This window comes from Sinohyriopsis cumingii, chromosome 19, assembly GCF_028554795.1.
Source record: "Sinohyriopsis cumingii isolate HCF-2022 chromosome 19, ASM2855479v2, whole genome shotgun sequence".
Classification (NCBI taxonomy): Eukaryota; Metazoa; Mollusca; class Bivalvia; order Unionida; family Unionidae; genus Sinohyriopsis; species Sinohyriopsis cumingii.
Genome location: NC_142979.1, coordinates 32,266,085 through 32,338,173, shown reverse-complemented (window position 1 = coordinate 32,338,173; position 72,089 = coordinate 32,266,085). Strand labels below are relative to the sequence as shown.

The 72,089-nt window shown below is 36.3% G+C and overlaps 1 protein-coding gene and 1 pseudogene across 2 annotated transcripts in view; one reads left to right on the top strand and one right to left on the bottom strand.

Moving 5' to 3' along the window:
• Positions 1–12,515: 12,515 nt before the first annotated feature.
• LOC149775395 (uncharacterized) lies at positions 12,516–37,876 on the top strand. The gene is made up of 4 exons (XM_089943989.1): positions 12,516–12,745; positions 20,296–20,364; positions 22,269–22,448; positions 34,453–37,876. Exons 1-4 carry the CDS (start codon positions 12,655–12,657, stop codon positions 34,650–34,652), a joined length of 540 nt encoding a protein of 179 aa, XP_089800115.1. The 5' UTR covers positions 12,516–12,654; the 3' UTR covers positions 34,653–37,876.
• A 17,869-nt stretch (positions 37,877–55,745) lies between these two features.
• LOC149775394 (uncharacterized) overlaps positions 55,746–72,089 on the bottom strand; it is a 32,575-nt pseudogene continuing 16,231 nt past the window's right edge. The window contains exon 4 of the transcript XR_016416499.1: positions 55,746–57,448. The product of XR_016416499.1 is annotated as an uncharacterized LOC149775394 (transcript). The remainder of the gene's footprint in view (positions 57,449–72,089) is intronic.

Genomic DNA, 72,089 nt, shown 5'->3' with positions numbered 1-72,089 from the left:
CCTTGTATAATTTCCAAATTCCGTCATACTTGTATTCCTTATCGGGGTAAATATCAGCCTTGTAGATTCTTTTCTAATTACATGTAAATTTGTTTTAATTGCTGTGCCATAATAAAAACTAACTTGGAAAATTACGACACGCTAGATAACAAAAATTATTGTTATTATTATTATTATTATCATCATCATCATCATCATCATCATCACAGATGTATTAACTTTTTTCTCTTCTCTTTATACCCTATTAAAAGCTAATGGAATAAGACGACAATGAGAAATATCAAAGGCACTTTCTAACGAAAACATTTTGCACTCAATATAAGTTGCGGATTATTTTGTTTCTCTTAAAATATATTTTGAAAAATGTAAAAATGTACTGCTAATAATAAAATAATTCACGTTACATAATATATGTCATACACATTACACGTTTCGGAGACTTTATTTTATAGACAAAATTCAAGTCTGTCTGTATACTCATTGTTCATCAACACATCTCTCTCTCTCTCTCTCTCTCTCTCTCTCTCTCAAAGTTGACCAGATCTGGACTTTTCTTTGTAAAGTCAAAGAGCAGTTAAAATATGCTAGGCAAGAATACTGCAACACCATCATTATCCACACTAAAGTAGCCGAGTAGGACAGAAAATGTTTTGAACTATGCGCTAGATAACCCAGATAACCCATTAACTGACTGGACTGGGAATGTTTTGTAATTAATATACGATAGATAACCGATTAACCGAGTAGGACTGGGAATGTTTTGTAATTAATATGCGATAGATAACCGATTAACCGAGTAGGAGTGGGAATGTTTTGTAATTAATATGTGATTGATAACCGATTAACAGAGTGGGACAGGAAATGTTTTGTAATTAATATGTGGTAGACAACCCAAACTGGCATACTTACTCGGATAAACAAGGTGAGTCCCATAGTACAATTGTAATAGATATTTATAGCACTGATAGGGAGAAAATCACTCAAGATGTGCACAACATTAGAACAACCTGACTTGATAGTAGCTATGTAATGAAATACAATAATATAATATATCGTCTCATAATTTACACTTAGATCTGCAATGCAAGAAAAGGCATTTTGTCCTTACAAAAATAGGAGATCATACATATTGGTCTCCATTGCTTTATTTTTAATCCAGAGAGAATACATGTCTCCCCCACCCCACCCCCACCCCCGTAAGAAACGGCGTAACTATCGACCTTAATTCAAGTGCAAATCGAGGTGGCCGGCTTATTTCCCTGAAATGGCAGTTAACAGATGCAGATTGTCGAGTTATAGGTGTTACCAAGTGAACATCCTATAAGAATTAATACCTGAAGAAATTCGAAAAGGTTTTATAGAAATGCAAAGGCACTTTTGGCATATTAAGTTTCTATTTGGATTTTAAATTCCAAGAGATCGTTAAGTAATACGAAAAATGTAAAGTCTCTGCTGAAACAGATTTCAATATCCACAAGAAACTAAACACGAAAGCAGGATACGGACATGTTTGTCGTGCTTATGTCGTACCGACATAACTGTCAGGATAGAACTAGCACTCGTAAATCTGAGAGTGAGGGTATGTACTGGAAAATAGATCTCAGTTCATTCGATTATTTTAATTAATGCAGAGCAATCTGATTAAAACAGAGATGAGCTTATAATAAGTAGGCAATGATAAAGTTTCATGTTGTTCCGAACCTTAAATGCATTTATTTTAATAACCTATTACTTTATTCTCCAACTCAAAGACAAAGCAGATAATCCTAGACATCTTATTTCTAACAAATTATACAGTTTGTTGAACTTAATATAATTAACTACCCAGCTTTTAATTAAGGGCCTTGGACCTATGACATGCAGAGAAAGTCGGGAACAAAAAAAAATGTGTCCAACAAACAAATGGATGTCTACACCTCCTTAGTACTCAATTTAAGGAGCTTGCGACCGCTTTTTGTGTCGAAATAACATACTTGTATACTGCCCACCCTACCCCCACCCCCAAATAAATAGAAAAAAAAAATGTTCATGTAAATTAAAGGAACTCCCTGTATGAAAGGTCATAGCAATCGCATAAGTATACGACAATGAAAGCAGAAACGAATCACGATCATAATATATCCGGCGGCCGGATCTCAAATATTAAGTGCCGAATCAATTGTTCCCTGACCGGAAGACTGGTACTCGATTACAATACGTAGTTACAAATCAAGTAGCTTTTTCAGAAAGGGATTACTACTTCTTCCTTACTAACCCAGAGGGTATGACACAGCGGATTCTAACTTGGAAAAAAATAATAGTTTGATATGCCGTTTATACATCAGCTGACGTTTCATGTACGATACCAGTTTGAGCACACAAAACGTGTAGTGACGTGGAAAAGGCAAGTTGCTTCAGCATGCGAGCCACAATTGAGTGTTAAGTGCGCTACATAAAGATGGCTGTCGTCGAAAGCTCTTAGTTACATATGACATGTTCATTAAATGTGATTTCCATTTCCAGGTATATACATAGAGCATCATTATACGATCTGGTACAAAGGTGCAGCCGCGCGTCAGCTATCCTTGAGGTCTGTTGCCGCAATATCCAATAATTCACGCCGTTTTAAAGAAAATGTTAGTTTTTCAGATCTGTAAACTGCAGCCTACTAATGACCATCCTTATGGAGTTTGGTGTTTCAGGCTGTACAGAAAGTATTCCTTTAAAAACATATTTTGCAATTAAAATAGATATTTTGTGAAACGGGCAAAAATAAAGTTTATACTGTTGTATGTACTATAAAGATGAAAAGTAAATTAATCCGTCAAAAAAAAACTTATCCATGATTTTGGAACGCGGGATAAAATAACAAGATCTCTTGCCCTTGAATAAACTAGTTGCACCAACTGGTGCACGCTCAGGTCTTTATGGATAAAATCGGAAAAATACTTTGGAAGGATTAGAATATCCGCCATTGCATACTCATGTACATTACATGCAAATGACCGATTGCGACGTCATGTTTTGGAGTTCACATATTCATTCTTTTACAGAAGTAATTTCATCTGTATCGAAACATTTTAAAAGTGTCTATTCAAATGCCAGTTGACGTGTGTGTCTGTATGCGTGTGTGTCTACGTGTGTGTGTTTTTAACATTTTATGGCAGTCCCCCAAGTAGCTTAAAAGGAGTAATGATAACAGATTTGTGATAAAGGAAGGACGACGGACAACCAGAGTAGTGAATGGGGTCACCCTAGGGACAATGGGAATTACCATTAAAAACACCCTTGGGTCACTCTGGGGACTATGTAAATTTAACATTAACCACCCTGGGTCACTCTAGGGACAATGGAAATTTAACATGGGCAAAAAACCCTGGGTCACTCTGGGGACAAGGGAATTTTAACATGGGCAATGGAAATTTAACATGGGCAAAAAAAAACCTAGGTCACTCTGGGGACAAGGGAATTTAACATATGGAAACTGAACATGGTGAGTCTGTATAGCGTCAAGGGGAACTGAACATGGTGGGACTGTCTAGGGACAATGATGGTAGAGGGTCAAACACAACAGAGACAGAGACATACATACACTAGTACAAGCGTGAGATTTATATATAAAGCATTACCAAGACCTGAAATCTTGCTGGGGTGTTCAAAAATTTGCATATTTGTAATGATGCTATAAATAGCTATAATCAAGGAAATGTTCAACGACAAAATGGATGTGACTAAAAGTAACGCTAAAATGACGAAATTGTCCCAGAATTTAAAGGAAAATAAACATATCCCCGAAAATTAAGTTACAATGGTTTAGACTAAAATGGATAAAATTAGTAACTACTTACAATATCAACTTGTGTGACGATCGTGGATAAACACCCATGTATCTATTTATAGCTATAATCAGCTAAAATTCCTATGAAATCCCACTATCTATTTATACTACAACTTGTGGGTTATTCCTTTGGAAAATCCCACTATCTTTTTATAGCCTCAGCTTGAGTGACGTTCCTGTTTATGAACTCTAGTACATATGTATAGCTACAACCTATGGAAATCCCCAAGTCCATATTTATAGTCTCGAAATTTCCAGCGTCAGTGACGTCACAGTACTGAACACTAGGGGATAAATGTCAACAGTGTTGCAAGTGGCTGACCTGAATACACGCTACTGCAGGTAGGTAGGTAGAGTGTATCTGATAGGGATAAAGTGAGTTTTTACAGAGACCAATACACACACACCCACACACACACAACGTACGCGCGTGATCTAACTGGATGGTCTGAGGTAATTTGACCGTGTAACAGCACAACGTGTTCTTGGGAAACACCTCCATGGAACTGTCACTGGGTAAGGTTAAGTAAAATTGGTTGTTATTGCTCATAATTCGAGAGTTTTGTGGCTCTCCGAGGCGATACTGGAAGTTAGAGGAGTGTCTCCGCCCAAAATGGGGTTGTTGTTGGAGTGGTGACTGGCACTGACACTGGACACAAGGTTCCCGTTGTTCCCGTTCGAGGAGAATTTCAGGGAGGGATTAGGAAGCAGGTAACCGATGATACTGCTCAATACAATAGTCCACAAGTGTTTGTCTCCTTGTTGCAAACTCAAATTGGCAATGGCTGCACCGATGACACAATACACCACGAAGGTTTGGCAGAAAAAGACGATTTGCGTTTTAGGCACACGTTTTCCATACCACACCCACAAGGGTTGTGTTTGTAAATCTTGCAGAGAAGAATTGGGTGAAGGAGTGATCGCAGTAGCTGAATCTGTGTGAAAGGGCATGATGCTCACTTCTTTTTATAGTGCGAAGCGTCGATGCAAGAATGAAAACTGGGTGGATATCCTTTCCAACGTACTTTGACTTCTTTGACACGTCGTTTCCCACTTTACGGTTTCTGCGTTTGACAATGCCTTTGATGTCGTACACGTCGTCTTTTTTGGTGACACGACTTGATTTTAAATAAGTATGGGCTAGCGTTTTGTTGAGTACTTAACACCCATTATTGTCTTTTTGAGCACCTTTTTCCTCCTTCACCACGCTCGGACAGAAAAAATGAGTGTGTGGTGAGACTATTCCCACTCATGTTTAAAGCCTTTCAGTCAGGTTGTTAAGGACTAGTTAGTCCTACACCTGAGTGGCTAAATTTAAAAGTAGTCTGTGAGTACATAAAAGCCTGGGAGATGAGGCTCTCTTTCCTTCCACAGGAGTAATTAAAAATCACGCGGTGCGTTATTAAACCAGTGATATATGCTCCATTAGAGCGAAAATCACTTTAATTCAAGTAAGCAGGCAAGCAAGTTCGGGTACCGTCTCTAGCACTCTTGATGACACCAACTGTCTGGGTTATTTTCTTTCTTGCAAGCCCCTGTGTTCCACTTCTGTTTGTGATAATAACTTGTGATACTTCACATTTTCTAAAGTGGAAATCTTTACAAGCCGTACAAAATACAAAACTTATATGACTTTGGCTTTTGACACTTGCACAGACTCTTCACTTTATAAGTGTCACGAGAAAATTGTATATCCCATTTTTACCATTTTCAAAAACACGCACACACTTGCAGCTTGACCAGAAATATGTACATCTTGTTTTGTGGATAAGTTACAGACAAGTCCAAGCATATATAGGTGGTTATGAACGTTAGGAATATCCCCTCATTTTTTCAGAAATATCAAAGCTTGTATGTGCATTTTCCCTTTTCCACTCTATATTAGTGCTTAGATTTGTTCCAGAAAAAAGAAAAAAGAAACGAAACAATTTTGAAGAAAAAGAAACAACTGAATTTTGAATTCAGGTTTCTCTCTGTTTATAATTTTTTTCAAGTTGATGGTGCATGACAGAGTACATTCGCCTACCTTTCCAAAGTGAGAGGCATTTCTTCACATGTCATTGCCTTTGTTAAATTCGGTTTCATTGGTTAGTTATCGTTAATCTTTAATTTTTTTCATGCATTTCTTTTTGATAGAAGATTTAAGGCTTTCTATTGTTGTAACGGTATTTATGTTGTTTAGTCTGTTGATGAAATTATCTATAGCAAAGTGCTTAAGATTTTTCAGTTTTTTTATTATTTCAAGCCCTACAAAAGGAGACCAAGTTTGTCTTCAAAGACGATTGAAACTCTAAATTACACGGGCGTGAAGGAAAACATCGTTGTGTTTAATCTAATCATGCTTGCCGTATCTCTTTGTGTTTTAGAGGTCATATTTCTTCTTAAGTAAATACACGCGTCAATAGACAGACAGATTGGGTCATCATCCTTGAGTTTCACTGTACTTTCGGTTCTTTACTTCATACAAGCCCCAAATTTATTAGTTTGAAAAAAAAGATAACATGCCCCTCAATACTGTAACACGTCTGTTCTGACTCTACCGATGTGAGTGTGAGTGTTTATGTCGAAATGTTTGAGTGAGATATAAAAAAATGGTCATCTTGAAAACGCGAACCAATACTGTGACACTCAGTATTTTGATGTGGTAAGAGGAAATGGTACAACACACACAAAGAGGGCTTGTAAGTTCACATTTCAGTCTGTCTGCACTGTAATGGTAACAACGCAAGAACATAGGGATTATTATGCCACACAGTCCTAGAACAAAACAATGCATCACCCGTTGTAAGCCATTTCATTGGCTATACTTATTTTCTTACCGCGTTCGCTTCGAATTGACTTGAGCAGCTATTCAGACAGTGACGAGAATGGCCATGCTTTACTGGGTCTATTCTATAGGCGATTTATATAAAAAAAATATTTTTAAAAATTAAACTAATGCACGAACAATCGTACCATGGGCGATCCCATGGAAATTGTGTCCTTCTTATTGCAAAATACATCAACATTTAATTTAACCGTGCAGATCGCTAGAACAAACCTCTGATAATATACATTTTGAAAAGTGTTGTGTGACACGGATCGCCATTGTCGCTTGGTGTCTGCTTTCTTGTTCCAAAAGAGATCGTTTCGTCTTGACTATAAAAATTTAATTTGACTAAGTTTTACGCACTACTTGAACTCATACATTTACGTTGTATGTGTAAGCCGTCGTTCTCAGTTTTCTGGAAGTTCGTTTTTGCGTTTCTCAGATGTGATACTATTTTTTATGGACCGAACGAAATTTCTTTTGGCGTGAATCAGGACTCGTGGTTTTGTGGCATAATTGGAGAGCATTGATTAAAGCTCAGTTATGTCGTCTTCGAAATCGCTGACACGGATTTGAACTAACACTTCAGGTTTTGTGTGAGGCGATACGGTACATCATTGCTTTTTACTTCCTCAATGAAATCGTTTCATCTTATTGCAAAATTACATTTGACTAGGTTTCATACGCAGCAGGTCCCTGTATATAAGGAGAGTGTCTTAGCGTCAGAGTATTCATTCCGCTCTCAAACGATCAAGAAGATGGAAGAGTCAGCACAGATCGACCTGCTGGTCAAATATTTGCTAAAAGTCATACGAAAGCATAATTCACATGCGAAAGTGGCAACAAAACTTACTCTTTTGGTCGTTGATTTGATGAGAGTCATACGAAAGTGTGTAAGTGCTAATGAAGTTTGCTATATCTGCAAAGGTAAATGGGTATTTGTCTCCAGAATACCTGCTTCGTCTAAGAAAGAGAGACAAAAGTCAAGATACCTAATATCGTTGTCAGGAGAAAGGACACTGGAATTCAGAGTGCCCTACGAGAAAAGAGAAGAAACAAAAACAAGACGAAACAGAGAAGAGGGATTCAGAAGAAGAAGAAATTGAAGATGATGAAGAACTTGTACCAGTAAAGACGTGGAAATGGAAAAATTGACAATGTGAGCCGATGCGTTGGCCCTGATGTGAAATTTCATACTACCTTCTAAAAGAGAATAGACCAGAAAGAAAACGTAAGTGTCTCTTGGTCTTGACATTGTATAATAAGGATGGCGTGTTTTGTTTTTACTCACACTTTATGAAATTGTGCTCTTTCACCTCTCTCTATCCCTCTGGATCATGTTTTAGTTAGAATTGAAATGGAAGGATGTTTTCCTTCACGCACGCTCTTTAGGTACGCAAGTCGGTAAACAATAGTCAGTCTATTCATCCATCATTTTGTGTCTTGATGTTTCCTAAATCACACACTGATGCCATAAAATAACGGGTTAAATGGGTTTTGTAGTGTTGGGAGTGGGGGATGGGGTGTAGGTGTTTGGCAGAGTTGGTCATTGCAGGTGAGGGCTTAGGTGCTTTCAAAAAACTTTTTCTTCTTCACTCTGTGTTGACAGTATATTTGGGGTTTGTATGCGTTCGCGTACGTTTGTGTGGATAGTTTATTTGGGGTTTGTATGCGTTCGCGTACGTTTGTGTGGATAGTTTATTTGGGGTTTGTATTATCTCCCTTCTGTGTTGATAGTATATTTGGGGTTTGTATGCGTTCGCGTACGTTTGTGTGGATAGTTTATTTGGGGTTTGTATTATCTCCCTTCTGTGTTGATAGTATATTTGGGGTTTGTTTTTTCCTCTTCCCTCTGTGTGTGTGTGTGTGTGTGTGTGTATTCGCGTACGTTGTGTAGATCGTATATTTGGTTGTTTTTTTCTTCTTCCTCCCGAGTGTGGATAGCATATTTGGGGTTTGTATGCGTTAGCGACGTTGTGTGGATAGTATATTTGGGGTTTGTATGCGTTCGCGTACGTTTGTGTGGATAGTTTATTTGGGGTTTGTATTATCTCCCTTCTGTGTTGATAGTATATTTGGGGTTTGTATGTGTTCGCGTACGTTTGTGTGGATAGTTTATTTGGGGTTTGTATTATCTCCCTTCTGTGTTGATAGTATATTTGGGGTTTGTTTTTTCCTCTTCCCTCTGTGTGTGTGTGTGTGTGTGTGTGTGTGTTCGCGTACGTTGTGTAGATCGTATATTTGGTTGTTTTTTTCTTCTTCCTCCCGAGTGTGGATAGCATATTTGGGGTTTGTATGCGTTAGCGACGTTGTGTGGATAGTATATTTGGGGTTTGTATGCGTTCGCGTACGTTTATGTGGATAGTTTATTTGGGGTTTGTAATATCTCCCTTCTGTGTTGATAGTATATTTGGGGTTTGTATGCGTTCGCGTACGTTTGTGTGGATAGTTTATTTGGGGTTTGTATTATCTACCTTCTGTGTTGATAGTATATTTGGGGTTTGTTTTTTCCTCTTCCCTCTGTGTTTGTGTGTGTGTGTGTGTGTGTGTGTGTGTGTGTGTGTGTGTGTGTGTGTGTGTTGTGTTTGACCCTCTACCATCATTGTCCCTAGACAGTCCCACCATGTTCAGTTCCCCTTGACGCTATACAGACTCACCATGTTCAATTTCCATATGTTAAATTCCCTTGTCCCCAGAGTGACCCAGGGTTTTTTGCCCATGTTAAATTTCCATTGCCCATGTTAAAATTCCCTTGTCCCCAGAGTGACCCAGGGTTTTTTGCCCATGTTAAATTTCCATTGTCCCTAGAGTGACCCAGGGTGGTTAATGTTAAATTTACATAGTCCCCAGAGTGACCCAAGGGTGTTTTTAATGGTAATTCCCATTGTCCCTAGGGTGACCCCATTCACTACTAACCAGTACAGCTAAAATATGTATTATATCAAAAGTAAGACTGAGGAAGAAACATAAATTCTAATTTATTCTGAACTGTGGGAACTTCCAATATAGCTAAATATAGATGTCAAAGTCATGCATATCCAGCATGTTATTAGTCTCTAATTTCACAGTTACATGAACAATTTGTATATCTTAATGGGTGTTTATGAACTCTTACACATAATCATGTATGGTATACATTTGAACTCTTACACAAACTCAAGTATAGTTCACACGTGGTGAACTCTTGCATTTACTCAGGTAAAGGAGACATGTTAACTCTTACACATACACAAGTTATCTTTTTCGAAATATTTTTTACCTTCTAAGAAATGTTCAAGAAATTGGCCACAAAAGATAAGCCACAGGAAAAAGCTAAAACTACATTAACTATCTTCACAATCAGTCATTTAGCCTAAAAATGCAGTAAAACTCTTTGAAACATTTTGAAAAGTTACATTAACCATCTGATACAAAATACCGTTTTTCTGAAGCTTTAGATAACATTCTCCAAAAGATGGTAACTGTGACAAGAGACAAATTAACAACGAGAAGCAACGCATGTTTTCATCGTAAATCATGCTGTTAGTTTGAAGGTGTACTATTAGTAGTAGTAGTAAGGCTGTCATGTTTAAAAAAAATATGTGAACTTACACACGACTATTGGAACATGAAATGATGTACTTTAAATATGATAATAATCTGTTTGCATGCCGGAACTATCTCTTTCTGCATAATGCCAGTTCTGTTCATTAGGAATATTGATGGGACTCATTAAGCTTTCTTAATTAAATCAGAAAATATGAAATTTCCACAATTATTCAGATTACGTGATAAAATTATTTACCTGTTTTGTTTTGGTTTCTGCTAAAATTTTGAAAATGTACATGTATCAAGAATGTTCAGTAAGAAGAGATGTATTCCAGAATGCCGGCTGACGCATTACCCTAACACTAAAATGATTCCATGAATTACAATAAATATTTATAAGTATATAGTCTTTAGAGTAATTCTCCTTAGGCCAGTGCTTGGAGTAATGCTACATTACTCCCTTATATAGATATAACCTAACTTTGCCAGTGCCAAGGTATCTTAGGACATACGATATATATATATCTAAAGTTTCGAGAGTGTCTGCACGTTCTAGTACCGTATATGAACGGCAACCGAAACATCATTTTTTGGTGATGTGGAGGTGGCCGTGGTAGTATGCGTGCTGGAACGTGCAGGCAGGCGATAGTTGTCTTATCTCGCATTCAGAGGTCCTAGGTTCGATACCAAGCAGAAACCCAATATGGAGCGAATTATTGATATGCTTGTTTAGCGGTAAGGTTGGAATAGTCCTAGTACTATTAGTGGTAATTAATGTCCTTACATTCGTCAACCATAGGGATCTTAATATACATCCTCGTAATAAAATATATATATATTTATAAGTATATAGTCTTTAGAGTAATTCTCCTTAGGCCAGTGCTTGGAGTAATGCTACATTACTCCCTTATATAGATATAAACTAAAATGATTCCATGAATTACAATAAATTTATCAACTTTAAAGTACGAATAAACTTTAACTTCAACATAAAGACGATTTAATCTCTCCTGGTTTGTAAATTTCCTTAAACATCTGTTGTACATGTAGACCAAGTTACTAAATGCGTGCACAATGATTATACTGTTAGCAAAAAGCTAAGCTCCCGACAGTACTTGCCTCATAGATAGATTGGCCAATCGTGCGAATTCAGTCATGTACTCGTATCACAGTGAACAATTACAGACAATTTTTCTTAATTTTCTCTTACAATGTTCATGAACAGGTCTGTTACAAAGAAATGAGTTTGCATTAACATCTAAGTAAAACAGTACCTTGGCACGACAGTTATGTTCGGTGATTAATATTTTCACAGAGACCATGTGCTTACTTTTAAGAGGATTTAGTATATGCACCAATTGGCTGGTCATCGAACTAATGCTACCGTCAGTGTAAGGAAACTCTGTATAGTACATGCTATATTTTGCTTTATGTTCTCTAGTGGCATCAACGTTTGTGAAATATTTCCAAACTGGAGATTGTTTGCTTTGCAAAGTTACGTCATTTTTGTCATACACTTCATTTTTCGTTGAAACGAAGCCAATTATTTTGTAAACGGCTACAGGATTAGCACGAAAACATTTCGTTTACAGATGTAAGCAGGACAGTCTTATTATTATTATTATTATTATTACACCCATATCCTACATACGGCAACGTTGAACAGATTTGGGACTCAACAGCGGTGGAGGTGGTACTAGTAGTAGTAGTAGTAGTAGTAGTAATAGTAGTAGTAGTAGTAGTTTTACTTATTGTTGTAATTTTTAAAGTTCTATTTGTTGCAATGATGTTCTATCACGTTTGGCAAGCTCTCCATTGATATAGGCGTTGAACTGCACAATAATGTAGATTAGGATAGATACGAACACCAAGGAAAAAGTTATGGCTTAAATATTTTATATTGAATAGCATCGTATCTGACTATAATTTACACAACACCATAATTATGTTGTGTATCTGATTCAATACTTTTTTTTTAATGTATATTGATAATTCTCATTCTTAGAACTCTCAAGCAAATGATATAAAAACAAAAACAAAAATATAGGTGTGTTTATTAAATGTTCCAATATATTCTTATTAAACATGTATTTGTTTACCTACAAAACGTACACAAAATGAAGACAAATTTGGCAAATATATATATATATATATATATATATATATATATATATATATATATATATATATATATATATATATATATATATATATATATATATATATATATATATTTTTCGGCAAAACTTTTAGTTTCTTTTTCCTACTGAATTTGACACAAAGCCCAGTTTCGAGGAAGGAAAATGAGGTGTTCCAATTTTTGGTAAACAGTCACATGATAGTAAGTATACTAATGCGTCAGTATAAAATAAATTCGTATTGCAGCCACTACATGGACCGGAATTGGCACTTTCGCCAGATTGTTCAAGCCTAAATTCACTTTATTCTAGACAGCGCGTGAAGTAAGAGGTTCTAGACGATCGAACAATTTTACATCAAAATGGGTCACGGAAAAGGGGCAGGCGAGGGATCAGGAGAAGGGACAGGAAAAGGGACCACCTCTGAATGTCTGGCTATTTGTGGGACCGCAAGTGAGTATATAATTTTAAAATGTTCAGATTCGCATAGAATTCTATTAGATCTTAAAGGGAATCAAACCCATAATGGAACTGTCCTTTCAAAGCAGGCGTCTCCTCTGAAGAAAATACTTGGTACTGTCATGAGTCTGGCTTGAGTCATAAACACGTATATGTTATGCGAAGCTCATTTCCATGACAAATTCGTTTTAGTTAATAATGTAGAGTTTAATTTAATAGAGTTACGATGATTCATTTTACAAGCAATAATTACCTACGATTTCGGTCGAACTAACAATTTGTGGAACTGAATACCCATTGATCTGCCGTCCCATCGGTGGATGAAGGTTATAGTATTTGTTCAATTGATTAAGTCTATACATGTTTCAGATTGTATTACTTTTGCCTACAGGCAACACATATTATATTTTCATACTATTACTGTACATAATTTATATAAAATTCATGCCATGATTTTGTTACAATCAAACTGCAATACTGTTGGAAATGTACATCAATTCGTGCTTAGATGTGACAAGAACGATTGTCCGCACTAAGTGAACTTGCCATGTTCCACGGGAATTGCTTCCTTCTGTAGCTGCAGCAGAATTTGTTCCTTCTGTAACTGCATTTGTATCTGTTTCTTTTATTCTAAATTGATATTCCCTCTCTTCGTTCTCTCTTCGCATTTGCATTTGCATCTGTCTCTCTCTCTATTCTCCTTCTTGGATTGTAACTGCATTTGTTTTCTCTCTCTCTCTCTCTCTCTCTCTCTCTCTCTCTCTCTCTCTCTCTCTCTCTCTCTTGTAACTTCTCAGGTATATGTGCAGGTTTTGCATATGCAAAACCTGCACATATACCTGAGTTTATAAACTCCTCTTATTCCTTGTATGAACATGGCCTACTATGCATCAGCATTTACAGCTATGTATTATGTATTCAAAATATATCGTGTGCCACACGTTTGGCGATTGGTTGAATTGTGTCACGTGATGTGCTTGGGCGGGTTATAAATAGGGAAGCATTTTCCGTTACTTTGACAGAAAACATACGGGTACAGTCGTTTGTGAAATGCACGAGAAGCTAGGAGCAAGTTAGTGCAAAAATATTTATTATTTTGAGACAAAGTCCTGATTATCACGTTCAACCATTGGTCCATATTGTTACCTTATACAGATGCATTATGTTATGTGTTTAGTTTATTACAGAAGTAACAAGAAAAGAATGAAGACAAGCTTTGTAAAATTTAACGAATAATTTATTTCCCCTAGAAAAACAAGGTAAAAATGAGAAAAAGAACTTACGTTTTTACGAATCAAATCGCCCCCAAAAATAGAAGTCCTAGTAATAAAATGTCCTTATGAAACTGAGTTCGAATCCCGATGAAATCCAAAAGGAAAGCGAAAGAGGAGAAACAGGAGAAAGAGGAGAAACATATACAAATGCAGTTACAGAAGGAACAAATTCTGCTGCAGCTACAGAAGGAAGAAAAACAAAGTAGTTACAGAACAAACCCCAAATATTATTGGAGAAAGAGGAGAGAGAGAAACAGAAACAAATGCAGCTACAAACGGAGAAAGAGGAGCGAGAAGAGACAAATGCAATATGAAAAAAGAACAAATGAAGTTACAAGAGAGAGAGAGAGAGAGAGAGAGAGAGAGAGAGAGAGAGAAACAAATGCAGTTACAATCCAAGAAGGAGAATAGAGAGAGAGACAGATGCAAATGCAAATGCGAAGAGAGAACGAAGAGAGGGAATATCAATTTAGAATAAAAGAAACAGATATAGCAAGCGAAATGCATGTTCCCACTTCACACACAAATTCAAGTTTTGATGTCACTAAGAATACTAGGTTAGTGCCCCTTTTTAGAGAAAAAGAAGTAGACAAATATTTTCCTCAGTTTGAAAAAATTGCTGAAAATTTGAAATGGCCAAGGGAGCATTGGACTGTATTATTACAATGTGTATTTACAGGTAAAGCTATTGATATTTACAATTCACTGTCACTACAGCAAAGTGCTGACTATGATCTGGTTAAGGAATGCATCTTAAAGGGTTATGAGTTAGTCCCTAAGGCTTATCGGCACAAATTAAAGAACTAGAAAAAGGAAGATGGACAAACTCGTGTCGAATCTGCAAGAAAATAAATGACAGTTTTTTTTTATTGATGGTGCTTAGCCAAGAAAGTTGATCAAGATTACGAAAATCTCTGACAACTTGTATTACTTGAAGAGTTTAAGAACTGTCTCAACAGTGACATTACGACTTATCTTGATGAGCATAAGGTCGAAACTTTTGGAAAATGCTGCTCGTACTTCTGATGAGTATTCCTGAGCTCATAAAAATGTCTTTTGTAAATAAGACTTCCACTCAGTAGTCTTCTGGTAGAAAAGCATTTCAGCTTAATATAAGCCCTTCTAAACTTCAATCTGGCACAACGTTTAGAAATCAAGCTTCTGATAAGCTTGATCAAAATTTATTGTCTTCCTACGTGTAGCTATTGCAAGAAAAAAAAAAGGACAAGTTATTTCTGATTGCTAGTAATTGAAAAATATGCAGAATCAAGACAGACCTATTCCAAATGCTCTTATTTCTAAGAGGTTAAGGTCAAGGTCGTGTATTGAAAGCAATACATTTGTTGGGTCTAATAAACCCCAGTCTGATTTATTGTGGAGAATTATGAACCATTTGTGTCGAAGGTTCCTATATCACTGATCGATGATTCGGCCAATTATATCCCTATTAAAATTTTAAGGGACACAGGCGATTCTCACAGTCTTTTATTATCAAGTACTTTGCCTTTTTCTGAGAAGTCTTCTTCTAATGAGATGTACTTATTCAGGGAGTAGAGTGCGGCTTTGTTAGTGTTCCTCTCTATTGTGTAAATTTGTCATCAGACTTAGTCTCATGACCCGTAACAGTCGGAGCAGTCGGAACAGTATATTTGTTACCCATTGAGGATATTCACTTTTTTTTACTAGGCAACGATCTAGCTGGATATAAGGTTGTGCTTAATCCACTTGAAATTGACAATCCTTGCTTGGATCAGAAAGTCGATCCTATTGAAAAAGAATTCCCTGATTTATACCCAGATTGTGCAGTTACTAGAGCGATGTCAAAGAAAGCTCTTGAGAATGATGTTGACCAAGAAAGTATTCCTTTAGCTGACACATATATTGGTCAGGCTTTTGATGAGGTCACTTTCACTCCTTGTTTGGATTAATCAAAATGTATTGATCACAGTGATCCTCTTTTAACTACTCATTCTCTTTCTTCTAATCAGGGTGACAAACGACAATTACTTGTCGTCGAACAAGAAAACGATCCCGAGATCTCCTGTTTGTTTCAAAGGGCCACTAATGAAACTGAAGCCACAGAAGTATCTGTCTGTTATTTCACTGAAAATGGAATTCTAATGAGAAAATGGAGATCTCCTGAGGTACCTGCTGGTAACACGTAGTCAGTGAACTATCAAATGGTAGTTCCAAAATCGTGCAGACAGGAAATTCTTTGTCTGATCCATGAAACTCCACTGGCTGGTCATTTAGGGATTACTAAAACTTTTCACAAGATCTTGACTCACTTCCATTGGCCAAATATCAAGAGTGATGTTTGTAAATACTGCAGATCTTGTCTTACTTGTCAAGAGGTAGGAAAACCCAATCAGAAGATACTTATGGCTCATCTGCAACCTATTCCTGCATTTAACGAATCATTTATCAGAATAATGGTAGATTGTGTTGGTCCCTTACCTACGACTAAGTCAGGTAACAATACTTGTTGACCATAATGTGTGCCTTAACAAGGATTCCAGAGGCAATTCCTTTGAGGAATACTAAATCTAATACAATAGTAAAAGCTTTGATGAAGTATTTTTTACTCAGTTGGCCCTTCCCAAATTTGTCCAATCTGAACAAGGGTCAAATTTTATGTTCGGAATTTTCCAGCAATGTATGTACGAATTAGGCATCCAACAATTCAAATCTTCTACCTTTCACCGTGAGGGCCAAGGGGTTTAGACTTTGATAAAGATGATTCGATCATATTGTTTTAATACGGATAAAGATTTAGATGAAGGCATTCGTTTACTATTGTTTGCTTTAGCGAATCAGTTCAATAATCTTTAGGGGTCAGTCCCTTTGAACTGGTTTTTGGACACACTGTGCGTAGACCATGGAAGTTGTTGAAAGGCAAACTTCTTTCTAATGAAGATACTGAAAATCGTCTTCTCGATTATGCTTCCAGTTTTAAGTATAAGTTGTCAAAGGCTTATGAGGCGGCTGCAAGAGCGAATCTGCACTCTACTCAGTCGAAAATGAAATTAAGTTATGATGAAAATACAAAGGAAATGAGTTTTCAGCCTGGTGATAGAATTCTGGCTCTCTTGCCCATGCCACGAAATCCTCTTCAGGCCAAGTATTATGGTCACTACAGAGTTGACAAGAAAGTAAATTATATCATAAATACTCCTGGTAGACGGATACAAAACAACTTTGCCACATAAATATTTTCAATGGGTATATTGAGAGAGATAGCAAGGTTAATCATGCAATTAATTTAGTTGTACCTATCCTACTCATTGAAGATTTAAGTTGAAGGAATACCAAATGACTCTACTGATTTTGGGGTGACAAATCTTCGGAATTCAGAAATTATTACTTCTCTGGACCAGCAACGTTTGCATTTGCAACATCAAGAAAGGAATGAACTTAAACAGTTATTATTTGAATATGAGCACTTATTTCCAGATGTTCCTACAAGAACAAACGATTTTCCATGACGTTGAAATTGTAGATTCCAAACCTGTAACACAAACAGATTTAAAAGAGCCCAGTAAAAGTGACTGGAGGTCACCATATATACTTGTTCCCAAACCAGATAAAACTTTCCGTGTTTGCACAGATTATGGGAAGGTGAACAATGTGACTAAAACAGATTCATTTCCATTACCAAGAATCGATGGCTGCATTCATAAAATTGGTACTGCCAAGTATGTCACCAAATTTGACCTTCGGAAAGGATATTGGCAAATTCCACTGATGGAATGAGCAAAGAAAATTTCGGCATTTGTGACTCCAGATGGACTTTATCAATATGAGGTGATGCCGTTTGGGATGAAGGTTTCACCAAGTACTTTTTAACGTTTAATGAACATGATTATCTCTGGTCTAGATAATTGTGATGATTACATTGATCATGTCATCATCTACAACGAGACCTGGGAAAAAACATTAAGCGACAATTCATAAATTTTTTTGACAGACTCACTGATGCAAGTTTGACACTTAGTTTATCCCAAAGTGAGTTGTGCCGTGCTAGTGTAACATTTCTAGGACATATCGTGGGACATGGACAAGTTAAACCTATAGATGCTAAGGTCAAGGCTGTCTCTGAATTCCCTGTGCCTGTTAGTAAAAAGCAACTGATGCGATTTTTAGGTATGGCTGGATACTATCGGAAATTTTGTTCCAATTTTTCCATAATTGTTGAACCCGTGACAAATGTATTGAGCAAGAAAATCTAGTTTCATTGGTCTGGAAAATGTCAGGAGGCTTTTGATAAGTTAAAAGCCATTCTTAGGAGCGCACCAGTTCGTACAGCTCCAAATTTCAGTCAATCATGTAAGCTGTCCGTTGATGAATTGCTGTTGGGTTTGGAACAGTATTGATTCAAGAAGATAAAAATGGTGTTGATTATCCAGTGTGCTATTTTTCTAAGAAACTGAGTAACCGAGTTAAATTATTACACAGTCTAGAAGGAATTTTGGCTTCGACATTGGCATTAAAACATTTTGAAGTTTACATTAGTTCAGCTCCTTCTCCGATTATTGTGTTTAGTGATCAAAACCCCCCTTACTTTCATCGGCAAGATGAAAACCAAAACTCAGAGATTATTAAGGTGGAGATAATTGTTACAGAAATATATTATTACCAGGCACATTAATGGACATTACTAGCAGATGCACTTAAACGTGTATATAAATATAGTTTCTTATATACTTTGTCCCACTCTTATGTTTTCATCTTAATTTATTTTTTCATATGCATATACTATTTTATTGCGTAAATGTTTCTTTTTCTTTATGAGGGGAAGTGTTATGTCTATTTTATTAAATTATTTGTCAGTTAGTTATAAAATTTGTATTCCATTACATGTTATTGCCAAAAATTGAGTTCAGTTCTGTTTGACCTGATTTACTTTTTTTAATTCTTTTTTAAATTTCATTTGTGTAAACACGTTTATTCGTTTCGGGGTTTTGGAGAAACCAAAGAGAATCTTAGAGGCTATTATGTTTTAAATAAACAATGCTCATTAAATCATGCTAGAAAGTTATCTACCATCAAGTAATGGTTGTTTTTAGAAAATGCTAATTTGTGACCTAAGGTTAAACAGAGAACACTATTATCTTGTGACTAACATAATTCTATTGGTCGTGCTTTAACATCTAGCACTTAAAATTATGTTATGTTGTGACCAGTTTGGGCTGAATTTTTATTTTCTTCAAATTACTGAATTCAAGTGACTATTTTCGCTGGAAATACAAAAGTGCTATGACAAAATTCTTGGATAAGATATTGATTGGAATTTATACTGAACTCAAACCTGGAATAATATGTATGTGATTCAACAAAAGACTGGACAAATCAGGACTTCGCAGACTATAACAGACACGTCATCGCCTACAATTTTAAATTGTATCGGTACTTTAATTCAGTTTCATTGATGACTTTTTACTACTAGGACTTATGTATTAATTTCTGTTACTTATTTTAAGAGCATAAACTCGTAACACAGATGCAAACTGGATGTAGCCATTCAGTTTTCAAGTATAGATATTTTTAGTTTCAGTCAAGTAGTCAGCACAATCTGGGTCATCACAATGTAAAATGACGTCGCACTTATTTATTCTCAATATATTACGACATCGCTAAATACGCTGTATGAATGAATCGGGGAAACAAAGGAGAATGATCAGCTTAATTGTAAATATATATATTTCTTGAGGGTTCATATTGTACATGTTATTTGCTACATTGTATCTATACACAGTGTGGCAAATTTTTATCAGGCTATACAATTGCATCAGGGTTTACACAAAACTGGCAATTCAGTTTGTCAAAGTCGATTGGAATCTTTCATTTGCAACTGTTAATTAACTGACGCACCACAGGCGTTATATATATATATATATATATATATATATATATATATATATATATATATATATATATATATATATATATATATATATATATATATATATATATATATATATATGATGTGGCAAACAATGTTTATTTAGATTTGAAATATCCAACAAGGCGCAAAACCGAAAATGATGGCCACAAATAGCTATATATAATATGATGTTATTTGCAAGTTATTCTCTCTATATTGGTAAAATATATATCTATCAACAGAATATATTATAAGAACTACTGACAATACTTTGAGATCAGCAATTAAACTGACATCAACATAATTGAAATGTGTATGTATATATATATATATCGAATAATAACAGCCAATATAATTATCAGATACAATCTGTTCTAATGTTTCAGCTTTCTGTTGCTTGTGTGTTATCATCGTAACGGCACTTGCAGGACTTGGAATTGCAAAGATTGCAATAGGTAAGAGGGAAATTATATTGATGGCTCTGATCATTTACTGTTTCCCAACAAGGATTTTAAAACTAGGTATACATTGAAATGTTGTACATTGCATGTATGATCCACACACACACACACACACACACACACACACACTACTCAGAGCTGAGCCCACATGCGCGTGATGTACAAAACTTTCCCAGAGAGCAATACTTCCACTAGGGGTAGGGCATAGTCATGTAAATCTTTGAAAATGAAATGCGTACTCTTGAATTTATTGTTAGTCACTATCTTCCAATTGCCTTAGACAAAGACTAAGTGAGAGTCAAATCGCTTAGGCTTGGTTAAACTAGCTATGCATAATTCAGGCTTGTAATGCAATTTCTCGGTGAGTACAACTGTTGAAGGAAGAACACGGGAAATCCTGGTAAGAACAGACTACAGAGATTAAATTCATTCCAAGCGAGTTATGGATAATGTATGCTGTAACCCGTGGTTCATGGCTGTGTCTATATCATGTTAAATTTTTCCATGACTGTAAATTGTAGTGATTATATATAAAGAAGATATTATATAGTATTGTACACGTGTATAGATTCTATTTTAAGATATCACATATATAGATTTTGTTTTAAGATATTACAGTGCCTTTAGATTACATAGAACCTATATGTAGATGTAAAGTTTCTAACAAGAAAACCTGTTGACAACTTTAAGGTAATCTCTCATTGGATGGTGGGATCAGGTGGTTTCTTTAAAAAAATTGAGTTATTTTCCAAGTTATGGGTTTGGTCAGGTGGGTGCTTTTACGACGTGGGATATTTGCGCAAAGTCACGTAGCTAGAAGTAGCAAAATGCGTTTTCACCCGTTTTGCTTGTGCACAAATTCATGCAACTATACAACTTGAGTCAGTCTTGTTTCTTAAGTTCTCGTTGTAACATCAGTCAAACATTTGTTTGGATTATTCATTGGAGCTACAAAGTGCTCATTGAACTAAAATATTATTTTTCGACTATTGAGAATGATTCGATTGAGTTCTGGAAAATGCCGATTTGATACACCAGGACTGTTGGCAGACCAGTGCAGATGAGAATCTGAAATTAATGCGGAATGTTTGATTCTTTTAGACTTTAATATAACTTATTAAGTTTGTTGTGGATTCAGTTCAGGATACTCTTAGTTCCTCTTACATTTTCATTTTATAACTGATAAATAAGTTCTGTTTAAGTTTCACAACACTTGTTGGTTTTTCTAATTCTGTTACTTAGTTTACAACCGCTCCGGTGGCCTAGTGGTTAGAGCGTCCGCCTCGGATGCGGGAGGTCGTGGGTTCGATCCCCGGCCGAGTCTTACCAAAGACTTACAAAAATGGTACTAACAGCTGCTTAGCTTGGCGCTCAGCATTAAGAGGTTAGTGTTAGGACTGGTCGGCCCGGTGTCAGGATAATGTGACTGGGTGGGACATCATGCTACATGTCTGCGGCATGATGTCCCAGTGCTAGACATCACTATAAACTGCCACACTGCAGACATCGTAGCGATATGACTGGAAAATTGTTAAAGCTACGTTAAAAATCCAAATCACATCACAACACATTACTTAGTTTACGATCATAGAGTAGTTACAATGCCAAAAAGGACTGATTGAATAACTACACATAAGCACATAAGGGATTGGAGATTCAACCCACTAGTTGAGGATCCCAGCCTCCTCACAACAAAATCTTAAAACATAATGCCCCAGTGTCGGTTAGATATATTATACTTGTTCCGGCACTAGGTTGTAGAAAAGGTGTTCTCGAATTCGAATTGCACTTCCAGTATGAATAAGTCTTCCCTGTCATTATGTACAATATAAATATGAAATGCTCTGTATTCTCATCCCCAACCCCACAAAATACTTTCATTTCTACTTATTTTTCAGGGGCTATCTACCTTCACGACTGCAGTCTGCAGTCCATGATTCCCATCTTCCTGATCGTAAGCGGAGTGGCTCCAGTTTTATTTGGAGGAAACGTCAGCAATAATAATGAAGAATCAAACTTTATCGCCAGCGGTTGTAGTGTCATCGGGTTGTTATTCAACATAGCCTGGACTATCGCAGGTATTACCTCCCTTGGAAAATATTAAGTACATGAAACTCGGCACTAAAATATATTTGCATCTATTTGAAATCCATATCTCCTCGATCAACTTCACAAAAGAATTCTTTAGCAATTCTCTCTCTCTCTCTCTCTCTCTCTCTCTCTCTCTCTCTCTCTCTCTCTCTCTCTCTCTCTCTCTCTCTATATATATATATATATATATATATATATATATATATATATATATATATATATATATATATATATATATATATATATATATATAGAGGCATAGATCAGATCAGTAACAAAAACTGGGTTTCACTTTCGAAATAACACACAGCGGAAAGCACTAGCATAGCGGTTGTGTATATTAGTTCCAGACATTTTTTAATAATGATTATATATGGTGTGCTTAAAATACGAGAATGTAACATACACGGTTTGGTACCACTAGTCGATTTAGTCTCGCGGGAATGTTTGGGGGGATTGGGGGGGGGGGGCAAACTTTTCTCGCACTATGACAGATTGCTGAAAAACGAGAATTTTTTTCTATATTACAAATGCAGATAAAATCAATTATTTTTGTGGAAACCATAATTGACAGATTTCAATGAAGTTATCCCGGTTGATTCCTTTTGATCTGTTAATGTTTACACTGACCGAACATTGCCACAGGCCCTAATCTTTTTACGACTTTGTTTGACAGTAATCAGCCAACATTGCCACAGGCCCTCTTCTTTTTACGTCTTTGTTTGACAGTAATCAACCAACATTGCCACAAGCCCTCTTCTATTTACGTCTTTGTTTAACAGTAATCAGCTTATATGAATATTTGCATTTAACAAGACGGATAAAAACAATCAGCTTTTTCCATCATGCATGTTTAAAGGTCACAGGTGTTGAACAAGTAAGCATACTTCCATTTAACCCTTAACCATCTCAATTTTGAGATATTTACCGATGTAACATACATACATACATACATACATACATACATATCAACATGCATGCATACATACATGCATACATACATATCATCATGCATGCATACACACACACACACACACACACACACACACACACACACACACACATACATACATACATACATACATACATACATACATACATACATACATACATTTTGTAACAGGAAGTCACCACACAAGTCATCTCATTTTCAAGCCTAAATCAAAGTAAACATAAACCAAACTATAAATTTAGTTTTCATATTAATTTATATAAAAGCAATGTTCTTGCTTTCCGGCTGGTGCGATCTATCTTAAAAATTAAGATGAGTTGGTGTCAGAATTTCGAAATAATCCATTGACGCTTTGAATACATTGAACCTTTATTTTCTTCACTCCTTGAAACAAGGTCCATTATGATCGGTCACATGTCCTCTTTTGTACCATTTGCAAACATAGCTGATAATGGCGCTGCCATGCTAGACAGTAATGTATACTAGTAGGCACATCCAAATTTCTTCCGAATATTTGTAGTTATGTATATCGCTGTTATATTCATAAATTTTGTCAGTGACTATTGGTTGTGGGTAGAGTTTATGCCTACTTGACATTTGTCATGATTGTAAATAGTAGGTAAGATGTTTACTAAATTTGAGGCTAAGAACATACTTATTTACAGTTAAAGTAGATTTTCTGAATGAAATATACTTTGTAGTAGGCCAAGTGAAATTTATGTAAAGAGCAGACTTGATAGACAAATAATTCATACATTTTTCAAATCAGTCTTTGAGATTTTATGATCAGAATTTGCAGGTTTGTTCAGATTTAATTCGAGAAGAATCATTTAAGAAATTCAACGGAATTACTAAGTGCTGGTTGACTGTATCAATACATTACTTTGGGATCTTGTGAATTTACTCAAAGACTTTCTGGATTTCGTCAATTTGGTACTTGGAAACATTAAAGACTACGGTACATCAGGAAATTCAAGACTTATTGGAATTAATTCAGAACATTCTTTACTTTTGGATTTTGATATGGCATTTAGGGTTATTTTGAATTATATTCACAATACTGCATACGTATTTTTGAATTTGTACATGCAAGAGTAAGATTTTCACAATAATTTGGACAAGTAATATTCATTAACCAGTCAAACTTATCAATGGTCGCATTTTGATATACCCGAAAACGCTAGTTTCGCCATGTGACCTGTCATCACGTGATATTTTGTTACAGTATTCTCACACCTTACTGTTTGATTGTACATCACTCATACCGATTTTAAAAACAAAAGGCATCAAGGATATAAAAATGTAAAAAACTAGGACATTTCATTCATCAATTTAGAATTTCTAACCTGATTGTTCACAGTGGGCGCCCAAAACATTCAACTTTTTAGCGTTTCGAATCAAACGGCAATTTTTTTAGCAACCTTTAGCGACCTTCGCCATACATGCATGGGCGAGCTCATGTTTTCAATCAACATTATTTGATGTAATTCACCTCTATGATAATCTCAATAACTTCGTATATTATGGAGTTACAGCTCTTTGAATGAACAATTGCATACAAGAGTTCAACACTTTTTTTCTTCAATTTGTTTTAGAAATATTTAAACTAGACTTTGCAAATAGTGGAAGCAGACGACACATATTTACTGAAATAGACTGTTGTAGAAACCAGAAAGGACAGTAAGTAGTTTGCGTATTAAATTTAGAGCCTCCGTTTGGTTTCAAACACCAATATGTTGAGTGTTAGGTATATCCTGGCGACAACGAGGTTACAAATTATAAATTAATGAATGAAATTACTAAGTTTTGTGCATATGTTTAGTACCCTAGAGGCTTTTCGTCTTTAAAATAGGTATGGGTACAAACACACAGAGGGAGGGTGCGAATACCAAAGGCGTTTGTATTTCTGGAGATACACACATACGACTTTTTCTTCACATTTTTCACGTGATGGCTCTTTGTACTTTGTGTATAGCGTTTAGTAATAGCTCTTTTTGTGGTTTTCTATACCTGTTCCATGGAAACAGTGCCAGACATGGATTTTGGGCAGTTGGTCTGTCTTCAACAAAATGTTTAGAACATACTCGATGACGTACCTTAGAGCACACTCGATGATGTACCTTAGGGATAAAGAATTAATCTGGATTCTTTCCTTTTTCTTTCATCCATGGATATTTCTTACGTCTTCAACCGTCAGCGGGACATCCCTCTATTATATATCATTTTGTTCCATACTTACTTTAGTAAGCGATCTAGTCTAACAATTTTGACCAATCACGTGATTATGTCACTACTTCAGACTCCTCACAATAGGGGAGCTACAAACCGTAATACGACTATAGCCTAAATCGATGGAAAAAAAAAACAAGATTGGTTTTTGTACACAGGTGACCTCCTGTGGCGTCTCAAGTGTCCAAACAAACCCCACGCAACTGCGGCAGCTACGGCGAGAGTGAGAGAGGATGGAGGTGGACAGTCTAATTGGGGCCCCAAAATTATTATCAAACAACTTGTTTTATAATTTGGAGGTGGACCCAGAATTAATTATTCAGGGAGAGCTGGGGTGAGGGAGCACAATTTTGTGATAAGACACAGGTGACGGTTGTACGCAGTTTCACCTTTTAAACCTGACTTTGAAACAAATAGTTATCATTATTATTATTATTATCGCTCGGGTGATATAGTGGTAAGAACGTCTGTCTTAGAAGCGGGTGGTCGTTGGTTCGAACCCCGGCCGAGTCCTACCAAAGACATAAAAATTGTACCAGCAATTGCCTCGCCGGCGCTCAGCATTAAGAGGTTATTGTTAGGACTGGTCGGCCTAGTGTCAGGTTAATGTGATTGAGTGGGACATGATGCTACATGTTTGCAGCATGATGCTCCAGTGCTAGACACCAGCATAAACTGCCACATTGCAGATGTGTATCGTAGCGATGTGACTGAAACATTTTTAAAGCTACGTTAAAAATCCAAATCACACACAGATTATTATTATTATTATTATTATTATTATTATTAATGTAAAAAAGAGACCTAATTGAGTGCAATATTCATAAAATGCATGCACATGTCGCTCTTACCCAAAATTAAGTCCCACAGAAGATTACGGTAGCCTGCCAATGGACAGCCCATATGTAATTGTGAAACAGAAGGCAAGTTCTGTTGGACAGGCTTGGATAATAAAACTAGAAACTGTTGCTCACCCTTTGAAACGACAACAGGGTTAAACAAATGCTCATCTTTACTAGATCAAAACGGTATGCTGGTGTGAAAGCCTTAGATAAGCATTGAATGAAAAGAAAATAATGGGACAGCTGATTAATAATTTTTCGGATGGTGGGTGGGGGTGGCTATAGCTAGGATTTTTGTTGTTGTTGTTGTAGGGTTTAACACCACTTTTCAGCACACGATAGGCTATACATGGCGGCCTGTATTAATGGTGGAGGAAAAACCAAGGAAAACCCCGGAAAGAACCACCGACCCACAACTAGGACAATCAAATGGTTGATTCCTAACGTGACTTCTGCTTCTAACACATCAACCAACACGTTGTATTCTACCAGAATTCGAACCCAGGTCAGTGGGTATATGCCAACCCAAGCAAACGCACCTTGCCTGCACGCACCAGCCCATATCCCATCATAACTAAGCACACATCACCAAAAAGGATGCAGCTAAGTCGGTATTATATGCATATATGCAACCGTGCGTAGCAAACACTCGGACGACGATATATATATATATATATATATATATATATATATATATATATATATATATATATATATATATATATATATATATATATATATATATATATATATATATATGTGTGTGTGTGTGTGTGTGTGTGTGTGTGTGTGTGTGTGTGTGTGTACATATATACATAATCTGTGTGTTTGCAAGTTTGGTATGTAATGAACCCAAACGCGTTTCTGTGTCTCCTAGACAAAGACACAAAGCTACATAGAACGATTCTATAATATAAAAAAATTATAAAGAAAACAAAGCTCGAAATATTAATTACTTGATAGAATCTATATGATATTTGGATGTGGATATTCGCAAAGAAGACGCAAGAAAAAAACCAGGAAATGGAACAATGCTGCATAAACACTTTTTATTTCAATTAATATTTCGCGAACATTCGCGACGCGGAAAATGGTTTGTACAAAGGAGTCTAAATTTTGATGCAAGCATGTAGGTCGGAAGTGATTAATTCGAACTGGTTTATTCTTAGTATAAAAAGTTTTGTTCTAAATTAATAATACACAGTTGTTGTGACTAATTAAAAATTACAATAAGAAAAGTCAAAGTCTAAACATTTTTATAATAAAATAAGTCTATAATGGAATTTTTATAGAAAACTGGTAGCTGAGATCAAGGGTTTGATAAAGCGTATTAATGACTGGAAAATGTTCTTTTCAGTAGCTTTGAAGAATGTTTCTTGCTATATATGCATGGGAATTACTACCGTTAGGTTCCTCTAAATGTATACTGCTGAGTACGAGCGTTCGCAGACGGCTGTTCCAATAGGCTTCATGAATTTCCTGTTTCTGTGTACGCCACTGAAAGGTTATATCACTGGGATTTTTCTATTCTTTTTAACTTATGATGCATTTTTATTCAGTTTGCAAGCCATAGTCTAACTTTGATTGATAACTTTTCACCTGTGGCTGTGCGTGAAAATGGGTTTGTTTATTTTGTGTTCGCACGCATCTTTTGTCTCCTCAAGGTTTGATTTCCCAGCTGTAGTTCGATTTGAGGGTGGCATTAACTTTGCCAAGATTGGAAAGCCTCTCCAAAAATTTGGTCGACAGAATGCTTGAACTGGTTTGTGTAGAACGATCATGTTAAGCGGTTCACGGGATACAACGGTTGTCCAGTGTACTTAAATGATGAGACCCATCGGAGTGCTAAATGGATGGAACGCAAGAAGGAAGGATATTAGTTTCTCATTTTTACCTCTGTATTTTACGAGGTGGAACGCGAGGAGGAAGGATATTAGTTCCTCATGTTTACCTCTATATTTTACGAGGTGGAATTCGAGGAGGAAGGATATTAGTTCCTCATATTTACCTCTATATTTTACGAGGTGAAACGCAAGAAGAAAGAATATTTGTTCATCATTTTTACCTCTGTATTTTACGAGGTGGAACGCGAGGTGGAAGGATATTCGTTCCTCTGTGTTTTACTAGATGAGCAGCACGGCTTGTTAGTTTTGATCTTTGATTTGCTTTTGCTATTAGATGTTTGTTGTAGCCAGTTTTGTCAGATCTTCAGACAGTTCTGTGTACCTATCATCAAAAGTTACGTATAAAAGGTATATTCTCCTGGTTCTAAGTGCATCGCTGTAGCGGATGATTCGGAAGCAGTGCCTTGACTGGCAGATGGATGGAAGAAGTTACCATTGTTTGGGAGTCAGTTTGGAAAAGTTTGCATGGTACGTGTTTACAACGATTTTAGATCATCTAGCTTGTCTTTCCATGTTGCCATTTCAATTCCATGTAATCAATACAATGTAACAAACTATACATTATAGCTTACAGAAAGGAACTGGATTTGTTTCGGCCATACAAATATTTGCATGTAAGGAAACCATCTTATCTCACTTTTTCCCCCGGCTACTGTCAAGCCTATTCCGTTTACCTGGAGACAGTTCTTGCCATTGAACTCAAAGTCACTAAGTGTAAGGACTAACTTCACAAGTTTGTGAAGTAGCTGTGTAGGTGACGTCTTCACGGTTCTTGTTGCCTGGGCTTTAATTACATGAATTATATCGTTGTATTGACTCTTAGCAGTGTTAGCATACTAAGAATATGCACTGCGTATTGGCCCATTAACAACTTTTGCAATCATATAAATATACAATATTAATTAATGACAAAGTGGCACCTATTAAACAATATACAATATAAATCAGTATTTTCGATCGAACCATAACCAACCGTATGCGTCCAAATATGAAGGATTATGAGATCTTAATTTGCGGCAATTTTAGTTCGAACTACTAAAAAAACAATATGGAGAATGCAACATAAAGGAACGACTAAATGCAATCAGATTTAAAAAGGAAAACGTGAGTAAAATATGAGCAACTGAAATAGTTAAAGCAAACAAATGCAAAAATATATAATTATGATCTTTTATAATAGTTGACTGAGACCAGTTAACTTTTAATTAAATGTTTAATAATTTCATTGAAAGATAATTGTGCGGACATCAACAATTCATTTTGAAGTTTTTTAAAAAAAACCATATTATAAAGTTGATAATTTTAGGATAATATCTTACAGGTAGTTAAATAGCCTTCGCTATTTTTGGAAGCCTCGAATAATATTTAGGAATATACCTGCGCAAATTCGATGTAACACTGACATTGTAATGAAAAATAAAATTTGCCCCCATTGCATTATAAAACGACATGTTCTACTTTAATATGATAAACCTCATGCGGCTTAGCCCATCCACGTTTCGATATTGAATCTATTGGATTATTTGCACAGTTTAGTTAGTGCTATCATAAAACGTTTATAAATAAAAATAAGATTATCTTTATATTAGCAGTGATTTGCTGAATAAACATATACCTTTGATCTGCTTCAAGATTCAAGCTTGCAATTCAAGTTTTGAACAATGATATCTTTAAAGCCTTGCTTTACTTCTGGTATTTAGACATCAGCACTACCTACACCTTATTGCAGTCATTCGGCTTAATGCAGGTATTTATATGAGTTATTTTATTCTTACAATAATGACATATTATTTGGGTTTAAACAAAAATGATAAGAAACCGTACACAAATGTTATATATTTCCTACGGTTGTTTTAAAATGAATATCCTGAGTATTTAAATTAGATTGTTTTTCTTCATTTCACCATACACAATGTTATTCTCTATTAACTGTTTAATACCTAAACTATTTTACACAAGAAACAAAATCTTTCAACAACACTGCCTTGTTCAATTCCACCCACATCTGCACCCTATGCAGTGGAGCAATAATAATATCCAATAACATGGATAATAATGTTAGGCGGTCTACCAGACGGTTTCTACAGTACTTACGTGTGTGAATGCGATCTCGATTTTTAACATAGCTTTAGCAATTTTCCATTCATATCTGTACGATATCTGCAGTGTGATAGTTTATAGTGATGTCTAGCAAGCGGCATCATGCCGCAGACATGTATCATGATGTCCCCCCCCCCTCCCGTCACATTATCCTGACACCAGGCCGACCAGTCCTTACACTAACCTGCTAGGACCATTTTCTAAAGTCTTTGATATGACGCAGCCGGGAATCGAACCCGCAACCTACCGTACCCGAGGCAAACGCTCTCACCACTTAGGCCACTGGTGCGGTCAGTACTTATGTAATGTAAGCAAACATTTCATTGCTTGTCCTTCTAACGTCAGATTTAAGCTTCTGTAAATGAGCTACCAGTCGTAACAACGATTCCAAACATACATATGCATAAATATTTCAATTTCAGCGACATGATGATAAAAAAACTGTTATTTTCAACTCCATCAACTTTATAAAAATCACCACTTTAGTCTTAGATGCATTTTTTGTTAGTGTCTATTTTAATCAGTGTTTGAATGCGTCTAATCCCTTTTTGTAAATCACCACTAATTATTGAAAATTACAGCATCGTCAGTCGACAATATCACGAATATCTTGAGTATATCAATAACAATCCAATCAGATCTATTTTGAATAAACGTTCTGCTTTCATCGTTCAATTTTTTTCTACATCATTAGTAAGCATGGAATATAACAATGTTGATAAACTTTACTTTAGTCATACAACAGTTTTAAAAATAAAATTGGTATGTAAGATCATTATTATTTTTAACTTTGCAACCCACAGTAGTGTACACAGATTTAATTGTATTCAACCTAAAATAGTTTACATAGATTTCATTGTATTCAACCCACAGTAATGTACATAGATTTCATTGTATTCAACCCACAGTAATGTACATAGATTTCATTGTATTCAACCCACAGTAACGTACATATATTTCATTGCATTCAACCCACAGTAGTGTATATAGATTTCATTGTATGCAACCCACAGATGTGTACATAAATTTCATTGTATTAAACCTACAGTAGTGTACATAGATTTCATTGTATTCAACCCAAAGTAGTGTACATAGATTTCATTGTATTCAACACACAGTAGTGTATAGACTTCATTGTATTCAACACACAGTAGTGTACATATATTTCATTGCATTCAACACACATTATTGTACATAGATTTCATCGTATTCAACCTACCGTAGCGTATATAGATTTCATTGTATTCAACCCACCGTAGTGTACATATATTTCATTGTATTCAACACACATTACTGTACATAGATTTCATTGTATTCAACCCACCATAGCGTACATAGATTTCATTGTATCCAACCCACCGTAGTGTACATATATTTCATTGTATTCAACACACGTTATTGTACATAGATTTCATTGTATTCAACACACAGTATGTACATATATTTAATTGAATTCAACACACATTAGTCTACATATATTCCATTGTATTCAACACACAGTAGTGTACATATATTTCATTGTATGAATACACAGTAGTGTACATATATTTCATTGTATGAGCACACAGTAGTGTACATAGATTTAATTGTATTCAACACAGAGTAGTGTACATAGATTTCATTGTATTCAAGAAAGAGTAGTGTACATAGATTTCATTGTATTAAACACACATTGTTGAACATATATTTCATTTGTATTAAACACACATTATTGTACATATATTTCATTGTATTCAACACACAGGTGTATACATAGATTTCATTGTATTCAACACAGTGTAGTGTACATAGATTTCATTGTATTAAACACACATTATTGTACATAGATTTCACTGAATTCAACACAAAGTAGTGCACCTAGATTTCATTGTATTGAACACACAGTAGTGTACATATATTCTTTGTATTAAACACAGATTATTGTACATAGATTTCATTGTATTCAGCACACATTAATTTACATAGATTACACTGAATTCAACACAAAGTTGTGTACCTAGATTTCAGTGTATTCAACCCACAGTAGTGTCATAGGTTTCATTGTATTAAACACACAGTAGTGTATATAGATTTCATTGTATTAAACAGACATTATTGTACATATATTTCATTGTATTCAACACATTATTGTACATAGATTTCATTGTATTCAACCCACAGGAGTGTACGTCGATTTCATTGTATTCAACACAAAGCAGTGTACATAGATTTAATTGTATTCAACACACAGTTAAGTACATATATTTCATTGAATTCAACACACAGTAGTGTACATAGATTTCGTTGTATTTAACCCACATTAGTGTACATAGATTTCGTCGTATTCAATACACAGTAGTGTACATTGATTTCATTGTATTGAACACACAGTAGTGAATATAGATTTCATTGTATTCAACACAAATTAGTGTACATAGATTTCATCGTGTCCAACCCACAATAGTGTACATAGATTCCGTTGTACTGAAAGGTCCACCTGCAATGTTATCAAGTTGGTACATTAAGAATTCTCTTACAATATAATCGAATATATTCATAAAATCAAAAACTTCACCAAATAACACTTTGACTTAATTAATTAGATATGTAATTAATCTGTTAAATGTAAATAAGATATCAATAGTACACAGCTTGTCCTGAATCCAACATGAGACTCGTTAAAAACAGCATCTACTTAATTTAATCTATTATTCAAAACACGGCAAAAACCTTCCTTATTAAATCAAGTAAAGTAATTCTACTATAGTTTTATGCGACATTCTTATACAATGGTATAATGGAACATTCAGGTCATAACTGGAAAATTATCACAATAAAAATAACATTAAAGGCAGTCAAGACACCAACAACCCTGTTGAACAATACATTATAAACTCGTTCAATATGTTCTTTTCTCCCATGGTTTAATTGCAAATTAGTCAGAACCTGACTTGACTCCCATACTACTAAATAAAATGAACGTAATTATAGACCTGTATCTATAGTGAAATAACTTTATTTTAACTTTATAAAATTGATATAACCCAAATTACGATAAACACTGTATAAGCCATCGTTAATTGATTGTTTGTATTACAAGAATAAGTCCTTCACCCCCAATATATTTTTGAGGAAATTTTTTTCTGGAGAGTGCCATGAAGTGGAAAGAAATACTTCATGCAACTCTTTTAAGTATTCATTTTCTTTCAAATGTTTCCAAAAGGTAAATTTCATTTTCTATCGAACTCCTCACATCCGTGCCGTGTGTGTCCGCTACAAAATGCAGTTCTATGCTTTTTGTTTCTATTCACAACCATCTATGCATGTTGATAAGTTGATTGCTTCCTTTTTTGAATTTCTATTATTTTCACACTGATTCTATCAATATAATACACACTTATGGTTTCAACATGAAAGATGGCTGTAATGAAAAAAGCACAATTTCATTTGAGTCTTGGATTTATTAAGAAGAAAAGTTATTGATGTTAGAGCTCGTTTCATATTCATTCATCATTTTCAATTTATTCGTACCTTATATCTTGTATATTTTATAGAAAGATATACATTTAATTCGCAGGAGCAAGAAATGCAAAATATTGTATTTTGGACATAAGTTGTTGTATTATTTGTGGTAAATTTAAGCAGTATAATTGCATTCCTTTTTAATCCTTTTTGGCCAAGTAATTAGGCAGTATTTATGAAAGCGCCCAAATCTGCGAATTCGGCAACGCTGATATATACGCCTTGAGCAATTATGCTACCGGTATTTCTCAGCGCCTGAGTGCAATGTTTTTACTAACTAAACCTTTATCTAACTACCTTCCCTCATGCAAGTAATTACATATCTTTACATGCATCTTACCTAGCGTGGCTTTGGCATGACGCATTACCCTTGCCCGTCCTTCATTCTGTCCGGTTTCATATTGCATTTAGATTCAAGGGATTGACATTAGTATTTTAAATACTTTTGAAATTTTCTTTTCAGGAAGTGTCTGGATATATCCTACATGGGGTGTGGTGAAGTCGGAAGGATACGTTCCATGTGCGGCCAATGCCACGAATTGCAAGTCCTGTAATGAAGTAGTTCTGACGTTTGCCTTTGCTATGGTTACCATAGACTGGATACTCCTTGGGTTCTTCATCGTGTATGTCACCTGCTCAATCTGTGCTAAACTATGCAAATAATACGCGTCCAGTTCATGCTGTTCAGATGTTTTCAAAAAGTGAAGGAAAAGCGTTTTGTTTACCGGTAAAATATGCTGGTATAGACGAATATGATTGATGATTGGTTGAAAGCATGTGTCACTCATAGTCTTTCAATGAACGTGAATCAAGAACAGAAATCAAATGAAATGAAGACACTACAATATTGCTTATTACATTTATGTTTATGTAGCTTTGACATAAATCGCAATCCTTTTAAAATGGAACTGTTATCTGTCGAGTTCAGTACTCTTTGAAAACGCTTTATAGTGGTTGTTTTCATGCTTTCTATTGAAGCAATGCCATCTGTCAAGTATTACACATATTGCCTAATACCACGCACAATATAAAATAATTATTTAATACTTTGTTATTTAGGTAAATATCAAGAAGATAACCAAGCCATGAAAGTTATTTCACAGTTCGGGATCAAACGACTAGATAATAGCATTTGTATAAAAAAAAGTTTCTCCAATTATAAAGTGTATGCTTATATTGTCAGACTTATTCGTATAATTTGCAAGCTTTTGTTCCCATTTACTTGATGTATGCTAACCATTTTGACTGAAAGGAAATTATACAGGAAGATCCAATTATGTCCTGTTTACCTAAAGTGTCTTTATTGTTAGAATGTAATTTAAGTTTTCAACACTGATATCAAAACCTAAAGTTGACTGATTTTTGTAAATTATAATACTAGTATGTGTAATCTAGTGCATGAATGTCACAGAGGAATAGACATAGTGACCTTAGTTACAAAAATATACAAATATTTAGAAGGGTCCTGAAGTTTTCTTTACGAAGATAAAATTTTTAGAACAATTAAGCAAATTTTTCTCTGTTATCAGTGCAGTTTTAGCACACTTGGTACCATGAATACTATTGGGGCAGGTAACAGCTCAGCACACTTGAATACCACGAAACAGCGTCCCTAAACAAAAAATGCATTGTTAGTTTTTCTGATTTATCTTGCGTTAATTGTGTATTCAAATGTGCATTATATATCTTGAACAAAGTGACAGTCTAGACGCTTAAAACTTTTTTTTTATTATCGCCTAACTTGTTGTTGCAATGACTCACAATTGGCCCATTGTTATGTAATCAACTCCCAATCGGTCCTTTGTTTTGAAATCAATCCTATTTTTGTCCTTTGTTTTGTTACCAGATTCCTATGTCAGTAATTTTGTAATCAACTCACTATTGTCCGTTGTTTCAACAAACACACTATTTGTCAGTTGTTTTGTAACCAACTCTAATTTAACCCTTGCTTTGTGATTAACTGCCTATTTATCCGTTGTTTAGTACTTCACTTATTATTTTATCTGTTGCTTTGCAATCAGCTTATTATTTGTCCATTGTTTTATCATTTACTTCCTATTGGTCCGTCTTTTGTAATCAACCCTTTTTTCACCTTTTTTTTTTTTTGTCGTTTTGTATTCAACTCCCTATTTTTCCATGTTTTTTTAATATAAATATAAAGTTAGTTTGATGTGTGTACATCTCTCCCCATAACCAAGTTTTATTATATTCTTAATCGAGAGTGTTATGCTCTAAAACGTGCATAGTTTAGAAAACATTGAAGAAATATCACATATAGTCCGGTCAGGACAATTTTAATTTGTAATAATCTGCAGTATTTATGTGAAAAATGATTTTAAATAAGTCCGTACATCAAAGGATGTTGTAAAGAATTAGGCATACGTTGTATTTGTTTCACTAAAACAAAAATCCGATGTGAAGAACAAAGAGCAAACATCGAAATTATTTAAAATTTGTTTCTCTCTCTCTCTCTCTCTCTCTCTCTCTCTCTCTCTCTCTCAGTCAGTCGAGAGTCTCTGCTTTTCTCGTTAAACTCTCAAGTAATAGTCGTGCAATTACTCTATAACCTTTTAAGCACAATTCTCTGTTTACAGGAGCTGTTGCCATTTGGCTCTATCTCTATTTATATGACGGTAATTTTGATTAAGCTTTCAATTTTGATTTTAAGCGATATGATCAGGTTTTACCAGCCCTTCACTCATCTCACTACCGCACATTGTAAAAACAGCAACAGTAGCTTCATATCAATTTGTTATATTTATACTGAGTTATAGCAAAATGGCAAAGCAAACATGATTAGTACCTACTGTTCCAACAATGAAAACATTGTTTACCTATATATGTTATATATCAGATTACAAATTAATGCAATGATTGTTATCTTTGTAAAATATAGTATATAATAATTACGTTTATTGTTTACCTTTAATCAGAGTATAATGTTCGCATTATAAGACTATGCAATGAGTAACGTGCAAGCCTACAAAACTGGAGCTCATACAAAGTTTCTTTATTTGAATAACATGCCTCTGTACGACAAAACACTGTATTTGATTTGCAATCAGCAAATGTGATACGGTGGTAGGTTCGTTTAGAATCATTGTTTATTGATTTTTCCAGGTTATTACTTTATCCTCCTTTGCCTCTGAACTTGTTCTCACATTTTAAAGATATCGTTCCAGTTTCTTTTTATGTTGTGAGAAAGTAGCAATTGATCTGTTTGGAAAACACATGTTCGAAGCATGCTGTTGTAATCTCTTATATTTCCAACCTTCATCTTCAGTGCTGATATTTAATCTGTTAACGCTGCATCTTTGAAATTACTGTTAGGTCTATTAGCATTGTATGAAGTAAATCAGCAAATAATAATTTAAAACACATCAATAGTCATTATATAAATGTGTTTATCTGGTAAAAAAAGATATAAATTGCTGGATTTCAAAAGCATCCATCTGTGTCGTTTCAGTAGATGTCTGTATAGATCTCTGACTACTGAATTCTACCCATAAAGAGTAAACGGTGGTTATGTACTCATGCAAATATTGCTCCAGATTACGATAAAGTCTAAGGTTTGGTTTTAAGTACTTGATGTCGCTACGTTTTTATTGTCACTATTAGCAGTCATTCGTGTCTTAATGTTCATTTTAATGCAAAACCACCTAGAATTTAAACACTTTTTTCAGTCTTATCGTTAATGTAGTGAAATATGCTGCTAGTTTTGTTCACTGGAACAATAATGTAATGATCAAAAATAAAATGTTTTTTCTTGTCATGGTGTATTGAATACATTTTCTGTAGTCAGTTGTACTGTCAAGATAAACTTTCTTTCCATACATTTTAATTCAACGTACCATAAGTATAGAAGAACTAAATGTTTGTTCACTCTATATACTTTGTTGTTGTTATTATCTACGTTATCGATACCTATTTATAAAACCCGTTTATTGCTAGCTAGCCTAAAATTTATTTTTTCTTTTTTTCTTTCTCAACTCTTGAGAATCGCGGCTTTCTTTGCCGCTATATTTATACCTTATTGCATTATGTATCTATCTGAGCCTACTGTACACGGTCACTACCATTTTCAAGAGACTTCATTATCGATTTACACCTTGCTCATCGTATCATCAATATTGTTGAACTTTTGTATGGCAGAGGCTACAGTTTATATGTGTTTCAAGCTTTATTGTGAATTAATTTACCTTAAAAGTGTAAGTCTTGAAGCCAATCAGTACTGAAATCCCTACCTAACAGATGTATGATAAATCCTGTAGCTATTTCTGCAACATCTAAACCATTAGCTGCACTATCCATACCATCTGTCACAGTCGACCTAATAAATTCTAACCTGCCTAAATACCTGTGTGCTGTTTTGTACCTTATCCTGGCACCTCTTTAATGTTCAGCAGCTTTAATCAAATCATTCTTAATTTTGTAGATTTGTATCAACCTGAAATTAATACTATTCTTGGTGATGTTGTTAAAGTCAACAAAGGAATCAGGAATGTCGTCCTTGATATTTTCTCTGGTACTTAAAGATATGTAATTGAGATGTACAATTCATAACAGGTATATCAGGACTTTGATTGTGTCTTCATCAGTTGTGTCGTCAGCTTTAGCTTTAGGAACCTGTTTTCCCCTCTTACTGATTTTATGAACGTTATTTTCTTCCATTTGCTTTGTACCGTTGAAATGCCGGCATACCTCATAGATTTACTAGTTATCATTTTATGATGTAAATTGTTTATTCAACATAGTTTCTTAATTATTTTGTTGGCATGGTCAGGTGTGTCACTTGCAAGCTGTCTCAATGAAATCGTTATACTCATATTCCTGAATTCTTCAGGCTTAATGTATTTGTATGGATGTCTTAAATATCGTCTTCAAGAGCATTCTAATGTGTTTTTATGGATGTCTTAAATATCGTCTTCAAGAGAATTCTAATGTGTTTGTATGGATGTCTTAAATATCGTCTTCAAGAGAATTCTAATGTGTTTGTATGGATGTCTTAAATATCGTCTTCAAGAGAATTCTAATGTGTTTGTATGGATGTCTTAAATATCTTCTTCAAGAGAATTCTAATGTGTTTGTATGGATGTCTTAAATATCGTCTTCAAGAGAATTCTATGTAAACGTCAGAACTATGGTAAACGTTACATAGTTGATTGTGAAAGCTATGTTGATTGTCTCACGTGCCATATATTACCCTGAAATTGTGTCCTTCTTGGACATTTTATGAAATATTTTTGTCTGTTCCTTTATTTCTGTAATTTACTTAACGGTTGCTGTTTAATAGGCGTAAGACATAAGCAGCTCTACTTTTTGTGTGGATTCGTACATTTATTATAGATATTGTTTTCAGATTTATATTGCTGTTGGATGAATTATTCAGGTAAAGGTATTGAATAAACATAGGATTGTTACGCATCGGAAAGTAATTATCAAACCTGTTTGTGGGTTTTTCATACCATGTTATGTATTGATCTGTTAACTGCATATCACATGATCGGCATCTAGCTATTGAAATCCATACTGCCTAATATGGTGTATCAGAGTTTCCTATCAAACTGTGCTCTGTCTGTTCATTGAATCATTATTTTTAAGTCTTAATGTGCATTTATAAAATATGTCTATGCATATTTTCATCCCTTTAAATTATTGTTCAGTTTTTCATTTACCTGGAGTCCTAAATTGAGTTGCAGGAAAGAAATGTGCTACACCGCTAGTAAATCTTCAAGCTATAATATCCATTGTTTAATTGTCACTTTGCTTACCTCAACAAAATCATAAACATTCTTTGCTCAGGAGATTGTCCGCTTGACTGACGTACTTAGTTTTGTTATTAACTATGACCAGATAATCATGCGATGGAAAAACCTGATCGCTTCCATTAAGGTATTATGGTATTGCCTATTATATGCAAAATTTACTTACCTCCAAAACGGAAGAGCTTAATAATGTGCAGATCTTACGCACCTTCGAAACTGATGATTAGATAGCGGAAGTGCTCCAATGAGCATGGTCAATTTAGGTTTTTGATAAATCACGTCAACACACTTCAATGAAGCATTTTACTTATCCTAAATTGCAATCAAGACATATATTACATCGACCTTAGCAAGTTTTCAGAAAACATCAACAAAAAATCATACATGGACCCCAGTGTTTGGATTTGTTTTCTTCGATTTTTAGCCTACATACCTGTACGCCATGATGGTCAGAGTAGTGATAAATATCTCATAATGATAATAAATTGCCATATAGTAAATAGGCTTACTCAGTGGCAACCATGCAGGAAGCATTTCAGTAGTTTGATTCGTTCCACAGTAGTTGGACCAAATTGACTATATCTCTGAGACAGAATTATACCACAAGTGTATACCGGTGCAGTAATTTACAGATTTTTTTTCCCCAACATTTCTTCACAGAAAATATTTCGCAATATGTTTAGACCACCTCGGCTATTTGTACTATTTCATTGACCTTAGGGTTGACTGAGAATTTGCGAGTTAAAAAGTAGTCCCGTGCATTTAGTCAATACCTGTTTTTGATAAATAGCTGAGGTTGCTATTCCAAAGATTTATGATCGGTATGATTATCTTCAAAGTTGCGAATCCTTTCTTCGTTTTAGGCAGATAAATGGGCTGCCTAATAGCATTCAAAGCACGAAATATAATAGGATTCTGCTAAATTGAAATACCTGATTACCACAATGTCAAAAGTCTGAATAGCATTGTTCTACGTTTTGTGTCCTTTGGATATGTTAGTTTAAGTAGTAGTAACTGGGGATAACATGGCTTTGAACTTACACTTACCGCTGGAGAAGTTAACACAACGGTCGCCATCTAGCAATGATTACAACATGGTCTAAATAATGACACTCTAGACCCAATTAAAAATTAATATTGTGAGGCCAGAGTGCCATTTCTGTACTAATGGAGTTAAGTAAATCCGGCATTTATCGAGAACTGTAATGTTAAAACTGTCAATAGGCTTAAAAGGAGTGTGATACTCTAGGGACTTGGGAAATAGCAATGGTAACAATAACCCTTATAAATACTTTATACCCAAGCCTATTACCCCTGTAAGTTCTCTACCATCTCCTTATGAACAAAACTCAATCCCCCGACCAATCTTATAAACCAGAGTTTTTCGGGGTTTTGTTTGTGTATAGTGCCGTGTTGAAGAGTTAATATCGTGATTTTCGTAAACCAATGTAAGAACTTGCACCTTTATGTTGAGCTGTGGATTACGTTATACTTTTCCGATCAGTTGGTGAGACTTTGTCTGGCTGAGCCTGATGGTTTGGGTTTATAAACAACTTAAACTGCTTAATTACTTTTTGCCTTTTTTTGTCTTTGTGTGCCTAGTGGTGCAGTTGCTTATTTATCTATTTTGGGTTGTGGGTTGTGTGTGAGTTAATTTGGTACCGCATTGTGCGGTTGGTCCTGATGGTCTGTGGATTTGACCACGTATATTCTTAATACATTTGGTGTCAAATTAGCGGGTCCTACGGTTAATGCCACGTTAGTGTACCGGACATTGCCACCTTATGTGGCGGTGCCTGAAAGTATGGTGATGGACCGCTTTATCCTCTTAGGATTATTGGGTCGGAGTTTCAGGTTCTCTGGTTGATATGTTAAGAGTGTAACTGAAAATGCTACCTTGTGTAGCGGGCCTGATCGTCTGGGCTCAGGACCAAAATATACGAGTTAATTATTCCTTAGGGTGTGAAATTTACTTATATTGGTTTTTTCCTATCAATTCTCCGATACCCAAAACCTACTAAGAAAAATAGAAGAGTTTGCTGTCTTTTCTATTTTTTGTAAGAAGGGTACATGCAGTTTTTCTTACCAGAAGTATAGCATGTGCTAGTGATCATTTATGGAGTATTTTCATAACTTGTGCAGGGATAAGTGGTCTGATTAAAGATTTATTTAGGGAATTCTCGATTAATCTTCACAGAGCGGCCGAGGGTCTCTTCCGCCCAGGGAGTCTGAATTGGTCGCTTCATGCTTACGAATTCCCCTATTGGGAATGATGTTACCAATCATCGCCGAAGTGTCCCAGTGTTCGACGTCACTATAAATTGCCACATTGCAGAGATCGTAGTGATATGACTGAAAAAAATGTTATAGCTACGTTAAACATCGAACAACACACACATCTTATCATATACAGTGTCATTTTTGATAGATGGACACTGTGATTCTCAACTAAAAGTAAACAGACAGACATAATGACCACTAAACCATACTTATATTTCTCAGCCATGCTAATTAGTTTATCCTCGATAGCCACCGAATTCATTTTACTGATCGTGTTCAGACTGCTTTGTGCATCTGAAAGCAGCTCTGAATAGACACGTACTCGTGAATGTAATAGTATATAAATGAATTTGCTAGCAGACACCGGTTACTATCGATATAGGCCCGATAATAATTCCAACTGGTACGTCTACGGTGTTGTCGTTGCTGTGATTCCAGCCACACCAATACCAACAACTGCTGGTGAGGAAAGACCACACATGATATCTACCAGAAAACACGCTCGTTGGGTACTTATTAATTAGCATGTCTGAGTTCCAAACAATGCTGGTAGAAATGGAAAATCACCGAAAACTCTGGCCACATATAAGAAATCGTGTGCTTGTGGATTCACAGACCACAAAGGTCCAGTAAAATAAAACTTAACTTGTGAATGATTAATCATTCACTGGTTGCGCATTTCTATATTTGAACTTCCTTGCCAAGTCATGTGAGATAGAGGTTGTGTTGAGTTGTCAGGACTCAAAGGGCAAAAATTACAAAACGCCCAATTGAACATTACTGAAACTCTAGTGCAGCAGAGTACAGAGACTCTCCATTATTCGTAAAATTTAGGTACGAATTTTGTAAACGAATACCTCTGATCATCATTATCTTCTGACCAGCAGCTCGTACACAGTTTTCTGAAATCCTGTAAAGTGTTCAAAATATGACCTTCTTTATCGAAAACAGATCTATTCGAACTTATGTCATCAAAATGGACGACATTCATTTCCCAGAAACCAATGGAGATGCCGTTCACTGCTGAAAAGATCACATTGTGGACTATTTTTATTCATATAGATGACTATTTCTCGTGGCTATCGAGGATAAACTAATTAGCATGGCTGAGAAATATAAGTATGGTTTAGTGGTCATTATGTCTGTCTGTTTACTTTTATTTTATGTGAAGAAATGCTGTATTGACCTAATTAAATAATGTAAAATTACAAGGATCTAATTCAATGCTGTGTGGACAATATTGTGTATTTTCTTCATGAACGCAGTCTTAGATTCTCGCGCAAACATATACTGACTTATTAAGAACGTAATTTCCCTAGAAATAGAAGTATGATTTAGTGGTCATTATGGCTGTTAGTTTTCTTTTAGCAGAGAAACACAGTGTCCATCAATGACAAAATGACAGTGTGCGTGATGTGTGTGTGTGTTTGTTTTACTTTTAACCTAGCTTTAACAATTTTTAAGTTATATCACTACTATGTCTGCAGATTGATAGTTTATTGTGATATGTAGCGCTGGGGAATCATGCCGCAGACATACAGCATTATGAACCACCCAATCACAATTATCCTCACACTGACTAAATGCAAGGGAACTATTTTTTTTATTCGCAAATTCTCAGTCAACCGAAAGGCCAATGAAATAGTACAGATAGCCGAGGTGGTCCACACAGAGTGCTAAATTACTGCACCGGTATACACTTGTGGTATAATTCTGTCTCAAAGATATAGCCGATTTGGCCCAACTATAATGGAACGTATCAAGATGCGGCAATACTTGCTGCACCGTTGTTTCTAAGAAAGTCCCTTTGTTCTATAGCAATTTATTATCGTTATGGGATATTTATCCCTACTCTGACCATCATGGCGTACAGGTATGTAGGCTAAAAGTCGAAGAAAACAATTCCAAACACTGGGGTCCAAGTATTTTGTTTTGTTGATATTTGCTGATAACTTGCTATGGTCGACCTAATATATGTCTTGATTGTAATTTAAGATAAGTAAAATGTTTCATTAAAGTGTGTTGAGGTGATTTATTAAAAAACTAAATTGACCATGCCCGTAGAAGCACTTCCACCATCCAATTTCAGTTTTGGAGGTGCGTACGTTTTACACATTGTTAAGCTAAGTAAATATTGCATGTAGTCGGCCGTGTTGTTGTTGTTGTTGTTGCTGTAGGGTTTAACGCCATTTTTCAGCACACGATAGGCTATGTATGGCGGCCAGTATTAATGGTGGAGGAAGAACCCGGGAAACCCCCGGGAAGAACCACCGACCCACGAGAAGCTACTGGCAAGCTTTCTTACATACCCACATTGGCCGAATCCTGGACTCGAACCCACGCAGACAGAGGTGAGATGGCAGTGATCCGTAACGAAGAGCGCTTTAGACCACTCGGCCACTCGGGGCCCCCTAGTCGGCAATACCATAGTACCTAAATAGAAGTGATTAGTTTTGTGGGAACGTGATCATATAATATATTTATAATGACTGGAGATGCATCAGTAGGAAAAATAAATATTTGGTCGATATTGGATCTGAAGAACGCAAAATCCAACTTCTAAGCTTTCGAGAACCCATGTCTGCTGACATGCCTGATATACCCGTCATTGTAATTATGAAGTAGGCACAGTTGAATCATGGAACAAATTTCGCAGCAAATGGAACACAGCTTGACTTATGTTTTGCTCGTTAGTAATAATCATTTAACAGAAGGAATAGAACAATTAAATCAAAATTTCAGATTTCATGTCGGATACATCAGGCATACAAACTTTTAGAATAGAACATCTACTACACATTTAATTTTGACTGATCATTACACTGTTACAATTTAGTTCGAAAATTTATTTTTTGAGTAAACAATAGTATGACTAAGACGAAAAAAAAATAAGATAATAATTCACCAATCAATTTTAAATTCAAACGCTAGATTAAAGTATGCTGTTGGCGGCGATTGTATGTTTTTGTTACATAGTGGCATTTTGTTGAAAACAGTCTGCGTCGGTGGTTACAACAGTAACATTAACTTGAAACAAGCAACAGAACAGCTACCTTTAATATAAAATGAAAACACCACCATAAATATCTACGTGATCTAAAAACATAATGCATTTAAGAAACAATTTATAAGAATTCGTCAAAAAAATGAGCACGAAATGAAGGAGGAGTAATAATTGTGTAGACAAGAAAGACAAAAATTGTAACATTCTTGTCACAATAGCAGTACAAAGTTTTAAATATGTAAATCATGAAACAAACAAACAATCGTGTATATGTTTGACTTTGGTTGCAGATGTCAAATTTAAGACTTTAAATAGTAAATTTTCCCTTTTTTCTACCTATAATCCTCTTTCTTGCTGTATTTACACCGTTTGATTATACTGCAAACAGCAAGGTAATTAATGATTTGATAGGCAACATCACCTGCTCAGCAAAACTAAAGAAAAACCTCAAAAGCACAACTCATCAAACTGTTGATGATTTTTTTTTTTGTCTCCCCCTTAGGTGTGTTGTTTGTTTTATGTTAAAGAATTTTGAATCAAATAATTAGAAATTTTGAGTAGGGTATTTCTATGTTCCCTAGTGTATCTATAGGGTTGTTCATCCGAGAGTGATTATCTATTATCCTCTCGGAATTCCTTCCCTGGTGTTTTTGTCGACCTTGCTAGGGTCGCCTACGTCCCGTGTTTGCTATGTGCGCATGCTATATGTTGGTGAATGCTATATTATGTGTTCGTGTAGGGACAGCAGCTATATCAAATTCATTCTTCCCAGTTGTCTCCTATTCTCGCTTATTCTTATAAGCGTTAGTGGTGGATTAATTTTGAATTTTGTCGAGGAGTGTCATAGGTTGTTTATTTGAAACCCTAGTGGTTTATGTGTGTGTATTATCACTCTCTCGAATAGAAAAGGGTGCGGTATGCTCGAGATGGGGTCTTTACTTCTTTATTTTGTGTATGTCTCCCATCTCGAGCATTTCCCTCCCTTATTTTATTTGCCAAAAAGTCTAAAAGTCTTTATGCATCAATTGCCTTCCCTTTCGGGATATTTGCACAGTAATAGATTCTGTGCTATTGTTAGTAAGGAAGAAAAGTATATAATGTGTTGGGGTTTAAAATGGGTAGGTATCTCATAACAGGTCGTGCTATTTTGTAATTTTACATTTTTATTTTAGCCATATCATAATGGTTCTTTTCCCGACTCTTCCATGGGCCTGTTCACTTCGCGTAGCGTCATGTGACATAGCCCCATGGCGTCATTATCCGTACTTCCCTCATGATATGCTCTATTACTTTTTGTCTATGACTATAACTTGTCCACACATTTTCAGGGTTGTAATTATGTATTCAGTTATTTTGTGTGTTGTATTTTTATTAAAATTCCCGTCAAGGTATAGAATATTTTGAGGTCTGTATGTATCGTTTTCCTGTATTTCTTGTATTACCTTTTCTCTATTTTCTTTTGTCTGTGTGCACTGTATTATTGTATGTATTTTTGTGTAAGGACATTTTTTACACAGCGGACACATTGGCGGTGCTCTGACCATATGCCGTCTCGCTGCTGCCTCTCCCGTCAACCATGCATCATGCATGTATTTGAAGCAGAGGCTTTGTATTTTTAGGGAGCCTAGTTTGGACCAGTGCCCCCATGCTCTTTTCCAATTTACATACATTCTTTCTTTTTCTATTTTGCATGGTATTTTGCTTGTTATTTCCTCCCTTACCCACCCATATGTCAATTTTTCTTCAATTTCCCATAATCCTTTGTTTTCCCTATATTTAAAAATAAATCTTTTATATTCCTAAACTTCCTTGGGCTCTCAAGCAATTTGGTTAGGTTGTTATTTCTATATATTTCTCTCCTATTTCTTAAGGTAAACCCAAACCAATATATGTATAATCCTTCCCATGGTAGTTTGGGGTCTGCATTTTTTTAATTTAAAATCTATTCAGAAATATTCGTAATTTTTAGTAATATCGGGCTTGGTATCCCTATTCCCCCCCCCCCCTTTCCTTAGCGCTCTATACAAGGTTTCTTTATTGATATAATGCATTTTAAATCCCCAAATATAATTTATAATTTGTTTATCTATAATGTTTAATGTTTGATTACTTATGTCAATCGACTTTAAGATGAAATTTATATTAGAGTACATATACGTTTTTGCCACTTGGGCTCGTTCCATTATACATAAAGGCATTGGTGCCCAGATATCAACATTATTCCTTATTTCCTTTTCCATTTTTTTGCAGTTTTCTTTCTCTTTGTTTAGGCCAAAGTACACACCTAGTGCTTTAACCGTTTTTTCAATAATTTTGCTGGTAAACCTGAATGGTTACCTCGCCAGTTTCCTATTTCCAGAATTTCTGTTTTTTTTCCTGATTTATTTGCGATCCTGAAGCTTTTCCAAATTTTTCAAATTCCTTTGTTAAGTGTTTAAAGGAATTAGGATCTTCTATAAAGTTTGTACAATCGTCTGCATACTGCAGCATTTTTACTTCTTCTTTTATATTTGGAACTTTTATACCAACTATTTCTTTATTCAGTTTTATGCTAATGGCTAGCATTTCAATGGCTATTACGTATAATAGCATAGACAGTGGGCATCCCTGCCTCACTGATCTTTGTATTTCGAATTTATCCGTCATCGCTCCGTTGACCTGTACTGTTGAGGTTACGTTGTTGTACAGTATTTTAGTCCATTTTCGGAAATTCTCTCCGAAGCCAAATTTTTTTAAAAACCTTTTGTATATAGTTATGTTCTAATCTATCAAAAGCTTTTTCTTGATCAAAGAGTACCATGGTAGCTCTTTTTCCACTTATTTGTACATAATCTATTATAGATCTTATACTGAGTATGTTATTTTGTATGTCTCTATTTTTTGGCCCGCATGTTTGATTTATGTTAATTATTTTGTCCATTTCTTTTTCATTCTATTAGCTAAAATTTTACTTAGAATTTTGTAATCCATATTCAGGAGGGAGATGGGCTTCCAGTTTTTAAGTTCTTCTCTTTCCCCTTTCCTTTTGTATATTAAAATAATTATACCCTCCCTCAAACTTTCTGATATATAATTATTTCTTAGTAATATATTATTATATAACCATTCAAGTATTGGCGACAACTTCCCACAGAATTACATATAGAAGTCTGCAGAGAGTCCATCTCCACCTGGTGCTTTTCCTTTATTGAATGTTCGGATGCTTTCTATTATTTCTTCTTGCGAGATGAAATCATCACATAAGTCCTTATGTTCTGATGATATCATCTCGCATGGGATGTTACACAAGTATTCATAAATATTTTCATCGGAAATATGTTGTGTTTTGTATAATGTTGAATAAAAATCTTTTATGTAATTCAAAATTTCTGTTTTATCGGTAATTAATTTGTTATCTTTTGTTTTTAAACTATCTAATACTTTCTCTTCCCCCCCCCCCTTAGCTCCTCCCTTTTGTATAATCCCTCAGCTTTTTTTATATATATTTGAGAATTTTCCTGCCCGAATTTCTTTCCCCCTCGTTTCTTCTTCAACTATTCCCTCTAATCTCTTTTTTAGTTTTGTTTCAAATTCTGATGTGTTTTCCTCTTGGAGTTGGAATTTTTAGTTTTGTGCTTCTAATTCGAGAGTGTTTAATTGCTATTTCTTTAAAACTTTTTTTAAAACTTCCCACTCTTTGATAATGTCCATGTTTCCTTTCTCTTTAAAATCCTTAATTTCCTTTTTTATCTCATTGGTAAAATTTTTGTCTTTTAAAAGTGCATTGTTCATCATCCATTTTCCTGTTCCCCATTTTTCAAATTTTTTGAAAACCATTTTCATATAAATTAGTTTATGGTCTGATATTTTCAGGTCTGTTATTCCTGCTTCCCTATATTTTTTGTTATCATAATTAGTACAAAGAAATTTGTCCAAACGACTCCCCTTATTAGATTTATAAAAATAAGTGTATTCCTTTCTAAGGTTATTCAATCTTTTGTATATGTCTACAAATTTATTTGAGATATGAAATTTTCCAATTCTTGTTTAATTCTTAAGTCGTTACTTGTCAGCTCCCCCTCCCTATCAATGTTTTCGCCTATCCAGTTGTAGTCTCCCCCTAAAATCACATCCTGCATCGTAACCTTTTCCATATATTTTGTGAGTTTTTCTAAGAACAATTTTTTATACTCTCTATTTGCCGGCATGTACATATTGATAAAATGTGTTTTTTTCTATAATTATATGTAGTAGCCTCCCTTTAAAGAATTTTTCTTCATCAATTCTTTCCCATTTAATACCTCTTTTATTTTTAATTAGAGTGGCAACCCCCCCCCCATAACATCATTTCCTTCATAGTTGTTTGTTACAATTACTCCATCCAAATGGTTTTCACATAAACCCTTTATTTCATCATTAAAACCATTGTGTGTTTCTTGAAAAAAGAGTATGTTATACATTATATCTTTTGGAAATTTAAGAATTTTATCCTTGTTTATCCCATTGACATTAATAGATAGAATCTGAAAGTTCGTTCCTTCCATTTCTATCTCTCCCAGGTTGTCGCACTATATGGCTATACTTTCCTATCTACTATTCTATTAATTTGTTTTATATTTATTTTGTTTTATATTATATATAACTTTAGTCAGATGGATGGGGGCACTGGTTCTCTTCCCCCCCCCCCCCCGATTGTTGTGTGTAGTTTGTTTCCTGCATAGTACTTCTTGTTTCGATTGGTGTTTCCGTTTCTCTAGTATCACTTGTATCTTCAGTATTTTCATCCGTTCTTGTCTCCGTCTCATCTTCCTCATCATCATCCTCTGTCTCTTTTCCTGTTTCACTTTCCATGTCTGTTTCCATTTCTGTTTCTGCTTCACTTCCCTCTATTTCATCTTTTTCTTTTTTCTTCTTATGTTGATTGCTCTTTTTCTTTAATTCTTCCGTCTCATTTTTGCGTTTAGTAGTTGCACTCTTTTCGTGCGACGATTCCGAGTCTGCTTTCCTCTTTTTCCTATTCCTTCTCGGGAGTGGGGTCGAAGTCAAAGATGTCAACCCCGTGTCGTCCCTTCCCTTGCTTCCAACTTCTTGTATTGACTCCTCATGTAAGACTTCAAATCTGTTTCTTAGCGGTATTTGTCTTTCCCTCGCTGGCGTGGTTATCTTCCCTGATTTATTGGGGCTTAGAATTTGCTCCCATTCAAGGGTTTTCTGTCCATCGGTTATTCTTGTGATATCTATCTCCGCGAGTGCTTGGGTTTCTTCTGTTTCTTTATCTTCTGATTGTTTTCCTTCTCTAATATCCTTTATTAGATTTAGGATTTGTTGCTCATGGGTCTGTTTTTGTTGTTGTTGTTGTTGTGTCTCCATCCTCTTGGGAGCTGCTTTGCTGGCATAAGTTGTTGTTGTTGCCCCGTCTGTTGCTCCTGTCTGTGGGCAATCTCTTGGCCCGTGGCCAGTTTGCAAGCACATGGGGCAGGCCCTGTCCTTCTCCGAGCCTTTATACCAGCTTTTTTAAGCGGAATCCCATCACGTAAAAGAAAATGGGGATTTTCTCAGCATCTTCTCTGCTCGTGTACATCAGTCTTATTCCTGACTTGATTGGGGCGAAACCCCATACTGTCGCCCACTTGTGTGTTATGATCTTGGCATGAAACTTCTTTTCTATTTTGAGATAAGTACCTCATTTCCAACTTCATAAGGCAAACCCATTATATCAATCTCTGTAGTCCTTGGCTCAATGTCCCTTATAAATGGTGGTGTTTTGGTTACAAATACCGTTATTCCCTTAATCTGCACCGTATCTGTCTCAATAAGGGGTGCACTTTGTTTAGGATATAACACCAGCTTGTTTATTCCTCCGTTTTGGAGGGCATCGATTTTTCCAATGTCTATTCCGAGAGTATTTAAGGCCATTAGGACCTCTTCCTGCCTTGGCATGGATGTTGCACTCCCAAAATCTAAGGTTTGCCATCCTTCTGGGTGGTCAGCGTATAACCTTGAGCCTACGACTCATGTATGGAAATAGTTGCTAAGCTTAGTGCCCCGCGGCGCTGATCTTGCAGCCATCGTGTTTGTGTCTGTGTCCATTGTTGTGAGTTAGGCCCTTGAGCACAACTCAGTACTGCAGGTTCCACACCACTGTTTTGTTTACACTAATTCTAAGGTCACTTATATAGATACCTGTATGTAATTTTAGGCGGACACCCCACTAATATTCCACAAGTAACCCCTTTATATACTACTTTAGCAACAAAGGATTGTTTACCCCTTGGGGGTAGGTGTGTATTTAGTCAGTTAAAGACTAATTACAGGTAATATTTCTCAATCTTGTAGATTGCCTGCTAATCCCAGCTGGGATAATCGCACGCAAAATACAGAATTGGAATATATGATTAAATACAAATGTATTATAGATGTTAGTACAATTACTTTTCTCACCAAAAACTTCTCTGCTTTGTCCTTGCCATTTTCAGACGATAAAACAACGGACTGTACTTCTCAAGAAGGAGTATAAGAATGATAAAAGCCAGTTTATTATGCTGCCAGTGATACCCGGTAGTAGTGTTAATGTCGTGTTGGATACGCCGTACACTATAGTTGGCAATACGTTTTAATGATTTGTTTGACAACTAGCACATGTTCCTTAAACCAGCACCTGTTGGGCTTGTTTACAATGTGCTATGGGTAGAGTTTTAGTTGTTGATATGGTACCCAGTTGTTTTAACACTGTCTCTTGATAGAAACTTTTCTTTAACTCTGAATGTATGTTTCACATTCACATAACTTTTTGTCAGAAGGTTTAAAACGAGAAAACGTGTTTTGGTGAAATTATGTCTAGTTTACAGATGAATTCATTGAAACTTCACTCTCTGATTCTTTTGCTTTTGTGAAACCTTCCTCTATCTCTATTTCTCCAGGAATTAATATTTCCTCTCAGATGGTAAATCAAAGAAACATATGACCGTCAAATCAAAGCTTAACAGACGTTTGGCCATCAGTGGTTTTTGCCTATAAGTGTTTTGCTTTCTATTTGGCGGTTTCCATGTATTTTCTCCTCTTGTCCAACCTAAAAACATAAAAATTCACCTTTCGTGCAGCTATAGAGTTCCTTACTAATATTTTGTAAAGACTACACCTTTAAGAAATGTTTTTTTTTAATATATATTTCATACGTTTTGGTAATGCAATGCTTTTGCATGCATTGTTAATAAGGCTTCATTTGTTTATATTGTGTTTTATCTATGCTTAAATTGTGGTAAGCATAACGCTTTGTATTAATGTAGCGTTTCAGGTTTAGACATTTAAAAATAGTGTGATAGTCACTAAAGACTGATTGCATGGTGAGCTGAACGTGTTAAACAAATTTGTAAAACGCGGCAGGAATTGAAGGAAAGCAACTGGCTAAAAGAAGAACAAGACAAAACAGTGAGCAAAGCAAACAAGTTCGTGAGGATGCCATGATGAAAGAATTTCAAGCAGCTAAAACAAAATGTATTAATTGATAGAGAAGGCATTGTTGTATCAGGTATCGCATTGATGCACATAAAGAGTACAGTTGCCTCTGTTTTAAGCCTATTAAGCAAGAACCATTAAGTTAATTACTGAAATAGAATAACAGACAAATTAATTTTCATTTTTTTAGGAACGGCGCTGTTTCAGAGTAATATACGGCAATTAACATAATATACAGCATTAACTATGTAACGGTCACCTTGGCTCTGACGTTTATATTAGAATTCTCTTGAAGACGATATTTAAGACGTCCATACAAACACATTAAGTCTGAATAAGTCAGGAAGATGAGTATAATGATTTCATTGAGACAGATTGCAAGTGACTCATCGGACCATGCCAACAAAATAATTAAGCATCTATGTAGAATAAACAACTTACATCATACAATGATAACCAGTAAATCTAAGAGGGATAACCGCATTTCAACGATACAAAGCAACCAGAAGAAAATGTCGTTTATGAAATCAGTAAGAGGGGAGAAAAGGTTCCCATAGCTAAAGCTTGACTGCGCAACTGATGAAGATACAAACAATCAAAAGTAAAGATATACCCATTATGAATCTTACATCGAAACTGTCTATTGTATCTTTTTAAATACTAGAGAAAATATCAAGGACACACTTCCTGATTCCTTCTTTGCATTTAACTACATCATCAAGAATAGTATTACATTCAGGCTGATAAAGACCTACAAAATTAAGAATGATTTGATTAAAGCTGTTGATTATTACAGAGGTGTCATGATAAGGTTGTTGTTATTGTTGTTGTTGTTGTTTTTGTTGTATAGTTTAACCCAATTTTTAGCACAAGATACGTCATACATGGCGGCCAGTATAAATGATAGAGGAAAAACCCGGGAAAACCACGGAAAGAACGACCAACCCACGAGAAGCTACTGGCCAGCTTTCTCACATACCCACATTGGCCGAGACTTAGATTCGAAACCACGCAGCTAGAGGTGAGATGGCAGTGCTCCGTAACGGAGAGCCAGGATAAAGTGCAAAATATCATGCAGGATTTTAGGGAGGGTCGAATTTAGTACGTCGACTGCGTCAGATGGTATGAATAGTGCAGCTAATGGTTCAAGAGTTGCAGAAATAGCTATAGGATTTATCATCCATTTGATTGGTAAGGATTTAAGCGCTGATAGGCTTCACAGCGTAATTTCTTTTAAGGAAAATTAACGCACAATTAAGATTGAAACACATCTAGATTATAATATCTGCAAGATATAAATTAAACAGTACTGATAATAAGATGAGCACGGTATAAATCGATAATGAAGTAAGTCTTGAGATAGTGAATATGGTAGTTAACGTGTACAGCAGGCTCAAGTATATACAGAGTGCAATAAGGAAGAAAGTTAGCAGTACAGAAAACCACGATTCTCAAAAGTTGAGAATAAGAACCGGAGAAATAAGTTTTAATGTAGCTTAGCTTGCATCAAACAGGTATTCAACATAGGTAGCAACAATGTAGATAACAACAGTAGAATATATAGAGTGAACAAAAAATTAGTTATTCTATACTTTTGGTACGGTGATTTAGAATAGACTGCATGCAAAGACAATTTATCTTCACAGTCTAACTGACAACAAAAATGTAAATCAATAGACCATGAGAAAAAAAAATGCATTTTATTGATGGTTATTATAGTATTTTTTTCATTGAGCAAATCCAGCAACATATTTTATTACATCAACGATAACACTGATAAAAATTGTTTAAATTCTAGTTGGTTTTGCTTTCAAATGAACATTAGGAAATGAATAACTACTGATAGTTTCAATAAAAAGGCAGCGATATTAAGTACGTAAAACACAACTCAAACTTTCTCGTAAACAGTAGCAATAATTACACAGCGTACATAACCAACGTTTACTCTTAATTGGTAGAATTCAATAATCATAGCTCTATAAAGACGTTTACTGAAACTGTACAGATATCGGCTTTTGAAATCTAACAATTTACATCTTATATTTTACCAGATCAAAATATGCCAAAACGTAATCTAAAGACTTTTTGTGTGTTTTAAATGTTTATTTGTTGATTTACTTCATACAATGTAAATAGACCTAACAGTAATTTCAAAGAGGCAGCGTTAACAGATTAAACATCATCATTGAGGACGAAGGTTGAAAAGTAAGAGATTACAACAGTATGCCTCGAACATGTGTTTTCCTAATTTCACACAAAATAAAAAGAAACTGGAACGATTTCTTCAAAATGTCCGGACAGATGTAGTTTAAACTACGGAGGGATAAGAAGATAAAAGGATACATCAGAGAAATAAATAAATAAATAAATTTAAACGAATCTACCACAGTATCACAATTTGCTGATTTCAAATTATATACAACATTTTTTTTGTACAGACTAATGTCACAAAAATAAAGAAATTGGGTATGAGCTCCGACATTTTATGCTTGCACATCACATCGGCATATAATGTGAACAGTTTACTTTGATTATTCATAAACAAAGTAATTTTTATATACAATATTTCACAAATATAACAATCACTGCAGTAAATTAGAATCTGATACATGTCATATTGAGGTCAACAGTATTTTAAGTGTAGGTATAGTAGGTAACTATTTTGTTTTGCCATTTTGCTATAACTCTATATAAATATAGCAAATTTCATTAAAGCTATCATTGCTAATTTTACAATGTGCGGAAGTGAGATGACTTTAACGTCTGGTAAAACCTGATCATGTCGCTTGAAATTAATATAGAAACCTTTATCAGAACCGAATTCATTTTAAAAGAGATAGAGTGAAATGATAACAAAACCTGTAAACATACAAAGAATTATGCTTTAAAGGTTATAAGGAAATTGCCAGACGATCACTTGTGAGTTTAACGAGAACATAGGAAAGATACTCGGCTAACAGAGAGAGAGACAGATGTTGAATAAATTCGATGTCTGATCTGTGTTCTTCATATGACAATACTGTTTTAGTAAGCAAATACAACTTAATTCATTGTAGTAAATTTTGATGCACGGGCTTATTTAGAGCAAGTTTTCTCACACATACTGCACCTTGTTACAAACTGGAATTGACCTGACCGGACTCTATTTCTCTATTTGGTATTTCTTTAATGTCATATATATATATATATATATATATATATATATATATATATATATATATATATATATATATATATATATATATATATATATATATATATATATATATATATATATATATATATTAGTATATTAGAGAATTTTAATTCGTACTCTGCGGAGATTCGAACCGGGGGTAAACAGCACCCATTGCCTTATCTGCACACACGAGCTCATGACAAAGCACACAACATCAAAAAGTGATGTTACTCAATCGGTGTTATATGCATATATATAAACCCAACATAAATTCAAAAATATGCACGTTTTAGAGCAGAACTATATTGATTAATAATCAATTAAAACTTGGTTATCGGGTAAGTTTTACACACATCAATCTAACATTTATATTTATTTATAAAAAAAAATGAAAAATAGAGAAATCATTACAAAAAACAAACAAAGAGGCTGTTGATACCAAACAATGGGCAAATATTGGTTAATTAAAAAATCACGGACCTATAGAGAGAAGATTACAAAACAATAGACTAATAGTGTGTTTTTTACAATGCAACGGACAAATAGTCAGTGAATTACAAAACAAGGGATAATTATACAGTTGATCACAAAACAATGGACATATAAGAGTTGGTTACAAAACAACGGATAAATAAGCAGCTGATTACAAAACAATGGACAATAGGAGTTGTTTACAAAACAACGGACAAACAGAGTTAATTTCAAAACAATTGACAAATAGGAGCTGGTTATAAAATTAATCGACAAATATGAAATGGTTACAAAACAGCGGACAAAGAGGAAGTTAATTACGAAACTGTGGACAAGGATTGTGTTGTTAAAACACAATGAACAAATGGTGAGTTGATTGCAAAATAACTGACATATATGGAGTTGGTAACAAAACAAAGGACAAAATAGGTAGTTGATTACATAACAGTAGACAAATAGATAGTTGATTACGATAAAATGTTTGGTGATAATCCAAAAACTTTTTAAGGATGTAGACTGTCAGCTTGTCAAAGACATATAATGCACGCTTGAATACACAATCTATCAGGAAAACGAACAATACAATTTTAGTTTAATAACGCTGTCGCGTGATAATCAAGTATACTGTGTTCTTACCTTGCCCCAACAATATTCACAGTACCAGGTACGCTAGAACTGTACTGATGAAAGAGTTTTTTTTTTCCTCACATTTTTATTTTCGTAAAGAAAACCTTTCTAAATATTTGTATATTTTGTGTAACGGAGGACTATTCTTCTGTGACATGCAGACACTAAATTCCATACACTAGTATCAACATTTACAAAAATCAATCAACTTCACGTTTTGATAACAGTGCTAAAAGCAACGATTCCTTTCTAACAATATGACAGACATTTTAGGCAAAAAGGACATAATCGGATCTTCATGTATAATAAAAATGGTTGACATAAACTATGTACATTATTCATATCATCTGACTGCTCTTGTTTCACTTTCGTTGAAAAACTATGATTGACACATGCTTTCAACCAATCATAATTGTCAGTGCTAGCATCTGTTACCGGTAAACAAAACACTTTTCCTTCAGTTTTTTAAAACATCTGAACATCACTAACTGGGACGCAGATTATGTGCATAGTTGAGCACCGATTAAGAGAGCGACATAGACGATAATGAAACCAAGGAATATCCAGTCTATGGTAACCATCGCAAAGGCGAACGTCAGGACTACTTCATTGCAGGACTTGCAATTCGTGGCATTGGCCGCACATGGAACGTATCCCTCCGTCTTCATCATACCCCAAGTAGGATATACCCAGACACTTCCTGTAAAGAATCCGAAAATTTCAAAAGTACTTAAACACTAATGCCCATGACTGGAATCTAAGCGCAACACCTAACCGGATAGAAGGAAAGACAGACAAGGGTAACACTACATGCCAAAGCCACCTTAGTTAAGGGCATGCAAACATATGTAATCACTGCATCGACAAATTCATGGGGGAAAGGCAGTTTAATAATGGTTTAGTTAGTAAAATAATTGCACTCAGGCGATAAGAAATACCGGTAGTACAATTTGCTCAAGGCGTATTTGTCAGAGTTGCAGATTAACAGATTAGGTCTATTTCATACAATCAGCAAGAAACACTGTTCCCAAATAGGGTTAAAAAGGAATGCTGTTCTGTTGCTTAATATTACCATAATAATTCAACAACTTATTTCCATAGTACAATATTTAGTATTTCTTGCTCCAGTGAATTAAATGTACATTTTTCTATAAAATATACAAGACATAATATGTCAACAAATTGAAAATGAGGGCTGAATATGAAACTAGTTCCAATATCAATAACATATCTTATTAATTGGAGCACACTCCAAAACTTACATGAAATTCACGAAATCCATGTGTGAGGCATATATATATATATATATATATATATATATATATATATATATATATATATATATATATATATATATATATACGGAAACCCTGGAAACCCCCCCCCCCCCATCTAGGCCCTGTATATATAATGGAACTATAATTAGACTTGACTCATAATAATTGCATGTAAGGCCTGACTATATCTTTTTATATAAAAAAAACTCTTGTTACATTCGGTTCGGTTCAGTAGCTTTACATTAGCTGTCAGCGACAAGTGAACTGAAGAAACATAACACACTTTCAAAATCCACCGAAATTCAGTTTTAACTCGCAGTGCCTTTTCTATTTTCAGTACTTTAGGCAACATTTCATTACGAATAATTAACTGTCACAGTATCTGATCAACTTTTTTTCACGATGATGTCATTGTCGTAACTTGGTCACGTGTATTCTTTAATTTGCATATGATCAGAACAAAGCGTGATGATTATTTAAAGGGATCTATATCTCAAAGAAAATTTATCTTTTGGAAACATTTGAAAGAAAATGATTACATACCATAGTTGCATGAAATATTCAAGCGAAATAATATTGCATTATTAAGAGAAACCTGGATTTTATAATTACACAAATAAATTATTTATTTCCACTTCATGAAACTTTTCAGAACAAAATATGTGCAAAACGGATTGGGGGGTGATTTACTTATTCGTATTATACAAACAATCAATTAAAGATGGTTTAGAATTTTTTTTATAGTGATTCTGGGTATATAATTTGTATAAAATGTAAATAAATGTTTTCACTATAGATACAGATGTATAATTATGTTCATTTTATTTAACATCATGGGAATCAAGTCAGGACCTGACTGATTTGCAATTAAACCATGGGGAATGAAAAATATTGAACGAGTTTATAATGTACTGTCCAACAGGGTTGTTGTTTTTTTTCACTGCCTTATTTATATGTTATATTTATAGTCATATTTTGCCAGTTATGACCAGAATGTTCTATCATACCTCACAGTATAATTACGTTACTTGCTTTAATAGGGAATGTCTTTGCTCGTGTTTTGAATAAAAAAATAGTGAGAAGATGTTCTTTTTACTGAGTCTCAAGTTAGATTCAAGACAAGATGTGTACTATTGATACATTTAACAGGTTAATTACACATTTAATTAAATCAGTTAGAAGGTTATTTGGTGCATTTATTGATTTTAAGAATGCATTCGATTATATTGTGGAAATTCTTATGGTATCAGCTTGATAACATTGTAGGTAGACCTTTCAATACAATGGAATCTATGTGCACTACCGTGGGTTGGATACGATGAAATCCACGTACATTACTGTGGGTTGAATACACTAGGACACTACTGTGTGTTGAGTACAATCAAATCTATTGTATGAATACAATGAAATCTATGTACACTCCTGTTGGTTGGACACGATGAATTCCACGTACACTACTGTGGGTTGATTATAACGAAATTTATGTACACCACTGTGCGTTGAATACAATGAAATATATGTACACTACTGTGGGTTGCAAAGTTAAAAACAGTAATCATCTTACCAATTTATTTTTAAAACTGTTGTACGACAAAGGTAGTGTTTATATTCCATGTTTATTAGCGATGTAGACAAAATTGAACGATGAAAGCAGAACGTTTATTCAAATAGATCTGATTGGATTGTTATTGATATACTCAAGAAATTCGTGATATTGTCGACTGAAGATGCTGTAATTTTCAATAATTAGTGGTGATTTACAAAAGGGATTAGATGCATTCAAACACTGTTTAAAATGGAGACTAATAATAAATACATTTAAGACCAAAGTGGAGATTTTTTGAATGTCGATAGAGTTGAAAATAACAAAAATGTTAATTATGGTGTCACTGAAATTGAAATACTTATAAATATGTATGTTTGTAATTATTTTCACGACTGGTAGCTCATTAACAGAAGCTAAAATCTGTCGTGAGAAGGAAAAGCAATGAAATGTTTGCTTACATTAGATAAGCACTGTAGAATCCCTCTGGTATACTGACAAACAGTGTTATCAATTTGATTAGACATTTTTATTGCTCTGGTTCATAAGGTGCAGATGTGTGGGGAATTGCGCGAGGCAGTGTTATTGAAAGATTACGTTGGTTTATTAAATAGTTTAGGTGTTAAACAGTTAATGCAGACTGACCTTGTGAATAGTGAAATGAACAACAATACACAGGTTATTTAGGATTATTAAATAGTGGTTGTATTTTAAAACAACCGTAGGAAATATACACAATTTGTGTACTGTATTTTATAAAACATTTTTATAAAATACCAAATAAAATGTCATTAGAGTAATAATAAAAGAACTCTTACAAATTATTGCACTAAGACCTATGATTCCTACAAAGTATAGGTAGTGTTGATGTCTAAATACAAGAATTACAGCAATGCTTAAAAGATAGCTTTGTTCAAAACTGGAATTGCAAGCTTGAATCTTGAATCAGATCAAGGATATATATTCACCTTGCAAATCACTGCTTATATAAAAATAATCTTATTTTTTTTTGGTAAACGTTTTAGGATAGCACTAACTAAACTGTGCAAATAATCCAATAGACTCCATATGGAAACTTGTGGATGGGTTAAGCCGCAAGAGGTATCATATTAAAATAAAAAATGTAGTTTTAAAATGCAGTAGAGGGCAAATGTTATTTTGCCTTACAATATCAGTGTTACACGGAATATACGCAGTAATACGTATATTCCTAAATATTATTCGAGGCTTCCTAAAAGAGCGAAGGCTATTGATCCACTTTTCAGATATAATCCTAAAAAAATAAAATCTATAAGAAATAATTTTTTTTTAACTTCACAGTGAATGTCTGAAGACTGCACTATATTGTATCAACGAATTTATTAAACAATTTATTGAACATTTAACTAAAAGTAAACTTTATCAACTGCTCTCAATCAACTATTATAAAAGATCATAATTATATATTCTTACATTTCTTTGCTTTAACTGTTTCAGTTGCTCATATCTAACTCGCTTTTTCCTTTCTAAAATCTGATTAGAATTTGTCTTTCGTTTTTTGTGCTTTCTCCGTATTGCTTTTTTCTTAGTTCGTTCGTTGTTATTGCCATTAATTGAAATCTCATAATGCTTCATATTTGGAAGCATACATATAAAGTTTCGATTATGATTCGATTCATACTATTACATATTCAATTAAGCTGTCATTTGAAGATACTGATTTATATTGTATATTGTTTAAAAGTGCCTGCCGTTAATTTATTTTGTTATTAATTAGTATTGTATATTTATTTGATTGCATAAAGATAATGGGTCAAGATGCAGTGCATATTCTTAGTATGATAAGAGTAGTTAAGTGGGGCACATTAGGGACAATGGGACTTAGCATTAAAAAGACCCCTGGGTCAGATTAGGGACAATGGAAATTTAACATGGAGAGAAATCGTGGGTCACTTTAGGGACAATGGGAATTTAACATAGAGTTTGGGTCTGTCTAGGGACAAGGGAAATTAACATGGGGAATAGAGTTTGGGCTTTTGGGATTTTTTTTTTTTTTTTTTAAATTTTTTTAAATTTAAATTTAAATTTAAATTTAAATTTTAAAAAAAGGGGTAGGCAATGGAAAGGCTATCTCTTTTCGAGAAATATGGCTGGCCCTGAAAAGGGCCTTTGGGTTTATGTTAATGTATTCATTAACATAAATGGTACCGCATTGGTCTTCTTCTTGTCCTTAGGCTACGTCTCACTGTTGGTCCGTAAATCAGCACTCTTTTCAGGCATCCTTGTCTTTCTACGTAGATCCTACGTATCCACAGGCTGGTGTTTGTCCTGTGGACAACGGTCCACTTGGATCGGACATACATGGGTATGTCCGTCCGGAACATCATGGAAGACACAAGCGTAGAAGATTGCACATCGGTCCACATCTTGAAGCAACGAGAACAAGTGAATCAATGCACTGAACTGCGCTTATTTATAGGTAGAGGCAGGATTGAAACGGATTGAGTTCATTCACCAATCCAAACACGCGTTACAAAATTCAGTCAGCCCGCATCCAATCCGAAGAGAGTAGTCTGTGACGTCAGTTGGTCTATATAGATTCGCTAGCGCTTGTGTGCAGTCAATCTATGCGACAGTGATTCAACATGACGGAAACTCAGAAAACGGTCCATTGGGGTGCACCAGCAGGGGAGACTGCCCAAGGGAACCCGGACTTACTTTCAGAAGAGGTACATTGGGATTTTGTGGATTTTCTTACCTCGCAAGAATTTGTTCCGGAACCTTCGTTACCTTCTTCATTACCGCAAGTGGAGAATTTTAGACAGAGACAGAAAGAAGAATTGGAGAAATTTATGCAACGACAAAAGGAAGCGGAACAAGCTTTTCTCCTACAGCAACAGCAACAAGAAGAGGTAAGAAAAAAACAACAGCAACAACAGCAAGAAGAAGTAGCAGCAAAGAAACAAGAGGGTGAAAATCAAACGGCTACGGTACTGTTGGACATTTTAGCGGAGTTAAGAAGTCTGAAACAAATGTATCAGACTTCTTTATCACGACCGAAGAGAATACGACCTTCCCGAGCTAAACACGCCAACCCTGTGACTAAGCCTGTCGTACCACCCTTAGTGATTTCAACCCAATCATCAGAAGTAGGCCTTGGCCGTGGCAAAGGCTTAAGGCAGTTAAAGTTGATTGGTTAAACTCACCCCTACACCAAAATAAAAAGGCCCTTTTCAGGGCCACCCACATTTCTCGAAAAGAAATACAATTTCAATTTGCCAATAACTCAAAAATAAACCCCACCCATTTTACCCTTATAGTACGTGTCTGTGTATGAGTGCGTGAGTGTAGCTTCTTATTTTAAAATCAAAACTCAAAGACACTTACCTTATATCATTCATGTATTCTTTTATCCATTTTTTACAATCCAATTCACAATTCACCACAGAACACTTTAATTAAAAGTTCATTGACTTCTTCTTTCTCCTTGTTTAGTCTCTCTGTTTTTTGAATTTCTTCACCGTTTTTTCCTCATTTTCTTCCCTTCTTCTTTTCTTCTCCTGTTTCTTTGCTTCTTTTAAATAGAATTGTCTTCTTTCTTCCTCTTCTTCCTCTGAAGAATCCCTCTCTTCTTTCGAAGAATCCCTCTCTTCTTCCGAAGAATCCCTCTCTTCTTCTGAAGAATCCTTCTTTTCTTCTGACTCCTCTTGTTTCTTTTTTGGGCAATCTGGAGACCAATGTCCTTTTTCTTTACAATAATAACAGGTATCTTGACTTTTGTCTTTTTTAGCCCCTGTTTTTTTTCTTTTTTGACGGTCTGGACACTCTGAAGACCAATGCCCTTTCTTCTGACAGATATAGCAAGTATCCTGACTCTTATCTCGAAAGGAAGGAGAGTAGTCCGTCGGCTGGTCTGAAGAGAATTTTCTAATGACCCCTCGCAAAGCTCTGACGAAACGTTCCATCTGGGTAGTCTCTTCCATCGTTCTCCTCGGTTTGAGAGTGAAATGAATAGTGAAAGGACAAGACACAAACTTTTTATATACGCTGGTTTGCCATGACTATAAATTAGTCTATGGTGTTTGAACTTGAGTCATTTGACGTTTTGCACTCAAGATGAAACGATCCCATTCATTCGAGAAGAAAGAAGAAGAAGAAAGTAAGAGGCAGAAACGTGATCTATCGCCTCGTACCAGGGCCGAAATCTTGGCACAAATTCATGCCAGTGATTTTGAAGAGGACATGAGTGAACCAGAATCCGAACCCTCTAAACCAAGTTCACCACCCTTAGTCAACCCTGAAAAGTACTATTCCATTCGAGAGACGGAAAAGCGCTCCTCTAGAAAATTTAGAACCACGGCTTACACCTACACGGTGAAGTTTAAAGATTTCAAGGCCGACGTACCCTTGGAGAAAGCAGAAGTGTTTATCACCGAGATGTGGGATTCTTTGCTCACCGCACTCAAGCGACAATGTCAACCCAAAGAAGACGATCGCTTGACACTATCCATAGATCACGACGGTTTGAAATCCCCTGTTTGGATCGAGTTTAGCAGACCCGCAGAACTAACCCCTTCCAAAGTCATGGACAAGATTCAACACGTACAACAATCTAATGACCAGTTTGACATCACCGATGGTAAAGCCACACTGAAAATGGCTCACGTCTCTCTTCCTCAAGGGACAGGACGCAAAAAGGTCCTACTGGTGAACGACCTTCGCAACACCAAAAAGAGTCTCGTCCGAATTAACAACCCTCAAGACCAGATGTGCTTAGCCCGTGCCATCGTGGTGGGACGAACCTATGCCAACAAGAACGACACGGTAGAATGGAAAAGAACCTGGGAGAACATTCGAAAATCGAACCGAACCAAACAACGAAACGAAGCAGAACTCCTGTTGCAACAAGCTGGCCTGTCCAAAGACACACCCTGTGGCATTCCTGAGATGCAAAAATTGCAAGATGCCCTAGCTCCACGCTACACCTTGAAAGTGCACCCTCAAGAAATGCGCGGGTCACTGTTGTTTCGAGGCCAGGATTTTAAGGACGGAAAATACATTCACCTTTATTATCACGATGACCATTTCGATACCATTACCACTATCACCGGATTCCTGGGATACAGTTATTATTGTGAGAAATGTGATTATGGTTATAACAATCGAGAGCAACACAAGAATTGTGGATTGAAATGCCCAGGATGTTTGGCCTCTCCACCCTGTCTGAGCGAAGAACCAGTGCCTTGTTCGACTTGTCTGCGCACGTTTGTCAGCCCTGCCTGTTACCAGCAACATTTGAAAACACAAGGTTCACAGAAGAAATGTGCTTGTCAACTCCTGAGATTGTGCCCTACGTGTGGACAAGGCATACTTACCAACAATGCCAAGGCACACGTATGTCGAGGAAAGAAAAATGTCACATTTGTCACCACATCGTGGACTTGGAACACGAATGTTACGTGCAAAAATACCAACCCGCACCAGAGAAAGAGGACGGTCACAAGAAGAAAGGCAATTTCATCTTTTTCGATTTCGAATGCATGCAAGAGACTGGCATTCACATTCCTAATTTCTGCGTGGCTCATCGAGCGTGAGAAATGTGCATTCAAGAACCTATCTTCAGTCATTGCCCTCACTGCAGCAAGATTCCTGGAGGGCGTGAAAAAATCTTTCGGGGACCGAACACGTTAGCCGATTTTGCCCAATGGGTCTTAAACCCCATCGACAAGACGTGGAGCCAAGAGGACATCGAACGTTACGGAGATTGTCATCGTCATGCCACGGTGATGGCTCAGAATTTCTCCGGATACGATGGACAGTTTCTTTTGAGGTACTATACGGAACATGGCACCGAACGTCCTAAAGTGATTTTGAACGGAGCCAAAATCATTTTCATGCAAGTGGGACAAGTGCAGTTTAAAGATTCAATGAGTTACCTGGTCATGCCTTTGAGTCGAATGCCTAAAACGTTTGGAATGACAGAAATGGCTAAAGGGTACTTTCCACACTTTTTCAATACGGAAGCCAATCAACATGCCGTTCTACCCCATTTGCCTGAGGCTCACTATTACGATCCCGACAACATGCGTACCGAACAACGAGAAGCTTTCTACGCTTGGTACCAGGCTCATGCCTCTGACCCCTTCGACATTCAGGAAGAAATGCTAAAGTATTGTCGTTCCGACGTGGACATTTTACGGCGTTGCTGTGGAAAATTTCGAGAACTGTTCATGGAACACGGAGGGGTCGATCCTTTGAAAGAAGCTTGCACCATTGCCAAAGCGTGTTCCTTAGTGTACCGCCAACGATTCATGCCTGAAAACACCGTGGCTGTCATCAGTCCTCAAACGACCCACTATGTCAAACGTCAATACTCGGTCAAAGCCCTACGTTGGTTACATTACTTGTGCGACAAGGAAGACAAATGGATTCAGCATGCCCGCAACGGAGGAGGCGAAAAGACCATCGGAACGTATTCGGTCGATGGCTGGGACTTAGAAAACCCCAAGATCGTGTACGAGTTTAACGGTTGCTTATTTCACGGATGTCCCGTCTGCTACCCTGACCGTGACACTAAAAATCAGTTTTTGCAACGAACCATGGAAGACTTGTACCAGGACACTTGTCAGCGACGCCTAAAGTTAGAACAGCAAGGATACCAAGTGGTGGAAATGTGGGAACACGAGTACGATCACCGTTTGAAAACCGATCCCGAGTTTAAACGCCTCGTGGAAAGTTACCAGTTCATGGACCCGCTGAACCCGAGGGATAGTTTGTACGGAGGAAGGACCAATGCCACCTGTTTGCTGTACCAAGCCGACGAAGAGAAAGGAGAAGAAATCAAATACTTGGACGTGTGTTCGCTGTATCCCTACGTGTTCAAATATTGTCGCTTTCCTGTAGGGCACCCGCAATTGTTCACGGAACACATCGACCTGAAAAACATTCGACAATACGAAGGCTTGATCAAGTGTAAAGTTTTGCCTCCCACGAACCTATACCATCCCGTCTTACCTCACCATTGTCAAGGCAAACTGATGTTTCCCTTGTGCCGTACTTGTGCCGAAACGTGCAACCAGGACCAACCTTGCCATCACAGCCAGGAAGAACGTGCCTTGACGGGAACCTGGGTCAGCGTGGAATTGTTCAAAGCTCTGGACATGGGATACCAACTGTTAGAAGTGTACGAAATTTGCCACTTTCCCAAGACACAACAGTACCACAAGGGTGACCCTACTCAGAAAGGCATTTTCGCCGACTACGTGGATGCCTTTTTGAAACTGAAACAAGAAGCCAGCGGCTATCCTTCCTGGTGTCACACTCCCGAAGACCAAATACAATTCAAAGAGAAATACTATGCACAAGAAGGCATCTCTTTAGACCACATCGAGAAAAACGAAGGCAGGCGATCGTTTGCCAAAGTGATGTTAAATTGCTTGTGGGGTAAAATGGCACAACGACCGTGTTTACCCAAGACGGAATATTTGACAGAACCTTCCCGCTACTTCCAGATGATTCACGACAAAACCAAATACATGAAACACGTGGACGTCGTTCGAGAGGATTTGATCTTGGTCAATTACGAAGAAGATCTGGACTTTGTACAAGACGACCCTTTTGGAAATGTCATCATTGCGGCTTACGTGACAGCTCATGCTCGCTTAAAATTGTACGAAGCTTTAGAACTGTTAGAAGAACGCGTCCTGTACTTTGACACGGACAGTTGCATTTACATCCATCACCCGATTCAACAGCACCCTGACATCGAAGGAGACCGTTTAGGAGCCTGGACAGACGAGCATCCCGACGACAAGATTCTAAGTTTCGTCAGTGGTGGTCCCAAAAATTACGGCTACGAATACCGGGACAAACAAGGAGAAGTGCACACGACGTGCAAAGTGAAAGGACTGACTCTGAATCATCGTACCAGTCGAGTGGTCAACTTTGGGGTATTGAAAGAAGCCTTGCAATCGGGAGAGGATGGAAACTTTAAAGTGACCACCTATCAACCGAACAAGACTGTACGTTTACCCACTCACCACATCGTCAGTCGACCCTTGGAAAAAGTCTATCAAATTGTATACCAGAAGCGAGTGCGACTTCCCAATCACTTCACCTTACCGTACGGTCACGTCGGTATTGGTCTGTATATAAAAAGGAACCCTAGGCAAGATCGATAGTTCATTGTTCGTTGAAGTAACTTACCATGTCGTTGACGAAGAAGAAACCAGATTGGTTAGGAGTCAAATGTTGGACATCACCGAGACCAGGGTTTTGAGGCTTGGACACAAGAGGTGGCCCAGTATGCACGAGAGTTATTCAAGGAAAAAAGTTACTTTTCAACCTGTGTTAGTGACGGTGCCAGAAGAACCCGTCACCCAGGACAGGACTGTCGTGGACAGGCCTGAAAGACCCTTTCGGGAGGACACTTGTGTGACCTTACCCTACTATAGAACTGGTTAGAACTTTACCCAAAACATGTTGTACAGACACTTGTGTTTATTCCACGTTCATGGTTATCATGTGCCTTTTATTCTTGTACTTAAGCCTTTGGCTTTTATGTATTTTTGTCTTTCGTATTCATGTTTGAAAAAAACATTCAATAAACGTGTTCTGAAAAAGTATATAAACTCTTGTCTTGTTTGTTTTCGTGTCACAAGTGACATTTCTCATACCATGGCTACCTCTGCTGTCTCTGCTCCCTCTTTCTCTACTGTCAAAGTCATCGACGAACACTTAGATCGTGCCAGTTGGGAGGCTTTGTATCTTCGCCATCCCTTTAACATGCTCATTGCTGGACCTAGCGGTTCAGGCAAAACCGAATTCGTCAAACGTTTGATCGAACATAAACATCATTTGATCGATCGACCCCCTCAACGAATCGTGTGGTGTTACAAAGAGTGGCAATCGGCGTACAGCCTCTTGCGAGAAAGTCAAGGCGATTCTATCGTGTTTGTGGAAGGCATTCCTAAAGAAGACGATGGCATCGTCTCTGACTCCCGTCTAACCCATTTGGTCATTTTCGACGACATGTTAGGAGAAGACGAAGAAGAAATTAAACTGTGGTTCACGCGCAAAGGGCATCACCGTAATGCCAGTGTCGTTTACATCACCCAAAATTTGTTTCAACAAAGTAAAGCCCATCGCACCATCAGTCTCAATGCGCATTACGTGGTCTTGTTTAAAAGCCCTCGAATTAAATCGCAAGTGCAAGTCTTAGCCAAACAGTTAGGAACGCCTTGGCTGACTCAGGCGTACGACGATGCCACTCAAACTCCACACGCTTATTTACTCGTCGATTTGAAACCTACGACTCCCGAGGATTTGCGATTTCGTACCCACTTGTTTCACCACTGGTGCCAAGACGGAGGGCCTGTCCTGTACACGTCTCCGTCCTCGACTTCATTTCACTCCACATAAAAAAATCTATAAAAACCTCAGACCCTTTTTCGTCTGTCTCACTCTCAGTGCGAACATGACGTCCCTTCAGTCGCATCTTCCCGTCAAATTGATTCGTGCCTTGTATGGCATCAGTCGAGAAAAAGATCAACAAACACGAGCTCGTGTCTTAGAAGCTAGTCTCAAAGAAGTCTTACGATGGTTCACGGTGACGGCACGTCAATTACTCCAAGGAATCATTCAGATTCCTCATCAAACCAAACGCTTTTTCGATCGAAACAAAGTCGCTTTGGTCCAACTGGCCGATCCCCGCATTGACACTCAAACCAAAAAACAAATCATTTTGAAACCTGGAGGGAGCGGTACTCTAGGAGGGGTCATCATTCGCTCACTCTTAAGATGGGATCCTAATGCCCCCAAAGTTATACCCAAGACAAAAGTCCAACGAAGCCCCAAGAAGAAAAAGACCAGGTCCCCAAGGAGAACTTCTCCAGTGGCAGGACCCTCCTCTGACCAGACACCACCACCACCCCGGAAAAAGAAAAGAAGCCCCCAGAAAAAGAAAAGTCCACAGAAAACTAGTCGCAAGAGAGGCACTTCGGCCAGGATGCAACCTTACACTCGCAAACCACGACCTGCCACGGCGGTGACTGCGTCTCCGGCAGTTTCACGTTTGTCCACTTCTCCGTTAATGACACCCAGAACTGAAGAGTACTTGGAGACGTTGATCACACCAAAAACTTCTCCTTTGACGACCCCCAAAAGAACTTCCCCAGTGGCAGGACCTTCCAATTTAGTGGCAGTGGCTGCTGCTCACAAAGTACCTTCTCCCAAAATCAAAGTTCAAGAAAGATCGGGCATGTTACAAAGTTTACTGGATTTGTCCAAGCAAGAACTGGCTCGATTTAGTCCGTTACGTACCCCTGCACGACGTGTCATGCCTGTCCTCAAACTAATACGACGTAAAGACAATCAGTGGCGACGCGTTCCAGTATAAAAAAGGCCTGTGGCCAAGTCGGGTATCAGTGTTTTTTGGTGCTCCTGAAGACTCAAAGATGTCACCCTCCAGAAAACCCCAAGGAAAGAAAAGGAAAGGACTGCCACCACGTTTAGCCAAACATGGGGACATGTTATCTGTCCTGTCCAAAGCTTCTCCACCCCTACGAAAAAAACTCATTCAAACAGCCTCCAAAGAGGTCATCGATACCGTGTGCGAATGTTGTTTGAACGTTTTGAAAGGCACGATCCCTTTGTCCAAACACCAGAAACAATGCTTAGGCAAACATCGTCACGTTCTTCGCCAAATGGTTCAAAAGAAAATTCCCATTCGTCAAAAAAAGAAGATGTTAGTGCAACGTGGAGGTATTTTACCTCTCTTGTTAGGCCCCATACTGAAAGGAGTCTTGGGAACCATGTTGGGAGGACTGGTGGGAGCAAGATAAAAGGCCTCGGAAGTTTCAAGATCTCAGAATCGACCGCTGACAACCCCATGGAAGGACGAAAACTAGCTTTAGTACCTTACAAACGATGGATGGAATACCATCGGTGGCAAGAACAACACAGCCCGCATTTACCTCCCAATCCCCATTTGAGCGAGATGTCCCAGTTACAACACGAACTGCAGTCCTTGATGGATCGCCAAGATTTGTCCAAAACAGAAAAATCGCAAAAGTACGGTCAACTCTTGCAACGACTGCAACTCTTTCACCAGAAAGCTTTAGACGAAACAGCTCTACCCACTCTGAAAGATTTTAAGACCTTGATGAAAAGTCCAGCACCATCACCAGTACCAGTACCAGTACCAGTGACCAAGACAGAAAAAGGAAAAGAAGAAGAAGAAGAAGGGTTTCAAACTCCACCAGAAAAAGTACGCAAGTTAACAACACCACCTACCTCCAGAGTTGGATGGATTAAAAAGATGATGACCACCCCTTCTTCCTCACAAGAGAAAAAGAAAGTGAAGACAGAAGTGAAGACAGAAGTGAAACAAGAACCGATATCCCCCGCTCAGACATCCTCCTCCTCTTCAACACCTATTGCCGGTCGCACACGCAAAGCATTGCAATCCAAGAAAATACCCCAAGAGAAAAAGAGTAGCATCCTCCAAGAGTGGGTGCCTTATTAACACACCAACCAACACAAAAAATGGAAAAAGTCTTAGCCAGCATTTACTACGATCCCTCCCATCCTGCAGGTTACGCAGGAGTTCAAAAATTGTATCGTGCTGCCAAAACTCGACTGAAAAGTCTCCGTTTACCTCAAGTGCAACGATGGTTACAAGAACAAGCTACCTACACTTTACACAAACCCATTCGACGCAAGTTTGCCAGAAGTCGCACCCGAGTGGAAGGCATCGATCATCAATGGCAAGCCGATTTAGCCGATGTCTCTCATTTGGCCAGCTACAATCGTGGCTACAAATATTTGTTTTGTGTCATCGATGTCTTTTCCAAATTTGCTTGGGTCGTACCCTTGACTTCCAAATCGAGCAGCGAGTTAGTGCGAGCCCTGCAACGAGTGCTGAAACAAAGCGGTCGTCACCCTCTTCGATGGCAAACGGACAAAGGCACCGAATTTCTGAACCAAGCTTTCCAAAAAGAATTAAAGAAAAGTGACATTCATTTTTTTAACACCGAGAATCCCGAAACCAAAGCCAGCATCGTGGAACGTTTTCAACGCACTTTGAAAGAACGCATGTGGAAATATTTTACGCATCACCACACTCTGAAGTACATCGACATCTTACCGCACCTGGTGAAGCGTACAACCAATCTTACCATCGAAGCATTGGACGTGCCCCGCAAGACGTGACTCCCGACAACGAAGTGTTGGTGTTTGAGCGCCTGTTTGGTACGTCCCCGACGAGGGCTGTCCCCAAGAAAAGTGGAGAGTTGGCCGTAGGAGATTGGGTGCGCATTGGCAAAACCAAACGCACTTTCGACAAAGGTTACTTACCTAACTGGACGACCGAATTGTTTCGCGTCACTGGACGAGTGCATGGCCGTCATCCTGCCGTCTATAAATTGGAAGACATGAACGGAGAAGTGCTCAAAGGAACGTTTTATTTGCCCGAGTTACAACGTGTCGCCAAAAAAGAAGACGACGTGTACGACATCGAAAGCATTCTCGAACACAGAACCCGT

Excerpts from the sequence above, each read along its gene's own strand:
- LOC149775395 (XM_089943989.1), top strand. The coding sequence starts at position 12,655 with ATGGGTCACGGAAAAGGGGCAGGCGAGGGATCAGGAGAAGGGACAGGA. Across the intron at positions 12,746-20,295 it reads GGCTATTTGTGGGACCGCAA|CTTTCTGTTGCTTGTGTGTT; the intron begins GTGAGTATATAA and ends CTAATGTTTCAG. Across the intron at positions 22,449-34,452 it reads CATAGCCTGGACTATCGCAG|GAAGTGTCTGGATATATCCT; the intron begins GTATTACCTCCC and ends TTTTCTTTTCAG.